General features: G+C 58.4%; 1 protein-coding gene across 2 annotated transcripts; it reads right to left on the bottom strand.

Moving 5' to 3' along the window:
- Window positions 1-34,502: 34,502 nt before the first annotated feature.
- On the bottom strand, window positions 34,503-38,756 carry IRX4 (iroquois homeobox 4). Of its 2 annotated transcripts, none has more exons than XM_088023728.1 (5): window positions 38,712-38,756; window positions 37,916-38,167; window positions 37,050-37,180; window positions 35,796-36,124; window positions 34,503-35,326 (listed from the first exon to the last, which is right to left on the bottom strand). In XM_088023728.1, the coding sequence occupies exons 1-5, from the start codon at window positions 38,754-38,756 to the stop codon at window positions 34,503-34,505; spliced, it is 1,581 nt and encodes a 526-aa protein (XP_087879854.1). The 2 variants fall into 2 exon arrangements, with proteins under 2 accessions (XP_087879854.1, XP_027945826.2); XM_028090025.2 differs by having other exon boundaries at window positions 37,050-37,162.
- Window positions 38,757-69,363: the final 30,607 nt, after the last annotated feature.

Here is a 69,363-nt window from a genome sequence, read left to right as displayed (position 1 = left end):
GGCTAGTGTCGGGTGGTCTCTGACGCTGACCAGGCACCTGGCCCCATGCCCGGCATCTCCTTCTCCCAGGCTAGTCTGCCTGCATCAATCTCTGCTCCTTCCATGATTAAAATTCTCCTCCTGTAATCAGCAGGAGGCCATGACTTAAACACTGTTCTAGGTGGCATCCCAATCATGGCCTGAAGAAAAAGCCAGGCCACACTGATTTTCCAGAGGAAGAAATGCCCAGCGAGGGCCTGATTACCCAGCTGGTGGGGGGCCTCAGTGGGGACGGGGTGTGCCTAGCCCAGGCCTGTCCACCGCCATGCACTCTGGGAGAAGCTGGAGCCGGGAGGAGGTGGTGCCCAGGCAGAGAAGTGGGGACCATGCCCTTCTCAGCAGGAAAGCCCCACCCTGGGCTCTGAGGGGCCGACCGGCAGGGGAGCCGACGGGGAGCCCGGCCCCCGGGGCCCTGAGCAAAGGGCACCGCCCGAACAGAGCCAACAGAGTGAGGGACTGACGCCCCAGAGTGCGGGGCTCAGAGCATGGTCCCCTCTCTCTGCACAGACAGCCTGCTTCTTCCCCACCCCCGACCGCTTTCCAGTGTGGCCGGGGTTCAGGGGCCGATGGAGGGGCCGCGTGGACATGCACGGAGCAGCCGCGGGACCAGGGCATTCACTCAACGTAAGCGTAGCCTTTCCCTGCCGCCTCGGCCAGCTCCGGATCCGCGTGCCCCCCTGACAGCAGCTCACCACTGACGACCACCGCCCCCCAACCTCCTGGGCCACCTGCTCTTCCTCAGCCGTCGGCGTTTACTTGGAAGCAGTGAACCTTCTGGCTCGGGGTCGGTCCTGGACATCTGGCACCCACTTTGTGAGAGGCTCCTCCTTCCCGGTGCGCGGGCGGGGGTGCTTTATTACCGCAGGGATATTGTGGATGCTTCTGCTAACTGAGTTTCATCCTCAGCATCCGGCTGCCCCTTTCCTTTGCATACACATCTGCATCCGAGTGAGTTATGGCGGCTTTGCTAATAAATGGAGCTTGTTTTGGGGCTGGTATGGCCATCGTGTGCCCTGGAGGCGGCCCAGCCGCGAGGGGGGTGATCCAGACGTTTGCTGGCATCAGGAGTTTGCTCTCTGTGCGGACACTCTCATAGGGAAAGTTCCCGAGCAGGGCAAAATGCAGCCGAGGCATTAGCCATGCTGTTCAGTGACTTCACATGACACCCACACGAAAAACTCACTCCCGGTCCGGCTGAAAATTGCAGAAAAGCGTCTCCCCCGGTGCCACCATGGCCGTGGCCTCGAGCCCTGAGCCGCCCTGCACAGAACAGATTTGTCTCTCCGCTCCCCCAAATGTGGGAGGAAAAGCTGGGGCTGGACAGTTGTCAGAGACCCTTGTGTGTTTATGTTTCAGATTCACTGGGGGTCTCTCGAGAGTCAGGAGGGCCCATGGCCCCGCCCAGCTCAGCCTGCTCCCTGATGGTGGGCCCCCGTCTCCTTGGTGCAGCCCATGCGGGAGGGGGGAGGGGGAAGATGGCCTTCTGAGGGTCACAAGCATGCAGCCTGGCCGTGGGCACTGTGGCCCCAAGCCTCTGTGCTGGCTCGCCTGTGGGGCTTCTGTACCCTGCCCGGGGCTGGTGCCCAGCCTGCCTGGTCCTCCCTGGCCCGCGTGGGGTGATGCTCCGGCAGCCAGAGCTTGTGGAGTGGGGGCTCACCCACTGAGCCCTGCAGCCCCCCTGGTTTCTGGGCTCTGCTCCCCCTCCCCAAGGAGCCCTCCCCGCACGCCTTCCCCACACAGGGAGGAGGGGGGTGTGCGGAGCCTGAGCAAGGGGACAGGGCACTCGGAGGCAGGTGGTGGGGCCCGCCTCTGCTCTCGGCCCCAGCCCACCGCCTCCACCCTGTCCACACGTCCACCTGCCCACACTGGTCGCCATGGTTCCCACCCCGCACGCAGAGCACGGCTTTCCTTCCCCCGGCAGATGGCAGGTGCTTGTCCTCAACTATGTCGTGAGTGTTTGGGATTGTCACCGGAAGGGCCGTCTGCCTGTGGGTCCCTGTCCTGATGGCATAGGGTCCCCAACACCGACTTGTCCTCTAGCCATCAGAGGGGTGGGGACGAACAGCATCCTGGCTGAGGGGCGACGGGCCTCCGAGCCGGACGGATACCCACTCACAGCGGGAGACTCGCAATCACACGCTCACAAAAGGTCACATTTGCAATAAGTAAAAAGGAAATGTAGGTAATTGGTTCTGGAGCCCGTTAATACCTCTGCTGGCCTGAGAGGCAATCTGACGGACTTGAAACCTTTTTGTTCAGGTAATTAAAAATGAGATTTCATTGTATCATTAAAAATGAGGGCCAGCAAGCTCTTTCCTCGGATACTATAACGTTATCAGAAGAGGCACCGCACACACTCACGGGTCCCCCGAGCCCCGGCTGGGGTGGAGGCGGACCCGCAGGTGCTGGGGAGTCGCACCCCACCATGAGGTCTGGGGAGAGCCGCAGAGATGATTCGCAGGACTGATTATAAGATAATGGGAGGGAGACGAGAAAGGCCTCCCGCGGCCCCACCCGCCGTCCTCAGACAAAGGCGCTCGGCCGGCTCCCGGAGCCGTGACGCACGGTGGTCTGTCGGCCGGGGGCGCGCGGGCTGTGGACGGGGCTTCGCGACGATGTCACAGACCCCCCATCCTCATGGCAGGTCCCCAGAAAGTCCAGGCAAAAACTGCGTCCTGTGACATCTCACCGCGTATGCACTCCAAGGTGAAATGTCGCATCTGAAATAAAATGCAGACGTTTACACCAGCCGTGGTTATGTGTGTAATTTCTTTCTCAATCCCAACTGTGAACTCTTTGCAGGCACTTTCTTCAAACCCTCACGTGGCCGTTTTGTGGAAGACAGGCAGAATCTCACTGCTGGGAATTAGAGTTTAGAGTTCAGATGGCTTTGCTGTTTCCACAATTGCAATAAAATGATCCCGAGGCGGGGTGGCTGCTGCGGGAGTCCATGGGCGCTGGCCACGCATCACGGCCGGTGCTCCGATCGTCCACGTCACGTGCGAGCCGTGGCTGTGGACCGGGGGCCTGCAAACCCAGCCCTCAGCTCTCCTACGAAGAAGGATCATGAGATTCCAGGTCTTTCTTTTTTTAAGGCGCATTTTCTGGGTAAACAGAATTCTTCAGGAGACCCATTAATTTGTAAACAGAACAATTAGTTTCCACCCAGATTTTAGGATTAAAAAAAAGAAATACTGAAGTAGATGTTTTGTGGCCATAACAAAAATACTTAACTAAATCCCAATCTTATGTAAAAATAAAATTATGTGATGGGGAAATTGTGGTTTATTTCCTGGCTTATTTAGTGCCCTTCATAATTTGTATTTCCAGCATTCAGTCTTATTTTTAGCTACAAGAAATTCATGATTTAAAGTTTCCTCCTTTTATTTGCAGATTTTCTTCAAGCTGTGAATGAAATTAGCTGCCAGGACTGCAGATTTTTGATTTTTTTTTGTCGTTAAAAACCCGGCCCTGGGGCCTGCAGTTCCCCAGGGACTGCCCTAGGCTGCGAGGTGCGTCAGTTGCCCCGGGCCCGGACTGGGCACCGTCGTTCTAACCTGTCCTGCGGTTGGCGCTGCTCTGTGGGCGTCTGAGGTCCTGTTGAGCAGCAACACTCGGATGGACAGAGAGAGGGACAGAGGACCCACCCCTCCCTCTTCGGAGCACTCGCTGCTTCTCCCCCATCCCACCCCTGCACTCCTGGGCTAGTTTTGCCTACTTTCCTCGGGGCAGCAGGGGACAGCGACGTCCTGGGCTCCGTGTGTGGTAAAAGCCGTCCCTCTGACAGGCGGCTCCATACCGGCCAGGCTTCACGCAGCTGCCACCCTCTCTGCCCCTCTGGGACCCTCGGTGCATTCCGGGGGAGGGGGTGCTCTGTCCCTCCGCCCTCCCCTGGCTGTCCTCCACCAGACCCAGACCCCTGTCCACACATTCTGCTGTCTCCCCACCCTTCCAGCTACAGGGGCCACGGCAGGACCCCAGGAGCCACGGCAGGACCCCAGGGGCCACGGCAGGACCCCAGGAGCCACGGCAGGACCCCAGGAGCCACAGCAGGACCCCAGGAGCCACGGCAGGACCCCAGGGGCCACGGCAGGACCCCAGGGGCTGTCCGGCAGACCCAGCTCAGCCCTCAAAGCTTGAAGGAGCAGTGGGTGCACGAGATCACACCTGGATCAGCTGAGCCACACTCCATCTGTCCCACAGAACGATCACGTGCAGGAGAGGGGGAGCCAGGACTATACTTACAGGTGTCTCAGGTCTTAGGGGACTTTCAGGGAAGGCAGACCTTCCCTGCGCCAGGCTTCAGTGACACACGGGAGTTGTCTGTGCTTCTTCTTGGACCCGGGGTCCCAGCCGGCAAGCAGCCCGCCTGAGGCGACACCTCTGGTAGCCAGACCCCCTTCGAACAGAGCTTGGTGACCTCTGCCCTCTGGTCTGGGGGACCTCCGCCCCTCACCCAGGATCCCACACGGTCACGGTGTGGGCCCGTGACTCCCACTCGCTGCCCGGCCTGAGGGAGAGCCCCGCACGCGGTGTGGCCCGCAGGGGTGGCCATCCACACTCCTGCTAGGGTGCTCGGGCCCCTAGGAAAGGGCTACTCTTTCCAATCCCCCCAGGACCAGAGAAGCAGGCGGCCACCCCCAGCTGGCCTCCCTCTGCACTTGGCCTGCCTTCCCTGGGGCCTTCAGGTTGCCTGGGGCCAGGAGGTGGAGGGAGGGCAGGCTGGTGCTGGGCCTCCGCATTCTCACCCCTGCGCAATGTACTCCTCCAGCCCCTGGGCTCCTTCCTTCCCCAGGCTGGGATCTGGCCGGGACCGAACCAGCGCCGACACCCGCTTCCGACTCCCTGTCCCTGTTGTAGACGGGGCCGGAGGTTTGCCCGGCACCCCACGTGAACTGGTGATCAGGCTCACAATCGCTCACACGTCTGCACAGGGCCATCTAACTTGCCCAGGGCTCAGACACAGGCTTAGAGTCTCCACAACAAATGCATTTAAGCCATTTTAACGAGGAAAATGCCCCTTTTAACCCAATCTTGAATTCTGCAATGCAAAAAAAAAAAAAGTAGTATCCGTGAATGGCCACAGTTACTTGGCTGATGATGCTCACATGTACACTTAAAAATGTGATTTAAGGGGAACCTGGGTGGCTCAGTTGGTGAAGTGTCTGCCTTCGGCTCAGGTCATGATCCCAGGGTCCTGGGATCGAGTCCCACGTCAGGCTCCCTGCTCGGTGCGGAGCCTGCTTCTCCCTCTGCCCTTCCCCCTTGTTGTACTCTCTCTCTCTCAAGTGAAAAAGTAAAATCTTAAAAAAATAATTATTTAACAAAATAAAAATAAAAATACGGTTGAAGATCAAGCACCACTGGAACTCTCAGTTTAAAGGAGAACCAAACAAGTAGAACATAATATAAAAAAATTTAACCTTCTTTCCTTAAAAATATTATATGGATCATTTGAAAATGGGAAATGGCCTTTGAGCTAGTAGGACTGAGATTTCAATGTCTGAGAAGCGAGTGCATTTGCTACTTTTATGAGACTAACGCCAGGGACCAACGTAGGTTGGTAATAATCACAGTGGGGCCTCGCTCCTGCCTGGTTTGCCGGAGTCCGACTTGCCGTCGGGGAGATGCTGGCCCACACTCGCTGCGCCCCTTCTCTGAAACACGGCCAGAGTTTCTCTATTAGGTCAGTTGTCCTCACTCACAAGGTTTAAGGAAAATACATATCTTTTTTTTTTAAACCAGGGATATTATTTTTATTTTACTGGGAATCCAAAAAAACCAGTCTTTGGGTTTCATGTCCAGGAACGCTCCAGGGACAGTGAGCCGGGCCGCAGAGAGGCTTTCGTGCAGGGTGTGGACCTGGGCCTGTGTCCTAAGGGGCCCACAACATACTGCTCCACGTGTTTCAAACCAAATCTGTCTGGATGTAAACCAGGTGGCCGTTTACCCACGTGCGCCGTGCTTGGAATCGGGGGACAGGGGTGAGCGGCGCTGTTCCCAGCAGAGCAAGTGGAAGGGAACACGCAGGCCCTGGGCGGACACGCAAAACCCCAGTGCCCGAGAAAGCGCGGCTGGGCCGTCCGGCGGCTACTGGGGGTTTCGGGTCTCCCCTTGGCCTTTCCTCTCCCGTGGGCCCTTCCTCTACTGTTCGTAGGAAGGGTTTGGGGCGGTGACCTAAATAATTTCTCAGACAGGAAAGGCGTGATCTGATCGTTTGTGGCGAATGAAGCGTGGAGTCCTGCCCACTGGCGGAGGCCAGGTCCCAGGTGGGGTTCCCGTGTCTGGGGGAGCTGCTGCCTTCCGAGGGCACCCCGTCAGTGAGCCGGGAGGCTGACAGGCGGTCCCGTGTGCCACGGGCGCTGTGACAAGCCATTTTTCAGACGATGACTTATTTTTAAAGGCTTGGGTGTTCTCCAGTGCCTAATTAGTCCAGACGCTCATTCTTCCTATTTTCAAACGAAATGGATTTTGAGGACGATTTTCGCTCACCTGGGGGTCTGGGTCTGAAGAACTCTGGCCCGTGAAGTCCTTTGTTATTTTATTGTGACTGTGCACCCCGGAAGGGTGAGGGAAAGGTCAGCAATAACTCTGCTGTTGCGTTTTAGCTGGGAAAAATGTAATATTGATCGATAAGAAAATGGGCGAGCACAACTATTAGCGCCTTACTTGATCTTCTCCGACCTTTACCCGCCATGTTGATTTTGTTCTTTAAATGTTATATCTCCCGTTCAAAAGGTTTGTCCTGTTTAGTCTCCTATTTAATTAATACATGATCTTCTTCACTCTCTCTAATGTTGCAACAAGACATTTCCTTGATTTCCTTGTTGAACCATTGTCCTCGCTCCATATTCTCTCTGCCACTCTCACCGGTTCACACAGCGATTGGTTTGCCTGGAGCCGCCGCAGAATCCCATCAGCCAGCGTTTAATACCTCTGTCTCCCCGTAGGTCCTTGGAACAAATCGCTCTTTCAGATGAGAGAGACCTGCATGGGCGAGCGCTCCACCGGGAGCCCAACCCATGTGTGTGTGTGCGCCTGCGTGTGTGTGCACATATGTCTCTGGGTGTGCGTTTGTGTGCATGTGCATGTGTCTGCATGTGCGTGTGTCTGTGTGCACGTGTGCACATGTGTCCACATGTGTGCATGTGAATGCATGTCTGCACGTGCGTGTGCATGTGTGTGCATGTGTGCATGCCAGGAGGTGAGCCTCACGGGAGAGCCCAGTGGCCTCCTCTGCAGGCAAGTGGGATGGGAGCGTTCACCTGCTGAGAGGCCAGAGTGCAGGACCGGTCCAGGAAGACGGAGGTGTGCCAGCAGTGGGCCGTGCAGAGAGGGGCCCGGGCCTGGAAGATGGGCTCAGCTCAGGGCTCAGGGACTGCTCCACACTGCCGACAAGTTGGTCGCACCTGTATTGGGTTGAATAGTGTCTCCCCCCGCCAAATTCCTGCCCACCTGGCACCGGCGGGTGCGACCTTATTTGGGAATGGTGTCTTTGCAGATAATGACGGAGTTGAGGTGAGGTCACCTGGCTTAAATCCATATGACTGGTGTTCTCATGAGAGAGAGGCACAGACAGGGAGGCGGGGGTTGGAGGGAGGCGTCCACAGCCACGTCAGCGGGCAGAGGCCTGGGTCGGGTCGGCCCCCAAGGCTGCAGCAGGAACCTCCCCTGCGGACACCTCGATCTTGGGTGTCGGACCTCTGCCCCTGTGAGAAAACACGCTTCTGCCCGTGGGAAGGGAAGCAGGACCCAAGGAGCAGAGGGCTTCCCCGGCTTGCCGCCCACACACGGGAGCTCGCGTGGGGTCACAGGTCTCTCGCAGGACCTGGGGGTCGGGCCTGTCCCCGGGGTGCTCCAGGCCCCGCTGGGAGGCTGGGGTAGGCCGTTCCACGCTGGCACTGCCACGTGCCAGGCAGGGCCAGGGACAGGCCTGGAGTTCCAGCAGGAGCCACGTGGGCTGCGGAGAGTGCTCCCTGCCCCCGCTGTGGGACAGTCCCTCCGCGCGCAGAGGCTGGGGGCGCAGCCACTGGGTCCTTGGCCATTCCCCGGGAGGCCACCACCTTGTGCTGGTGCTTCTGCAAGATTTAAGACCGGTGCCGAGTGTGGGTTCATGATGCAGGGGGCTCTCTGGGCAGGAGGAGGGCAGGCGAGGCCCAAGGACCCCAGGGCCCTTCCCCTCCCACCGTCTCTGCTCTCCTTCAGGGGCCCCTCCACGGTCTGTCCCTTCTCAGGAGACAGCGGGGGAGGAAGGACGAAGATAAGGCCTCTCGGGGACGGGGTTATCTGGCTGACCTTTGGAGAGGCTGAAAGGGGAGTGTTGTCACCCAGAGGGCACAGAGGGGTGGATGGGCGGGGAGCAGCCACCAGCTGCCAGAACGGTCCGAGGCAGGCCCGCGGAAACCGCCCGGCGGCCTGACCCGCTGTCAACGCCGTCAGCACCACGGTGGCTCCCAGACGCCCAGACACGCCTGCCGGCATGCATGAGTGCGCGAGTCCCCTGCAGGGGCCCGTGTGGGGGCGGCCGGCGGGAGGGGCCCAGAGGGGGCCTGGCGGGCCTCGTGGGGAGGCGGTAATAAGCTGTTTACTGGGACGTGGCCTTCAGGATAATGACCAAGATGGGGATCGTCCCATCGGCTTCTCCTTAGGTTTGGTCAGATCCCTGGTCCTGCGTTTTCCAGGAGACCAGGCATATCAGAGGGCACGGCCGCTGCTTTGTTTGGAAATGCAAGCCTTTCACTTTGTGGGTTCTGCATTCATTTGTAAATAAACAGCCTCCTGCCTATTTAAAGGTGCAGAATAATCTCCATTTATTCATACCAAACACAGCCTCAGCAGTCCTGGAAGGGTCATGTGACTGTTCATTGCCCAGGGAGAGGAGAATCAGAAAACAGGTTTTTTTCCCCAAATAATCACTGCTTTCCAATTCCCTGGGATTGATTTCAGAGTAGAGAGGACCGTCCACAGATCATGTTCTCACTTAAAAGAGCGTTGGGGGGCTGCAGGGTGGAGGGAAGGCCGCTCCTGCCCAGAATCAGGACAGCTCCGAAGCTCTCCCCGATGCCTGGTATGTATTATGCACCTGCTTGGGTGGCAGGAGGGATTCTCGAATCATTGAATACCACTTCACAATAAAACGACTTGATGTTGCTCTTCGGAAGTATGGCAGTTTTTATATCATTATAAAGATAACTTGACTGTGTTTTTCATAAGGTACATTTTATTAATCATACATAACACGTGTGTTGCCAAAGTGAAAATAATTTTTCAGGGCAAAAGAGGTGTGAGTTATAATCTTTTAAAGAGAAGTTTTCTATATCATGAATTCCATTCTGCCATAAAAACTGATCAAAACATTAAAAAAAAAAAACCCTGATACCCTAATATGCAACTGAGAAGGGAAAAGGTATTTTTAACCAATATAAATCTTTTTTAAAAGATTTAAAAGGAGAGAGTGAGAAAGCACAAGCAGGGGGAAGGGCAGAGGGAGAAGCAGACTCCCCACTGAGCCAGGAGCCCAATGCAGGGCTCGATCCCTGGACCCCGGGATCATGACCTGAGCCGAAGGCAGATGATGAACCCACTGAGCCACACAGGTGCCTCTAACCAATATAATCCTTTATATTTTTTATTACTTAAGTTCAATTAGCCAACATACAGTACATGGTTAGTTTCAGATGCAGTGTCAATAATTAATCAGTGCCAATATAAATCTTTAAATTACATTCTGTAAACTCTGCTCAACAAAGCGACTGAATTTCAGTGAACCAAGGAAAGTGTTTGCTGTGTGTCCCTCTGAGCGGCACACCAGCCCCGCTGTGGAGAACGTGGAGCACTGCGTGAACGCTTTGTTCCGGAACGTGAGAAGTCTTGAACACGCCAGCCGAAGGTCTGTTGGGGCGTGAGGGAGCGGGGCCGGGAATGAGTGAGAAGGGCTAGCGCCCTGGGTGCTGAGACCATGCAGCCGCGTGGGGCTGCCCCACCTAGGACACCTTGTGACTGTTCTTGGAACGCCACATGTGACGATTCAATGCTGTGTGCTCTTAACATGGTGCTTTGTGGTTGCCCCTTTTTTCTGAGGATCCTTACTTTTAAAATTTATTCTCAGCACACAAAGAGGATATTCGGGAAGCTGGCTGGAAATGTTGGGTCTTGGGGAGCGGTCTCTGGCTCTCGGGGGGACCTGCCCTTCGTGCGCCTGCCTTCTGTGGCAGAGGGGCTCCGGGCTTCATGTGCAGACACCCCAAGAGTGCCACACATCCCAAAGCACACGGAACAGTGTGGGGAGACGTGGCAAACTCAGCCTCCCGGCTGTTGGCGCACATGCCCAGATCTTGGGGGTCCCGTGCTGGGTTGCACGCTGGTCCCCGATGAGGACCCCGAGAGCTTCTGGAATTGGCAACCTACACTCCTCTGTCCTCCGCGGCTGCCGTGGCCCGAGCACGCTGTGGAAATACGGGCAGTGCGTGGTCAGCACAGTGGCTGCTCCCGCGGGGCGTATTTGTTCAACGCCAGCGCCCTGGGAGAGCGGAGAGCGGTGGGGGATTCTCTCAGCTCAGGTAAGACCAATGGCACAGACTCCGTTCCTCAGCAGAACACTGGACCGCCTCTGCTTCTTCATAGTCACCCCGGTTCTGAACCGATCGGGCGCTTCCCAGACACAGAAAACCCTGCTTTCCGACCAAGCCTTCCGCAGGGCGCCTGCCACAGCACGGCCAGAAGGTGATTTGGGACACGTTTCCTGTGCTCTGAAGTGACGGCCCAGAGGGGTCCTGTCCGTGACAATGGGGTTTCCCCTTAGAGGTGGGGGGCAGGGGATCCTCCCAGCTATCGCCAGGAGCCCAGTGATGGATGCGCGTGTGGTGTTCAGGCTGTCCCCCAAACGTAGCGTCGGGAATTGCTTCGTCTTCTGCCACCAGTTGTGAAATAGAGTGAGTCTTCAGGAAGAGGGACAGTCAGACCCCTAGTGTTTCTGGGGTTTCCGTGCTCCCCCTCGGGCCCCAGGTGAGCGCCCGTCTGGCCTCGGTGACCCACACTTGCTCTTCAGCTCGCCAGCGTCCTCGCGAAGGCCCTGTTCTGTTTAATTCGGACAGAGGTGGGACGTGGTGTGTGACTCAGGGTCCCAGCTGCGGGACACCCTGTGTGGGCACGCTTGGGGGCGGTTCCTGGGCAGTGCTGGGCACACAGGCCCAGTTTCCAGTCTGTGGATCGATTGGATGACGTGATTATTCAGATGACCTTTGTTTTCCCCATGACTCAACTTAAGAAATGTGTCAGCCGGATAACCCATGCCACGAGGCTGGGCCGGCGGGGTTCGTGTGGAAGGAGCCTCCGCCCCCAAGGCCAGGTGCTTCTTCGTTGTCCCTGTTGCTCGTGCAATAAACTTTCTGATGGGCTGAAGCTGAATCCATTCAAGTCGGTGCAACGAAACAGGGTGCTGTTCACCTTGCGGTGGGCAGTTTCGCGGTTCATCACAGAGAGGGCTGGTCAGTTTCACAGCCCGGAGCGGAGGTTCCAGGTGCTGGGGACGGAGGAGCGGCGATTTGGGTCGACCACGTGCGGGAGAGCAGCGGTGGGCTCTGGGCGGTGGCGGCGGGCTCTGCGGGGTCTACCGCCTGCCGGGCTGGGGGCTGTCAGACCGTCTTGGGGGCACGCTGTGTGCAGCTGTCGGGCTCAGTGAACCTTCGAAGGGACGCGGCGTGGCCCCGTGAGGGTGGGGGAGTTCTTTTATTGTGGCCCTTGTTGTTGACCAACTCCCCCAAAGCCGTGTGTCCCTCCCACGTAGTGTGGCGGGACGACCCAGGGCATGTGGCCCAGAGACTCTGAGGGGGTCCTGAGGACCCTCCCCACATTCACAGCTCTGTGTCGTTCTGTCCCCTCCAGGTGGGTGGGAGCTGGGACAGCCTGTGACCACAGGATACGGCCAAGTCAGCATGTGTGGAATTTCGTGCACGCAATGACACGCCGACGAGTTCATTGTGATCACACGTGTGAGCCAGAGGCCGGGAGTTCTGCCCCCACGGCAGAGGCTGCGTGTCCGTGCACACACGCTCCACGTGCACATGCATGCTCTGTCACACGCATCCAGCACAGCCTCGACTCCCAGCATGACGTCGTGGACCCTTGCTGGCGGGAGTCTGGCTGTCCCTGTGTCTCCCAGGGTGGGATCCGAGGGCAGGCGTCTAGCCAGTTCCGGAAGATGGTGCTCAAGAGCCAAAGGGACTGGCTGTGAAAAGCAGACTGAGCTCTTGTTTACTTACAAAGGAACACGTGCAAATACAGCTATTTTCCACAAAGGGTCTTCTCAGTGTGGGCACAGGGTGGACTGCGGTGCTTTATCCAACAGGTGCCTACTAGCACCAGCATCCCCGTGTCTGGACACAGCAAACCTTCACTGCTGGTGTCTCCAGCCTTGTTGTGGTGCCGCTGAGCCGTGGGGTGCGTGTTTGCGCACTGAGTGTGTGTGAACCCGTGTGTGTATACTCTGCATGTCACCAGCTGAGCAGGTGTTTCATTCTTGGGCCCATTTAAAAGCTGACACTTTGTGGCCTTGGACAGAGAGGGTTTGAAGCGTGGGCACTGTGGACGTGCGAGAACATTCTGTCTCTGGCGTCATCCTCACCGGCAAGCATGCCCACATCTGTGCCTGGGGGTCTGGGTCTGGAGCCGGCAGCCTGGGGCCCTCTGAGGCCCCAGCCCCTGTAGACGTGGTGGGGGCAGCAAGGGGCCTTCCCAGAGCAGGGCTCCAGACAGCAAGCTGCGGGCCCTGGTTTTGTTCATTGTTCTGGTTGTTTCTGAATCAGCTCCGTGCTCTGCTTGCCCACAGGGAGGAGAGTCAGCTCTTAGCCTTGGTCTGTCAGTCGATGAGGCAGCAGGGGTCCCACGGAGCGCATGGGCCGCTGGTGATGCCCGTTCCTTCCACCACGGTCCACGGCTCCTTCCTGACACTGCAGCTGCCACATCCCGCTTCCCCAAGCTGTTTCCCAGAGCGGCCCGGCCTCCAGCCTCCTCCTGTGCCGTCCCAGCGCTGAGGGGCTCGAGGGAAGGAAGACGGTCATCAGCCCCAGGAGTGCAGCCCCCCACCCCGCCCGGGCCGGAGCTGCCACGGCGGGAGGGGGGCCCGGGGCTCAGGTGCAAAGCCCTTTCCCTCCTTGTCCCTTCCCTTCTCACCTCTGCTGGCCAGGCCCCCCACGCCCGTCGCCTCCCCTCCCCCTCTGCAACAGCCACGCGTCTGCACAGTGAGTAGACAAAGCCCCACTCGGCCCTGCAGCCACGCTGGGCCACGTGGCACACACACCGAGCCATGTAAGCAGAACACAGCTCTCCTGTACCCCCAGATGTGTCTGGGGCAGTCCCTTCTGTATGCGTGGCTGGGGAGAGACAAGCATTCGTGGGGGACAGAGATGAGCCCAAGGCCATGAGCCCTGGTCCTGACCCCAGCACTAACATGACCCCAGGCATGGGCTCCCCAGGAGCCCTCCACCTCTGCGTGGAGCTGCGAGGTGCTCATGTGACACGTGGAGCACGCGCACTTGTTTATTTACGTGTGCCTGGCCTTTCTCTACATCTGGACAGCCAGACAAAACGCCTGGGACATCACACACTGTGTTTATAAAATCAGTGGATTGGGTAGGATCATCCACATCACAAGATAACTGTGTATTTACAGAAGGACTCACCGCATGGCTCCTTGGAGAGCTGCCCCTACGATGCAGTCACACACACAGACGTGCGTGCACACAAGCACACCCATGAGCATGCACACACGTGAGCACATGAGTGCATGCGCATGAACACACGCACATGCGCACAACACCCACAGTTTCAGTGGCTGGGGTTTTCAACGCCTCGGGTCTCCTGGAACTTTCTGGAGCTACATGGAAAATATGACATGAGCTGCTCAGGGAAGCTCTGTCCTTCTGGACCTGCGTTTCTCTCCTTGCTCACTCTCGGCCTCCGATGTGCGGGCAGTGACAGCTGGAGAGCCGGGACGTGTCGGCGAGGTGCCCTTTCCTCACCTCTGCCTGTCACGTCGGACCCTCTGCCACTGTGGTATTTGGAAGCGCTCCCTGCTGCCGTGGGCCCTGCTGCAAGATGTGAGCCAGCAGCTGCCAGATGACACCCGTCAGCCGGCCGGAGCGGGCGCTTGACCTCGCAGGCATGTGCTGGGGAGAATCCACAAGTGGGGGGTGGCACTCAGCGGCCATCTGGCACATTCCAGAGGCTCTGGTGACCTGGGGGATGACGGGCACCCCCTTGCCCTTTCTGAAGGCCGTCCCTCCGGCCAAGAGCAGGAGAACCGGGCCGAGTTGGCCTGGAATATTCATTCATCAGCCAGACTGGCTGGATCTTGGAAAAGCCTAGCACTTTCCCTGCCCGCTTCTCCACTTGGGGGCAGGAATGTGAGGCAGGAGGCCGGCCTGCCTGGGCCTGCCAGCCTCCCTTCCTCTGCACCTGGCTTAGGTCGTCTGGAGACTTCTTGGGGCCCCAGCGGCCCGAGAACTTAACTCCTCACAGCCTGTCTGTGGCCCTGAGGTCGGTCCCCGCTGGGACTTGCCGGGAAGATGCAGCGGGAAGGTATGGCCGACTGCCAGCTGGCCTCGCCGCGGAGAGGGGCGTCTGGGACACTCACTGCCTCCGTCCTGTGTTTCTTCACTTTCTCTGCAACAGACATACGTCTTACTTATATTAACAAAACAGTAAACATCCTGAAAAAGAATGAAAAATAAGTTTAAGGTAGCTTCATCACAAGAAGAATGAGACAATGGGTGTCATCAGACGACTTTACTACCATATTCCTGCTTTCTTGTTGTTGTTGTTTTTTTTTTTAATTAACAGACTCTAAGTTTTTAAGAGCAGTTTTAGGTTCATGGGAAGCTTGAATGGGAAGCCCAGAGCTCCCTGTCTCCTCTCGCTGACTTGGCGCCCTAGTGGGGTGCACCTGTCACCATTGGTGGTTCAGTCTACACGGCTCACTCTTGGTGTTGCTCCTTTCATGCGTGTGGACATGTGTCATTCAGAAGCGACCACTGCCCCACGCGTCCTCCGTGCTCCACCTGCCCACCCCTGCCCACGGCAGCCCCCGGAAGCCGCCGGTCCTTTTACTGCCTGCGTGATTTTGTCTTGGATGCACACAACGCGTGTCCCTCCCCGGCCTCTTTCACTTAGTGGCATGCCCCGAGGTGTCCTCCATGTCCCGTACTTTCACTCCTGCCCCACGGGCTTCTTGTGGGTGACACGGGTTCTGCCCTTGGGCCTCTGTGTTTCCTCACGTGGCGTGTGCCCGGGGCAGGCTCCATATTTCCTCGTTCGCCTGGTGGGGCAGGGCGGCCTCTCCCACTGGTTTAGCTGCTGGTTTTCTCTGGCCGTGGAGTCTGTTACCGTTCTGCACACACTCGCACACACCCACACACGTGTGCACATATTGATGCTGTCACGTGACATCCAGACACCTTCAGAGATAAGGAGTGGCTGAGCCGCACGGGAGCCTGCTCAGGGGTGAGCCTGGAAGAAGGGCTCCGGCCCGACAGCAGAGGGGGGCGGCGTTCAATTGTGCTATCTCCCTGCCTCGCCCTCACATGGTGCGCATGAGGCCAAGGGAGCCCTTCCTCCTCGTGGGGTCCCCGCACCCAGGTCCCTGTGGGGCTGGGAGAACGCGCTGTGCCATTAGGAACCAGCACAGCTGAGCCTGGGGGCCGGCCTATTTCCTCGTCCCCGTTCCCTCCCTTCCTCCCCCAGCTGAGTGGGAGGTTTGGGAACAGACCTTCTGGCTCCTTCCAGAATCGTCCACCTCACTCATCTCTCAGGTCAGTGGGAATCGTGAGCACCCCAGTCTTGGTGCACGATGTGGATGGAGACACTGACCATGGGCGTGAGTCTTCTTTCTTGTTCTTGGTGGCAGCAGCCAGGCGGCCAGCCCGCACGGCTGAGCTTGGGCACCCACATGGCTGTTTGTCCTTCTACCCACAGCCACTTCAAGTCTGAATTCATGCCTGGCCAGTGAGTGAGATGTAACTCCAGACAGCTTCATCTCACTGATTCCAACATCCTCAAAGCCCTCTGGGCAAAACCCCGTGGACCTGGGCTCAGTGAAAAGCAGCTCCTGTCCTCAAGAAGCCCGAGTGCTGCAGAAGCGGGGAGCCAGCCCGGAGTGGCCGCCTGGGGGTCACTGTGGGCACGTGTCCAAGAGTCACAGAGAAAGCCGCCTCATGGCTGGAGGGCTGTGGGGTCCGGCCACCAATCGGGATGGTGTTGGAAGGGTCTGTCCTGGGCCGTCTTCCAGCCCTGCCTGCAAGCGATCCCGTCTCCCAGCTTTGTCGCGGCCAGTGGGGGGATGCTCACACGCTCAGCCCTGACCCTCGCCCACCTGCAGGCCGGCACCTGCTGGACAGAGGCAGGAGAAGAAAGGCGAGTCGGTTTGTGGGGACCACAGGGGCCCGTGGTGGAGGCCCGTGAGGGGGTGTGGGATGAGGCTGCAGCCGGAGTGTGTGAGCGCCCAGGGGACAGCTGCGGGGAAGCTCTTCACGCTGGGACACCGTAAACGGGCCGACACTGCAGGCCAGGGTATGGTGGGAACACACAGGAGTGAGCAGCTGCCCCAGGCCCTGTCAACCAGGGGGCACCAGCCCCGGCCTGGAGCCTGACTCGGGGGCGTGGTCAGCTCCGCTGCGGAACAAACACCCCCAGTCTCAAGGAGCTATGTCTCCCCACCTTTCCACCTCGGTGTGGGCTGGCCGCCGCTCTGCTCTGCGTCTCTCTTCATCCTGGCCACGAGGAGGGAGTGGCCCCGGTGGGACAAGCCTTCCTCGTAGGGGACAGCAGGGGGTGAGGGGGGCCTCACCCCTTCTGTCTCAAGTGGCTCACGGGGCGCCTGCCCACGTCCCATTGCTGTGGTGGGTCACGTGGCAGAGCCCCGAGTCTGGGATGACACAGCAAGTCACGGGAAATGGGCTTCTTCCCTAAAAAGCAATGTCACAGTGGGCTGGGGTCTCCTAAAATACGCTCCTGGTGCTCCCGCAGCATTGGTGTGAGGGCTCAGGGGGCACTTCGAGGAATGGGCTCGCCATGTGCACGTCCTACCTGGCAGAGTTTGGCTGCGTGGACAGGTGGCCACATGAAGGCAGCTTCGTGGGGCGTCTTCATGGGCATCACACATTCTCTTCCCTAAAGAATGTGATTTAGATGTGGAATAGACACCATGCTTTTTCGCTAGACTAATATAAAATCTTTTATTTTATAGGTACTTGGATGTGAATAACTTGCATTAAGTCTAAATGCGCTGATTAAACAAACAATTGGTGTGCACTTAGTGTTAATCAGAAACTTTAAGTTGAATTATTAGCTGTAATTGGATTCCAGAACTCAGCTAGCAGGAGCTCCAGGGGTGGAGGTGGTCCCCACGCTGGGCCCTCGGGGGTGCTGAGGGTGGGGCCTGCGGCTGCTGGTTCTCCTACAGAGCATGCTCCCGCGGGAACCCTCCTCCTCTGGGCACGCTCCCGCGGGGCACACTCCCCCTCCGGGCACGCTCCCGCGGGGCACACTCCTCGGGCAGCTGCACCAGGTCCCCGGTGTGGGTAGTCCCGTGCACGGCGTGCCCAGACCCCGGCAGGAGGCTGTGTTCTGTTGGCACCTTTGTCAGGGAGCCCATAAATCACGGCCCCGCGAGCCCTGCCACCCCAGGACTCCCAGCCACCGTGTCACTAAACGGCACTGACTATTACTGCAGAGCAAATAAATGGCTATTTCACTTCGCAGATTACCTGTAATTGTGCTTGCAGTGTGTCAACTTCAGGTTTAATTGGTGTGTAGGCTGCGAGGCATGAATTACGGCATGTGTAATTTATTTATGCAATAAAATTTACCGTTAACTGAGAGAGGAAAAGTAGAGAGAAAAATAATATGTTTTGCACGATAATTACATAATAAAGTTTGAATTAGGAATATCGCGGGGACCGCGAACTTGCTCTGGACCAGGGAAGACTGGCAAGCAGAGCCGGTGCGTTACTCCCTGCCCGGGCACGTGGGAGGGGGCACGGTTGGGACACCAGGTGCTGGCGGACGTGGGGGTCGGTTCTGGGAGGCCGAGCAGGTGGAGAGTAAGGACTCCTTATGACGAACGCCACTTCCTTATGTGAAATTGAATCTTTGTGAAAGCAGCTTGTTGGCAGCAAGGTTTTTCACTCAGAGACCGGGAAGAACAGACGAGGCAGCACTGCTGGGCCTGCCGTGTTTCTTCTCATGGTCTGTGGCCACTAGGAGTCTGACAGTGCTCCTCACAGCAAAACCGTAAACTGCAGTCCTCCGGCCTCCGTGTGACATTTCCAGCAAAGACAGGCTCTCCGTGCTCACACATAGTCCATAGGATTCCTGAAAGGACCAGCACCCAGGGCGCTGCTCCTGAGACCCAGAAGCAGGAATGACAGGAGGTCCAGGACTGTCCGGGGTGCCAGGGCCTCCTCCTGCGGACTCCTGTCCTGCAGCTTGGCCGGGCCCCTTCTTACTGGAGAAGGAGCGCGTTGCCAGGCAGGACACGCAGGCTGCAGAACTTGAAAGGGACATTTTGAGGTGTGCTGCCCAGGGCTTGATGGCCAGGGAAGTGGTCATGGGCCATGACGGGGACAGGGTGCGAAAGGCCTCTGGGGACAAGGGCCCCAAGGGCAGGGGCATGGGGGCCCGGGACTCCAACCATGGCCAGATGACAAGGAGGTCACCAACTCGGTGGGCTCGGTGGCTCCGGTCAGGTTCTCCCCACTGGCCGGACACCTTCATCCTCAGGCTTGTGGCTGCCACTGCGGGGGGATTTGGGACAGCAGCGCGCCCAGGACCCTGAGAAGGGGAAGGGTCTAGATCCCCCAGGAGGACGGCCTGTGGGGAGAGGTCCTAAGGCCCCGGGAGGTCTCTGAGAGTTTGCCTTGGAGCTGCCCAGCCCTGACCGGCGTGCTGTTCTGGGGGCCTGGGAGGATGGCTTGGTTTTATTCTTCCTGTGAAGCTGACTGGACCTGGAGAGACCTGTCCCTCTCTCCTCCACGTGGCCCTGATCTTTCTGGGCTGAACCTAACGTAACCTTCCCTGAGCAGACCTAACCACCATCTTGGCCTTTACGAAGATGCATCTGTCCCAGGGAAACAACAGAAAAATAAACTACACCAAAATAGAAGGTTTTTGCACAGCAAAGAAAACCATCAACAAAGCGACAAGGCAACCTACTGAATGGGAATAGATATTTACAAATCATAGAGGTGATAGAGGGGCAATATCAAAAATGTATAAAGAACGTATACACCAAAAAAACAAATAATCCAATAAAATATCAGCAGAGGACCTATTCCAAAGAAGACACACAGATGACCCACAGACACATGAAAAGATGCTCAGTATCACTGATCATCAGGAAAACGCAGGTCAGAACCACAGTGAGACGCCACCTCACACTTGTCGGAGTGGCTAGTATCAAAATGACAGTGACAGGTGTTGGCGGGGTCGCGGAGAAAGGGGAGCATCCCTGTTGGTGGGGACACAAGCTGGCGCAGCCACTCTGGGAAACAGTGTGCAGGTTCCTCCGAAAGTTAAAAATAGAGCTGCCCTAGGATCCAGGAGTCATACTACTGGGTAGTTACCCTCCAAAATATAAAAACACTAACTTGAAAAGATACACGCGCCCCGATGTTTATAGAGGCATTTTCAACAACAGTGAAGTTACGGAAGCAGCCCAAGTGTCCACAGACAGATGATGGATGAGGGAGATGCGGTATGTACACAATGGAGTAGTACTCACCATCGGGCAGAATGAAATCTCGCCATTTGCAACGACGTGGATGGGACTAGAGGGTGTTATGCTGAGCGAGGTTAAGTCAGAGAGGGACAGACACCACCGTGATCTCACTCATGCGGAATCTAGAAAACATGAATAAACACACAAAAAGCAGACACAGACCCACAGACCCCGAGAACAGCCTGGCGGCCCCTAGAGGCGAGGACAGTGGGGGCGGGGGCAGGCTTCGGGCGTGGATGAGTCAGTCACGTGGTGACAGAGGAAAGAGGAAAATAACGTTCCACACGTGCGGGGAGCTTGGCGTGTCACACAGAGAGGTCGAATCCCTATGTTGTACGCCCGAAACTAATGTAGGCTGGTACATATATAGTGTCAACTATATTTCAGTTAAAAAAAATCGCAGTTACAAAATCTTAGAGATTTTAAATAATACAGGTTTGTTTATGCCTACATCAACGTACCTCTATTAGATTACTTAGAAAAACCCCAAACGAAGCAAGGATGCTTCTGTCCTGCGCACGCGTCTGTCCCGTCAGGGCCCCCTGGCCCCCAGCTCCTGGGCTGTCCGGCCGAGCACTCCAACAGGCAGGATTCACGGTACCCTCGGTCTCCCAGCCTGGAATCGTAGCAAAGCTCACACATCCCCCACCAGTGCTTGCGTGACGCTGAGCGGGGCCAGCAGCGCCTGCTCTTTGGCTGGGCGGCAGGGAGAGCAGAGTCCGGCGCTTGGGATAGAGGAATTTCTGCGGATTGCGTTGAGGGGGAACCCGCGTCCACCTCTGCTTCCCCCTACACACTGTCCCCATGTCACAGTTAGGGCAGGTGGACAGAAAGCCAGCGCTTCCTGACTGGACCTGTCAGGCGCCCCACACCGACCGGGGCCCCCGTGCTCACTAGGTCTCCCGCGGGTGCAGGAGGTCACGCTGAATTTGCCCTGGACTGCTGCCCCATCCCATACGGTCACCTTGTCCTGGGATCAGGAGGATGCCAGATCAGCACTGGCCTCTGCTTGCGGCGGGCTGGGCACCGTCAGCCGCACCAGACAGAGCAGCACCCATCGTCTGCTTCCACAGCATCCCGTGCGTCTAGCAGCGGCCACCCTCCTCCTGGGTCAGGACAGTCAGTCCTCCCCGCCAGCTTGTCGATGCCAATTCCTTCTGCGGGGAGCTCGTCAGCAGGAGCATTCGATGACTTCCCTACAAGCCGGCACCAGGGTCCCCGCCCAGGGACGGCCAGCAGGGCTCCGATGTCAGAATCCCATCCTCCTGCCTGTCCTTGAGCGCCGGTCTCCGACAGTCACAGGCTGGCTTCCAGGCTCCACGCCCACGGGGAAGGGAGAGGGACGGCAGGGGCACAGGCAGGGCTGTGCTGTCCCCACAGAGGCACCCCTGCCACCCGGGAGCTCGGAGGTCGGGTGGCCCTTTGGCACGGAGGTTCCTCCACACACAGCAGACTGGGGATGTGGGCTACGTCCAGGAAGAGAGCATCCCGTGGGGAGGCAGCTCTGCCCAGCCAAGAACCATTCCCAAGCAGGATGGACGCCTGAGGGTGGCCAGCCAGCAGGCTGAAAAATGAGGGGCCCGGAGGGCGGCCAGCCCCGTGGCTGCTTCCACGGTTGGTGACACCTGGGCAAGCCCCTCAGGAATGGACTCTTCCCTGCTTCCTCCCAGCAGCTCTCCCTGAGATGCATCTCATAGGGCTTCTCGGTCCCGGGACTTCAAAAACCCAGTTTGCACCTGGGCGTGGCCACGTGGCTGACCGGTTTCCACACTGGCTCTCCCTCCCTTCTTGTCCCTGGGATCACTTCTCGAGGAAACCGGCACCTCTGGGTCAGGCTTGGCTCTCCCCTGCCCAGGACGCGCAGATGTGAGTGGCAGACCCCAGACCAGCCCTCTCTGGGGCCTGTCCCGCGGACTCTCGTTTACGTATGGGGTTAGGCCAACAGGCAGCCGGCCGGTGAGCTCTCTGGGCCCTCAACCCGCGCTGGTGAGGAGTCGGCTGCCCTTTGCAAACCCCGGGTTCCCCGAAGGTGCCGACTCCCTGGGGCCCCCAGCTCTGAGGTCTTATCTATTTGACACGTGATTTCCTCTGGAAAGGGGCCGGGGATGCTGGGGCTTGGCCCCAGGCTTCTGCCAGGAAGTGGTAGGCTCAGGGTGGCAGGCTGGTCCTTCTGCATAGAGACAGGACCCTCCCTCCAGCTGACTGTCAAGGGGGTCTCCCTGGGCTGCCTGGGCGCGAGGGGTGGGGGGTGCCTCCTGGGCTGTGGGTGACCTCCTCTCCTGGCCTCCAGGGCTCCTGCCCAGGCCCTGCCCAGCGCCCTCAGCCGCAACACGTTCCCACCATGCGTGCACTGATCAGCCTGGCTCTCCTCCCTCCATCCCTCCGCCGCCTCTCAGTCCCTTCTCTCTCCCTCCTTGTGTGCGCCTCCATTGTGCACGTGGGGGAGCCTGCCCGGTGGGAGGAGGCAGCCCAGATGCGGTTCCAGGTCAGCTCCCAGCCCAGACACAGGCCCCTTGCTTCCTGCGGTCTGCCTTGTTCCCGAACACCTGAGCGGCCAGGCGCGTGCGCTCCGTGCGGATGGGGCGGGACAGTGGGCACCTGCCCTGGAGGCGCCTCCTGTCTGGCGGAGGCACCCAGAGGAGAACTCAGAAGGGCAGCAGGCAGAGGGGTGCCCCCCAGGACACGGGCGGGGGGGGGCGCTGCAGGTGTTAGGCCAGGGCTCCTGCCCCCACAGGCTGGAGAGTCCCTGAGGGAGACTGGAGGGACGGGCAGGAGAAGGCTGCCGTGCGCCGACAGACAGACCAGGCGAGACGGTGCTGCTGCTGGTTGGGCCCTGGACGCGGTTGCTGGCAGCTCTGTGGGCTCCGTGGTAGGTCCTCGGAAGCCCCCTCGGGGCTCTGCCTCAGCGGCGTGGTACCTGCTTGAAGGTGCTCTCTGGAGGCCAAATATTGGCAGACGAGCCGGTTCCCTTTGCAGCTGGCTCGGGCAGCCTGCTCACCACAGCGCCTCCGTGCCCCGTAGCCCCCGCCGGCCGGGCCGGGTCCCAGCCCCGAAGAGCACGCTGCACGGCCCGCAGAGTGAGACCCCGTGGTGCTCGGCCTGCCCCCAGCTGGGAGCGGCGGGGTGAGGCCAGCACTGACTGCCACCTCCGTGAAATGCTTCACCAGCTGTACCCAGACCCCAGAAAGCTCTCCTCCGCCTGGTGTCTTGAGGGCTGTGCCCTGGAAAAGCATCCATAGCCAGATGCTTTCCTGGAGTCGGTGTTCTTGAGAAGCCTTGTCAGCGTCCCGAGAGCGGTCATTGCAAAGACGCACCTACAGAAAACAACTGGGAAAAGTTCATCGGGATTATGTATGCTCCGAGCGAGGGCATCACGCGTGACTTTTATTCTTTCCTAAACTCCTTGGTGGTTGTTTCTGAACGTCCTGTCCAAGTGTCTAGAGTAACAGAAGAACAATCCACATGGAGGGAAGGACTCTGCAGTTGCCCCAAGGACACGGGGCTCGGGTGCGTTTACTGTTGGACATTTGTCACAATCCAAGCTGCGCAGATGCTTCCCCCACAGCTAGAAACGGAGAGAAACACAGAGGAACAGCGGGGCGGGCGATTTACGCGCTCTTTCTCCCTGACACAAAAGAGTAATGGGGAGGTCATGTGGGCAAGGTCAAAGGACAATTTGACTTTTGCACGATGACCCGGGGCCATCTGTCCTTTGCGGAGCTGATGAGCTGTCAGTGTGGGTTGAAGGGAGGAAGGGGGGCTGCCGCTCTGATGAGAGCCCAACGCCCCCTGGACGGGGCCCCGCGCGCCATCCCTGCGCTCAGCCTGGAGGTCCAGGGGAGCATGGCCCAGGAGGGGCCCTGGTCGGCCCTGGAAGGGGTCTTACCCCGGGGACTGGCCTCCAAGGAAGGAAGGCCCTTCTCCCTGCGGAAACCCATGCAGAGCCGGCGCTTCCCCCTGGTCCTTTAACTGGGAGCCGTTTCTGCCGGGGCTTCCTTCCAAAGTCACTTCTTCCTCGTGGAACCCTTTGTTTCTCTCCCTCTGAGATTTCTCGGGTCTGGGAGATGCCACGCTGCGTTCTCTGACAGCCGACCCTGGCTTCGCTCTGGGCGACACTGTGAGGTGCCCCAGAAAAGAGCTGTGGGGGCCGCTGACCCTGACCGAGGGGCTGCCCAGCCAGCTCGCCTCCTGGCCATGGTTCAGGGTCACCTCCTGCCGCCATGACTAGACACCCCAGGCCCAGTGCTCATGGGCATGGCCTCACCATCCCACATCTTCCCAGCATCTTGGCACCAGATGCAGGAGCTTGCCAGCCCCTCTGGGCTTGGTTTTAATAACTGAGAAGCCAGGAGTCATGGGTGTGTGCCCGGCCCCTGCAGCAGGACCCTCGTTTTGTGTGTTTGCCGAGAAGCTGTCCCTGGAGAGGCAGAGCCACTTAGCAGGACCATCCCCAGCAAGACGAGCCGAGGGACGCACAAGCACCCGCTTCCTCTCTCAGTGAGATGCTCCGACTGTAAACACGGGCTTGGGGTCTGTGTGCAATCTTGCAGGTATCCAGATGGCAAGTGTCCAGGAATCGTCTGGATTACTCTGTGCCTGGGCTCTGCCAGTGCAGCCCCATCCCTTAGAGTCTCCTGGAAGGACGCTGACCCAGGTGTTCAGAACCCCTAGAGAGGGAGCGGAGGGATGTGGCCTGAGTGTGGCACCTGGGAAACGGACAGTCATCACCAGTTCCGTGCCGCCAACAAAGGCAGCTCGCAGCGGGACACACGCTCCTCCCCGACTCCCGCACTGTTGTCTCCCTATTGTTTCATTTACAAGGATGTCAGCCCAGATGGGAATCAGGAGAGCACGGTGGACTTCGGGGGTGCCGCCCCCAGCCCTGCACCTGCAGATGGGTCCGAGCGGACGGGAGAATCAAGCCACCAGGAAGCAGGGCTTGACGATGCCCGAGTCTTGGCAACAAGAAGAGTCCTGGACGGCGACACGTGCAGGGGCTTCTGGCACGGTCCCCTTCCCAAAGAAAGCGGTTGCCGTGGGTCTCTCTGTGCTGGAGCGGCCCCAGGGACCCCGTCATGGTGCCACGGATGAGGCCAGAGCACCGGCTTCACCAAGCGTGCAGAACACGGTCTCACGGCCGTTGTCAAGGCCTGAACGGAGAGTTCAACCATCAGAGCTCAAACAAAAAGCCTGTCGATGTCTCGTAAAACGCGCTGTCCTCGCCCACCTTATTCAGGGTGTGTTGCTTTAGCCAGAAGCATCAGCAGACGCGCGTGCGAACAGAAGTTCCCAGTGGGAGCATTTGCAAAGTTCCAGGGACTGTGCTAGTGGAAGGCTCGCACAATCCTGCTGTGAAAGGAAATGTCTATCCTCAAAACGCCTCACCACTTCCTAAGAGGAAATGTCAGTGCGTTCCACATTTCAGCCGGGTGGTTTGAACCAGGCTGTCGGCCTGGGCACAGCTGGTGCATGGTGTGGGGTGCTCGGCTTCTCCCCAGCAGAGTCCTCAGGCTGCCGGAGCGAAGTGCCGCAGACCCGGTGACTTCCAGCAGTGGAAATTCACTTTCTCACATCCCGAAGGTGGGAAGTCCAAAATCCCGGTGTGGGCAGGCGGGTTTCTCCTTGGCCTGTGGACGGCCACCTCCCCCTCTGCGTGTCTGCATCCTGACGCCAGTCAGATGGGTCTGGGGCCCAGGCTAGTGACCACATTTTAAGGGGATTAACTCTTGAAAGACCCTGTCTCCAAATAAAACGCCCTCTCCCCTATGTGGATGACTACAGCTTTTCTTTAGCCGCAAGAGGGAGGGTCTGAAGAGCCAGAGAACCTTCTGGAATCCCAGACATTCTCCCTCCCTGCCCCATCGTGTGGAGTGCTGACCACTGCCCTTTCTATGATCAAGACCAGCCGGTCAGCACACTGAAGTGGCCGGCACGCAGGTGCGATTATGACCGGGGGCCTTCAGAGTGGTGTTGAGTGCACGATGACTCCCTGATGTCCCACACGGTCTGGCTGTCCCCTGCACAGGTCCCCGGGAGGTTGGTGGGGGTTTGATTGTGGTCACCAGCCCCGAATCTCTCAAGGCTTTGAGCCCAGACTGCATGCACCTGTTTCCACGGCGTCCTATCCTGACTGTGGGCCACTGTGGCCCCCCGCCCCTGCGGCCTGGGACTGGGATTTCCGGGGACTCCAGCTTGGAGCACGCCACGTCTGTGTTCCCTCAAAGGACAGCACTTTCAAATGCACTTACTGCCCCGTGAGGAGCAGGCAGAAGATGCCCGGCCCGGCCCCCCCACTCCACGGATGCTCATGTCCAGGTGGGCGCGTTCCTGCCAGATACTCGATGGGGGGCGTGACGTTAGTGAGGGAAGAAGTTGAGTGTGCGAGATAATCATTTATGTTGTACTTAAGCTGGAGGAATAGAAAGAACGGGCTCTGATTTCCAGAAGCATGGGAACAAGATACAATAACTACGTGGTTCGTGTCCTTACGGGACAGGACCCACCGTCCCCACGCCAGCCGAGGCCACTGTGGAGATAGGTGAGGACTCACGGAGGCGCGGATAATCGCCCCCCCCCCCGTCGGCCGCTCCCCAGCAGCGGTGGGGGAAGCAGCCTTTTAGGGATGAAATCAAGATAAGTGTGCAACCAACCAGGCTCAGGGAAGCTGCGGTCCCGGGGCTGGGGCAGCAGGCCTGCCTGAGCGCGGGCGCCGCTGCCACTTCACCCGAGGAGGGCTGTGGGTCCCCTTCCAGCCGAGACCGGACGTGCCCTGCTTCGGAGGTGTGGCTCACACCTACAGCCCTGCCTGGACGGGGGCCCACCAGCTCAGGGCAGCCGCCTTGGCCTCCCTGCTGTGTCCTCCTGCAGCAGGGCATTCTAGGCTGGTGTCTTTGTGAAGACACGGAGGGGGAGCCGCCTCTCCTCCTTGTGTGCCTCACCCCTGCAGCACCCGAGGTAGAAGCGAGATCTGTCTGGGGTTTCCCGATCCTGCAGGCTCCTCAGCAGTGTCCCTGCACGAGGGACCCAGAGCGCATACCCCTGCAACTCCTCTCCTCCTAAACTGCTGCAAACGCGGACCCCCTCTGTCCAGCCCGCTGAGCTGGTGCACTCGGCCCTTGCCCAGGCCCCTGAATCTGCACCTGGAGCAGTCCCCCGGGGGCTGCCCCACCCCGTAGCAGCCCACAGCGGTCCCACATCTAACCACTCACATGGACCGATTTTCACTGCACAAGGACGGTGGGAAGGGCCAGGTGTGGCCCCCAAATTTTGATGTTCTCCCCCAGGCCTGGGTGTCCCACACCCCCTTCCGGGTTGCACGGTCACAAAGATGGCGCCACCACAGAAAGGCCTCATCCCATCCTCCTGGACGGATGGGAGTGTCCGCTAGACACCCACAGCCCAGCAGAAGCAAAGGTGAGCCCACGCACTCCGATGACCCTGGGAGGTGCCGATGACAACATGTGTGTGTGCACCCTCCACCGAAGGGTCTGACCCCGGTGCCGGGACGGTGCTATGGCCGGGGGTGCCGTGAGCCAGCACCCCAGACGCGGCAGGCCCACCTACTTGCCTGACAGAAATTATGCTCTTGCCCCAGGCAGGTCTGCTGCAGAGCTGGAGTTTGTGTTCAGGCTGATTATCTTGAACTTGGGCTAATGTTCCATGAAAACAGAGTCTCTATCATCCAATTCATTAATTAAGGTCCCATTTGCTGACTGATTGTGAATCCGAGTCACTTGTGTAAAGGGACAGGCCCTGCTCCCCGCCGGTGAGGCCGCCGTGAGCATGGAGGTCGGTCTGCGAGGCGCAGGGTGGGGCAGAGCAGGGCCTCTGGCAGCAGACAGACTCTCCGATTTGAGGTCAGGGTCTGAGGGGTTGCACTTCGAGCTTGGCCTGGAGCGTTGGGGTGGAGGTCCCGTGACCACGGGGGGCTGCCCGCCCCACGCATTGCTGTCTGCTGCACAGGGAGACTCGTCTGGGCAGGTCCATCCCTGCCTGTGCAGGAGGACAGCGCCAAGCCCCGGGGCCGCAGCTCCTCAGGGACAGGCCAGGCGTCTTCACCCTCTGTCCTGGGACACGGGGCTCCGCTGCCTCCTCTTCCCTCCTTGCCTGGCTGCTCGGAGGCTGAGACCCTCCTGGGGCAATGCTTGGGCTCCTGGCCCGGACCCCACGTCCACGAGGTCTCTCCTTCGGCACCCCTCTCTTTAGCGGTTGGTGAGCTTGCTGGGTCCAGCACCAGCTCCTCAGCCAAAGCCACCGGGACCTTCCCTCTCCCCCGCACCCCCACCAGCTTTACTTCTCCCCACCCTGCCCCCATTGGGGGTGGCCACAGCTGAAACTGGCTAGGCGTAAGGCACCTGACCCCCACGCAAAGTCCGTCTGCCATAGGCAATCCCCAGAGAAGCCCTGAGCCTGCGGGTCCCTCAAGGCAGGTGCCCTCGGCGAGGTCAGGATGCCCGTGAGATGCGGGAGGCCATGCCCGGCATGGCAGCGGTCACCGTGCTGTGCTGTGTGCAGAAAGGCTGGGGCTGTTCTCTGCTGCTGAATCAGTGCAGAGTGAGGTCTAGCCTGTGGCACCCACCGGTTCCCTGTATTTCTATTCTCAGAAATGCCCCTCATTTTGTTAGCTTCTCTCTGAGTCTTCCTGACACAAGAGTCCTCCCTGCTGCATCCAAACAGGTCACTAACAGATGTGAAAGCACCCCGGGCAAATAACCTTCCTCTTGGGCTGGGGTTGTCCCTCCCTTCTGCCTGTATTCTGGTGGATTATTGGATATTTTCTTCAATCCCTGGCCTCCCCATGCCTGGGAACCCAACAAATGTGCGTGAGCAGCCCCCACCTGCCTATCCAGCCACTGTGTCCCAGCCCTGTCCTGGGGACTTTGGGACTTCCTGCCCCCCCCCGGGGGGGGGCAGCAAGTGGCCTGAAGCTAGCCCTGCCTGTTGCCCCACCCAGGCTTCCCCAATCCGGCTCCACAACCAACCGCACTGCAGTGACTGTCCCTGCATCTCCCTCCCCCCTCCCTCCCCCAGGTTAAAAGGAGCACTGTCCCTTCTGGTGCCCTGGCCCCTGGACTGGCCCCCCCCCCCACTGTGAATGTCTGCCCTCCTCTTGCTCTGTCAACATCTTGGGTGCTCACGAAGCCTGGAGCCCAGGACAGCTGGGGGTTCCCTGCTCACCATGGCCAGGGGCATCATTTCAGCAGGGCAGGGGCAAAGGTGGACATCATACACCTCATCTGCTGGAGCAGCTTCTAGGGCCTGGCATGGGCCCCCCCTCTGCTCCTGGCCTCTCCCGGCCCCGCCTGCTGTGCGTCTGTAAGCCCTGGGCCAGTGGAAAAGGGGTTCACACAAATACTGTGCACGTGAGTCCATCAGGTCCTGTCACTGGCTTCATACGAAGAACATATGGATTATGCATTTAAAATAATGCAGCGCTTGGACTACTGGGCTGGCACACCCCCACCTTCATGCACCCTCCCTTAGTATGACCATTATCAGTATTATCTCCCTGTGACCACAGGGCAGCTCTGCTCAGTCCAGGCTCCTGCCTAGTCCAGTAGTGGAAACAGATGACCCTGCAGGAACTCAGCTCCTCTTCTGGGAGCCCCATCCATGGAATGACCACATCACTGTAACAAAACAGGACCATGGGACGCAGGGAACAGTGGCATTGGCCACCCCACTTGGGCCAGGGGTCATGCAAAGCTTGAAAAACCCCTCCCGGTCTAATTCCTGCTTTGGGTTTTTCAGCACCTTCTTGCATTTTGGGTTTGGTTCAAGACATCGAGGCTTTTACTGGGTGGAGCTTCTGGCTTCTGAATTCCACCCTTGGTGTTGAGACCTCTTTAGAAGTAGCAGCCGGGGTCTTCCCTGCTCCCTGGCTGGTGAGGGAGCCCTGCCTCTTAAAGTCCAGAGTGGGCTTGGCTGATGCCGAAGGAACTTCGAGGTGCCCACCCATCCTTCCCGAACAGCAAGGTGGGGGCACCGCCGGCTCAGGGCTCACCCAGGTGCACGTGCAGGGGCCTGTCTGGTCCGGGGACTTCAGATAAAGTCTTCATCCCAGAGCCAGAGTCCTCTAGGGAAAAGGCAATTTTATATATATATATATATTTTTTTTAAAGATATATTTATTTATTTATTTGACAGCGAGACACAGTGAGAGAGGGAGCACAACAGGGGGAGTGGGGGAGGGAGAAGCAGGCTTCCCGCGGAGCAGGGAGCCCGATGCGGGGCTCGATCCCAGGACCCCGGGACCGTGACCCGGGCAGAAGGCAGCCGCTCAGTGACTGAGCCACCCAGGCGCCCCGGGAAAATGCATTTTTTTTCACAATTATTTCTGCATGAAGCTGATGCCACACAGGCTGGAAGACAGCCCTCCCCCCTTTCTGCTCCCCTCCTCCCTCCCACCTTCTCGTCCTTCAGGGCCTGAGACGGGGCCAGATGGAAAGGCCCTGTGTTTCCTTCCCTGGGCTTCACTGCCTTCCCATGACCTCATCTGTCTACGGGGCTTCCCAGTTTCCCCCACTTAGTGGCACCAATGGAACAGATGCTCAGGCCAGTGTCAGCATCACCGTGAGGGAGGGGACAGCAGCTGACCCCAGACGCCGGGCTTTCAGGGAGACACACTAAGACGGCATCGTCCCGACAGCCTGGCACAGAGGACAGCAGAGCTGGGCAAGAGCATGGAGGGGTGGGGACTCTGCCCTGAGTGTGCCAGCTCCAAGGAGGCAGTTCACAGCGGCTCTTCTGATACCAACTGCCACCCCTCACTCCCCGCCCCAGCCTGGGCTGTCCCTTCACAGGAGGCCGGCCTACTGGGAGCCAGGCGGACCTCACAGGCCTGCAGCCTGGGCACCCACACCCCACTAGAGGGGCCACATCTGGGCACCCAGACGCCAGGAACACCATGGGGCCAGCTACCTGTCTGTGGCGGGGGAGGGGGGGAACCAGGCTCAGTTTCCCTTAATTCCCTATTGTTTGTCTTAGGAGAGGGGAGACCTCAAGCATCCTTCCACCAGAAAGGACTGGAGCATTGAAAGATCTTGCTTCTCCTTCCTCTCTTGTTCTATGTCGGGGGGGGGGGGGCGGGGGGGGGAGAGGCGGAGCGGGAGACGGGTTGTAGACAGCCCGGCAGGCAGGCCTGCCCAGGGAAAGGCGGGTGGCATAAACCGCATGCATAATCTCAGGAGACCACCACTTTAAATCTTAATTGGTTGCCTTTTAAATATCATTTAAGGGCTGGCTTCCCTGCCTCTCTTTCTAGTTAAGAAGGTGTCGTGTCAAACTCTATTACCTTGCTGGATGTCTCTCCCTTAAGTTTAAAAAAAAAGGGGGGAAGGAAAGGAAGAAAAAAACAAAGAAATGGAGGCATCAGCGGTGAATGGAGGGTCGATAAAGCTTTTAGATTTGGAGACGTTTTCCGGGAGCCCATTTCCCGCGGCTAAGAGTTGTTAATGGAGCTTAAGGAATTATCTTAGACTGGGCCGGGCCTGGAGCACCGTATATTTCCCGTGCCTGTTCCCCTGTCGGGTCTGGATATGCTGCTGTCAGACTCGCTTAATGAAAAGTAACGCGCCGCTGATTACAGTTTTATTTGGGCTCTATGTAAAGAGCGCCGTTAATTTAGCATCCCTTCCTTGGCGTGTTTGAATTGGCCACGCCTGAATGGCTGAGAGCCGGGTCCCCAGCGCTGCTCTGAGCCTCCAGCTCCCTCCCTGACAGCCTCCCAGGGAGGGAGGGGGCCCCTGCCCCCGACCACAAGACCTTTCCCCCCAAGTGCCGGCTCTTAAATCCAGGTCCCGGCCCAGCCCACTCCATGCAGGCGCCCCCCTGACCCCCACCCCAGGGCACACAAGCCAGAGGGTGGGTAAGGGTGCCCACAGGGAGCCTTCCAGGGTTCACCCCCCCCCAAGGTAAGGAGGAGGAGGAGGTGGCAGCCCCTGGTATGTTGCTGAAGTCCCCCCAGCCCACCTGATGTCTGTATTTCACACCATTTTGCAGATTATTCCAATAAATCTCTTCTGGTCAGTGCCACTGAGGTCGGAGGGCTCCCACAATGTGGGGTTCTGACCCGGGTCTGCGGTCACAGGCCCTGCCCAGAGTGTGAGGTCCCGAGGGCAAAAGGCCTGGGCAGCTGCGGGGGTCCAGACTCAGCGGGATCCCGGCTCGCTCCTGCCACCGGCAGCCAGGGGCCCGGGCCCGGGTTCCCACAGCACCGGTCCCGCCCCGCAGCGCTGCCTGCGTCCGAGAAGCCTGATTTCTGCTGGAAATGTCTGGCTTTGTCTGGGGTTGGGGTGGGGGCACCCGGGCGGCCGCCCTCCGCCGCATTAAAATTCCTGGCGCCCCAGCCGCGGCCGCAACGCGTCTCCCGCGAGACTCCACTTTCGCTATTACTGTCAAGTACCCTTGACTCTTTATTTTTGCCCTTTTATCTATTACAACTAATTCGAGTTCTTTTGCCCTTTTCAGTCTAAGACGTGGGCTTTCTGCAAAGCCTCCCCCTGCCAGCGAGCTCTCGGAGCGCGGAGCCTTTAGAAATTGAGGGGTTTACTGTCAAAATGAAAATTTCACTTCAAATTATCTTGGCTGATGCTTCGCTCGCCAGGCCGGGGGCTCCCGCCGCAGTCCCTCTGACAGGCGCATCAGCGGCGAGCCTCCGAATCTCGATAATATCATCCAAGAGAGCGAAAGTCAATACGGTGACAGCGCGAGGGCGGATACAATCCAATTACCGCGCGGCCCCGACAGGCCTCGGGCTGGGCGCCGGCTCCGCCACTCGGGGTCCGGGACTGCCCCCTTCACTCCAGGGCTGGGGGTCGGGGTCCCGGCTCTCTGACTCGGGGGCCCACCACTCAGGGGTGCCCGGCACAGACCCGAGACCGGCTTCTGGCTGCGCGCGCTTTCCCTCTCTTGGTACCAGCTCGCCCCAACGCCCGCCCCCCCCCACCCCGGGCCGCCGCGCTCCCCGCCTTCCCGGAGTCTCTCCCCGGGGCCCAGAACCCCACAGGGCCCCAGGCCAGTCCCAACCCGCGCAGGAAAAGGCCCCGCCTCGCGTGTCCCTCCAAGGCTGCCCGCCGGCCCGCGAGAAAACCCGCGTTTCCAGCCGCGCTCTCCTCGACGCTGCCCCTTTGCAGGTCCGCTGACTTGGCCGTCTGTCCTTCCTCGGGACACCTGGGGCTTTAAGGAGGCCCAGCGGGGCCTTAAGCCAAGCGCCGGCAGGCGAGGGCGCGCCTGGAGTCCGGGGCGCACAGCGCTCGCCCGAAGCCCTCGAGCGGCCCTCACAGGGGGCCAGGCGCCTGCGGGGGTGGGGGTGGGCGGGGCGCAGAGTCGACGGAAGCCGGGGAACGGCGGCTTTCCTTCAGTTCAGGGGTGTGGGCCGCCCGTGGGCTTGGCTCCGAGCTGGTGGGGTTGGGGGACCCGTGTTTCAGAGCGAATCCAGGGGTCTACAAAGTGCAGGAACCCAGGCGAGGCGAGGCAACCCGTGGCCACCCGTCCCCGCACCGTGGCCTTGACTCGCAGCCCTGCCTTCTCCCTGCAGCCCACTAAATGCTTCCCCCCCCGCCCCTTCCCCCTCCCCCTCCCCCCTCCCCCCTCCCCACCGAGGCGTGGCCCAGGGTTTTCTGAGCGCCGACGTTGGAGGTGAGGCGGCAGGTCCCCCGAGGGAGGGGAGGCGGGGTTAGGAACTGGGAAGGGCTGAGGAAGGCCGCCTCAGCAGCGCAAAGGACGGTCTGAAAGCAGTCCACAGCAGGAGGGCCTCAGGGCAGGGATGGCCTCCCTCCCCCGCTCTCCCCAGGACACAGTTCTGGGGAATTTAGAAAGTTTAAAGTTATTCTAATTTAGCGAGAGGAGCTCCTATTTTCTCAAAATTCTGGAGTCTAGTATACGGGGGAGAGTTTAAAAGTCTTGGGCCTCTCATCCAGTTTCATTACAGAGTCCAGCAATCCTGGAAGGATACTGTAACTCTTCCTTCAAAGAACTGGCTTTCCATAAACGTCTGGCGCTCTGCCAACTTCCCTGAGGACTCTGGGCTGAGGACCCCTCTTCCACTCAATCCTCTGGCAAGAGCTCTAACCCCCGGGTTTGAAACGTGTTCATTTTGCAATGCAAACACCATCACTCGGTTTATTGGTTTTGTTATATTAGCCTCTGAAGCAGGCAATTATTGGTGTGAACATACATTTAAAAAAAACATAATTTTATCGAGTTAAGAGTGTGCAATAGTGTGAACGAGGTGGAGTGCTGTTGGCCAATGTGCGGAGGATGCGATCAGGTCCACGGGCTGAGGAGTCTTCAGGAGGAACACCGGCGCGCCTCGAACCCGAAAGGAGACAGCCAAGCAAACAAAGCCTCAGAACGGAAATGTCTTCTCCATGTAAACTTTCGGACGTAAACTTTATGCTTCAGGGTGGCTCCCTTCTGCTCGGAGAGCAGCCCTACCCGATGGGTCCCGGAGTTTGGGAGTGGCCCGAACTAGTGCATGTCCAGGTGGGGTCGGTGGACCTGGCAAGGCGGCTCCTGGGTGCTGGTCTGTGGCCTGGAGAGGCCGAGTTCAGCTCCTCCTTCCACGGTGGGTTGGCTGCCTGAACTTCGCCAAGCTCTTGTCCTGCTTTGGAAACTTGGTAGAAAAAGAGTCTGCGACCTACAGGCCTGCAGCCTGAGCCTCGGCCCCTCCTCTGCTCAGGGGCGGGGCCGCTTAGGCGCAGAAGGGCTTGCCGCCGGTCTTGGGGATGGCCAGCAGCTCCTTGGCTGCTCCCGAGGCTGGGGCGTCATGGGGTGCAGCGGCGGGGAAAGCGCGCGCCAGGGGCGTAGTCAGCACGTTGGCGCCTGCCCCCAGCGAGCGTCCCAGCGGCCCTGGGTCCAGGAGGGCGCCCTTGGCGGTGGCCCAGGCCTGGTTCAAAGTGCTGTGCCTGAGGATGGGGTCGTGAAAGACCCCATCCACCCAGTTTCTGAGACTGGTTACCGGGGAGTCCTGGTGCCTGTCCAGGGCACCAGTGGGGGCCGGGGCCGCAGGTGAGGACGAGGCAGGAGCCAAGGAAGTGGCTGCAGGGGCAGCGGGACCTTGACGCTTGAGCATGCATGACGGAAACTCAGTCTGGCTCAGGGCGGTGGCAGCGGCGGTTGCCGTGTGAGCCAGGGACCAGATGCGTGGCTTGGCCTCGAGGCCCGCCGGTGCCCCAGCCGGCGCAAAGCCCAGCTTGGCCTCGCAAGCCTGCGAGCTGCCCCCCGCACCAGGCTGCTGCTCAGGCCCGGCCGCTGTGCTCCGGAGGCGGCTCCTGGCCCTCTCCAGGTCCTGGTCCAGGGCCGCCCTGCCACCGGCGGCCAGGGGCATCCGGAGGGTGCCCGAGGCCTCCTTTCCCAGGGCGCTTAGACCATCCGGCGCGGCAGGGATGCGCTCCAGACCGCCATCCAGGGGCGGGAAGGGCGGTTTCAGCTCGCACTCAGGGGGCTCCGCCTCCAGTGGGTCGAAGTCCTCCAAGTCAGTGAGCTCTAGATCCTTTCCCTCTTTGCCCGCCGACTCTGCGCAGGACAGAAAGAGGGGCCAGTGCAGGAAGAGAGGCGGGAGCGAATCACAACCCCGCTCTTCCTTCCTAGCTCTGCGCCCACGGCCCGACCCTGGAGCTAGGAAAAGCACCCACAGCCTTTCTTTGTCCCTGGCACCTGCTCGGGATATTCCCTACCCCCCAGGGGGCAACAAAGAGGGCTAGTGATTTCCTCCTCAGACCGACAGGGGCAATGGTAGGGTGGGTGTGTCTCATGTTTTAAACGTTGTTTTGGGTTTCCTCAAGCCTGTTCCCAGTTAGTACTGCAGGCCCCCTGGGTTCAGGGTCTCTCTTGGGCCAGCTCATTCATTTGCTGCCCACGCCCTTGAAGTTTGCTTTTACTACCCCAGGTTCAATGTCTTTAGAGGTCCTAAAACCCCAGAAAAAGGCACAGGGAGTCCCTGACCTCAGTACCCCAGCGCCAGCATGGCCGACCTCCCACGCACCTTCATTCTTGGTGCTCTTGAGGGGCTCCTCCCTGGCTTCCTCTTCCCCCCCTTCTTCCTCCTCGCCCTCCGGGAAGGGTCGCTTCTCGTCTGCGCATTTGTTCCTTGGCGGCCACGTCATCTTGTTCTCCTTCTTGAGCCGCCGGCGTGCGTTGGCGAACCAGGTGGAGACCTGCGTGAGGGTCATCTTGGTGATGATGGCCAGCATGATCTTCTCGCCCTTGGTGGGGTAGGGGTTCTTGCGGTGCTCCTGCAGCCAGGCCTTGAGCGTGCTGGTGGTCTCGCGCGTGGCGTTCTTCCGCCGCGTGCCGCTGTCCATGGTCCCGTACCTGGAGACAGGCTGGGCAATGGGGTGCCGGCCGAGACCCTTGCGGCGCCGGCGGCCGGAACGAGGCCCATGCAGGCTTTCAGTCCCCATCGTGGGGGTGTGTTTATGGTGGTAAGACTCCGGTGGGACCCAGGCCCCTACCCCTTGCCACTGCCTATGGGCACTGCCTTTTGTGGCCTGAGAGTGAAGATGTTCTATCTGATTAAACTTACAGGGAGCCCGGGCTCCTTCCCAGCCAGAGTGGTTGGGGTGGAGTGCTCAAGGCCTGGCCAGGTCTCGGCCACTCTACTTAGACATCTATTCTTTGAGTTCCTTTACGGGTCCTCTCTCCTACCCTTTGATCCCCAAGCCAGAAAGCACATCACAGAAGTGTGAACCGAACTGTATAACACCCATGGGCAGAAATGGCCATTAGTTCCCATAGGGAGAAAGTGCCCAGACTGCCTACTGTGGACTTCCTGCAGTTAAGTTTATAATTGTTACCCTCCTCTTGCCAAGATGGGGCATGCCGTCTTTGAATGGGTTCCACTGGACTCCCCCTTCCAGTTCCCACCATAGGGGAAGGTGGACGGGTCCCACACCACATGGGCTGCACCTCTTGGGTGGGGCAGGTGTCTGAAGCCTGGGCAACAAGACTTGGCTGCCCGGAAAACCACGTCGCAGCAAGGGCTTTGGGAGTCCAGACAGCGTGGGGAGCAGGGGAGGGGAGGCCGGGACGCATTTTACCCCTATGGGGCATGTCTTGCCTAGGAGGTGGGGCTCGGACTAACCCAAGGTCAGCGGGAGCCAGACCCAAAGAATGCCCCTCCTCCTGTCTCCCAACCTTTCACAGGGGGTCGAGGAGTTGGTGGTGGTGGGGAGTTTGATGGCTGAATAGAGCGCAGGGGCCCTTGCGGGGGCAGTGGAGGTGGGGTTCTGTCCCTCACCTGTCGTAGGGGTACTGGCCCAGCGCCGGCTCGTAGGGATAGTAGGCAGCAGCCGCTGCAGGCGCGAGACCCGCATGCGCAGATCCAGGCCCGTCCTTGGAGTCGAAGCCATTCTGTAGGATCCCAGGAGCCTGGGGTCGCAGCTTCCGGGCAGTCCGCGACCCAGCTCCACCCCACCCCCCAGGCACCTAGGCTCCTGCATGCTTTGCACAGACCCCTGGGCAGCCTCACCAGCCATCATGCCCCCAGACTCTCTCGGGCCCAGGGAGCAAAGGAACCTCCAGAAGGGGCGGGAGAATGAGCAGAATTGGGGGGGGTTGGGGAGTAGGAGAGAGGAGAATGAGATTGGAGGAAGAAAGGGGCAGAGAAGAGGGGTGGGGGGCTGGGAGGCATCAGAGGAGAGGAGGGTGAGCCGGACACAAGGCAAGGGAGGAAGGAAGGAGAAAAATGGGGGTGGAGCAAGAGGGTGGGCATGGAGGGGGCAAGGAAGGGAGAGGCCAGGAGAGGGCGAGCTGAGTGGTGGCGGGTTGGGAGGAGAGGAAGAGGGCGACCGGGAGGAGTGAGGGGAGGGGAGCTCAGTGGGGGAAAGCGTGGGGGATGGGGAGAAGGGGCGGGCACTGGGCCGGTGATGTGGTCAGAACGGCCAGGTTCGCCCACCCCTCGGGGCTGGAGGTGTGCTGCGGAACTGGGCTAGGAGGCGCAAAGTTGAAGAAGCAGCGAAGGTGTGCTTCTCCCACCCCGACCAATCTGGGGCTAAGGGCACTGGCGCCCCTGACTCCAGAGTTCAGGGAGGAGGCTTGGCAATTGGGGGGGGGGTAGGGGCGTGGCGTGGCGGGGTAAGGTTTCAGATAATTCCCTCCCCTTACCAGCGAGTAGAAGGCAGACGCCTCAGAGCCATAGGTCATGTAGTTGCCATAGCCCTGCGAGCCGCCATAGGGGCCCCCGTAGACGCCAAGCGCAGCGGCCGAGTTGAGTTCGTGGCGCGCGGTGGCCAGCAGCCGGCTCTCATAGACCGGGCAGTAGACAGGCGCCTGGGCCGAGGCGGCGGGCCCGGAGTCTGCCAGCGTGCGGCCACCTGACTCACAGCATGTGCTCAGCGAGTTGGTGGTCATCAGGAACTGGAGGAGAGAGGGGCCGCGAGGAAGGGCCGGCAACCCAGGCGCCAGGCTGGGGCTGTAGGCCTCCACCTGCCCGACCTGCGCCCAGGAGTGCGTGCCTGTGGCCTCAGGCGTATGGCCGTCCACACAGGGCCACGCATTCCTCCCTGCTGCGACTCTGATCAGCCAGGCCTCCTCCAGCCACTTGGGGTCCAGCCCATCAGGTCCTGGAGTTTTCACACCCTCCCCTGGGGTCTCTCTGTGTGTGTGGGGGGTGGTTTCCAAGACCAAGCACGCCCTTCTGTGCCAGATCTCTCCCGGGTCCCCGGGCTCCTCTGGGGCGAAGCCTCAGAGCCTGGGGTGTGGTGGGGGTCAAACAAAGTGGGAGAAATGGAGGCCCCCCCGCCGCACGGCAGATTCTCTCAGCGCCCCTGCTCACTGCAGGGCTGGATGCAAGGAGCGGGCGGCACAGGCCGTGCTCTCTGGGAAGCGACACCGGGTCGCTAGACAGCCCGCCCGCGGTGTGTCCGGCCGCGTTCCCTGCACCCTCGTGAGGCCCCCTTACCTGGGGTGCGGAGGAATAGGGGTATCCAAACTGCGGGTAGGACATGGCGGGCACCGCCTGGGGCCGGTGGGCGGGGCCGGTGGGGTCCTGCGCGCGGGGGCCGGCGTGGCGCGGCCACTGCTCCGGGGCCGCCGGCTCCTAGGCGCTGGTAGGGCGAAGCAGAAGAGCGGGTTAATTCATCCACACGCCCCGCAAACTTTTCTAACCCGGTAGGAAAGTGAGACGCAGCGGCCTCGGCGAGCCTTTTAGCTTCACATTCCCGAGACTCGAGGGGGTTCTGGGACCAACCGGCCTCGCAGCGGCGACACAAATACATATTTTGAAAAAAAGAAAAAAAAAAAAAAACGAGTTGCGCGAACCCGTCAAGTTAGATGTGCTTGGCTTTAAGCGGCGGAGGTGCTGACGTCAGCCCACGCCGCGCAGCTTTGCCCGGCCGCAGACGTGCGGGTCACTCGTGGCGGCCGGGCGGCGGGGCGGGGACGGGCCGGGGGCGCCACGCGGGGCGAAGGGGCCAACAGGCTTTAATAAATGAATTTCATCCGTGGAGTCAATATCGCCCCGACGAATGCTGTTTCTCCTTAGTCACCGAGGACGGGAAGCACTTTTAATTAGAAATTAATTAATGAGCACCTGCTCCTTCCCGCCCCACTGTAATCATTAGTCTCAATTACAAATGAGACATGTGAAGGGACACACGACTGAGTCTTCACTGAAGATGTAATCAACAGTTAAAATTAGCCCGGCGCTGGAGCAGGCGGCCCGCCGCCCGGGCCTCCGCGCTCCGCTCCAGGTGGAGGAAGGCAGCTTCGCAGGCCGGCGCGCGGCTCCCGCCATTGTTTAGCTGGTTAGCCGCACCTCCTCCCGCCAGTTCAAACCCAACTCCGGAGCGGAGTTCCAGAACCAAATGCGGCTGCAAGTGTCGGCGTCTGGAGGTCAAGATGCCCTCAGGTGTGTGGTTCCTGAGGCCCTTCCCAGAGCCATCCACTCCAGGGCTCCGTGGCCCAAGCGCTGCGGGGCTTGGCGACTCTCCGCCACCTTGTCCCCAGGGAACGCCCCCCTCCTCCGTCCCACCCCGGGTCCTGCGGGTTCCTGCGCGCCGAACCGCCCTCCCTTTCTTCTTCCACCCCCTTCCGCGGGCCGCCCTCCCTCAGCCTCCCCTAACCCCTCGCGGCTCTACCCGGGACTGCCAGGCATCCCCGGGCGGTCGGAAGAGCAGGTTTTCCAACTCGGCACCGGGGCCCCTCCCGCTACGCTTGCTCCACCTGGCGACCCTCAGGGTTAGGTACCGGGGAGAGGGGGCGCCGGGAAGCCCATCCCCGCCCGTTTTGCATAGCTCCGTGCCCGGGGCGCACGGAGCAGTCTGGGGAGATGGCCCAGTGCCCACCCCAGACTTCCCCCATCCAGTCCTGGTCCTGGGACCTTGCCGGAATCCAAAACGGAGGCGAGCGCGCAGGCGGAAAAGGGGCGCCCGGGCACCCCGAACTCGCTCCCCGCCTTTTATGCCGCCGCTCTCCGGGGGCCCGGGCTCGCCCCTGCTGCTTTCGCCCCGCTCGGCCGACCGCTGGAGGGGAGCTGTGCACAGCGGTGCTGTGCAGACTTGCTCGGAAAGATTCCTGGGTTCAGACCTGTGAATCGCCCCAGGGTCACCCTCTAATTAATGATGACGTTCTCGCCCTCTCCCCAGCTGCAAACCTGCCTCCCAGAAACGAAATCTGCCCGCTCTGACAGCTCGGTTGAAGGTGATTGATGACTATCTGGAGACCACAGTACGCATCATATGATATCTGCTGCGTAATTGCTTTAATTTACAGATGAAAATAAGAGCTCTCCGATCGCGTTGAACCACAGCCGGCCACGTCCGAGCTGCTTGTGAAGGAAAATCATCGGAAATAATGAATAGCCGGTCCATGCAAATTATTCAGACAGTTTAAACGTCTGTAGCCGGAAGAGATATATAAAGAACACGAGTCAAATGACATTAATAATTGTTTCTGAATTCTGTATTGATCTCGTGGCCGCCGTGTTTCTTTCTTTCTCACCTGAATTGCTAATATCACCTCCTGTAAATAATAAGAAACTAGCCACCGGGGCTTCTCGGGCAGAAATGAATCTCTCAATCTCTCTCCCTCTTCCTCCTCGGCTCCTCCCCTCCCCCATCCTCCCTCCTCCCAACTCCTTCCAGTTCTCCGGCTTCTGTTGCCCCTTTTCTGAACATCCTCCTACTTTCCATTATTTATTGTTTACAAACAGCTCGCTCTCTCCCGGTAATGAGGCCAGGGCGAGGGAGGGGCAGGAACCCAGGGTGGCCAAGGGCTCAGGGAGCGGTAATCACCGACGAAGGATGCATTAAGCATCTTTTCCTCACCCCACTCCCCAAGGCCCAACCCCGGCGATTGCAAGCGCCCAGGCGGCGGGGACGACAGCCAGCGCCCAGGTCCCAGCAGCCCCGCGGCTCCCGGCTCGGGTTTGCAGAGCAGCGCACCCAGGCCCGTTCCTTGCGCGGCCATAGCCTGCAGGGAACGGCGCCCCCTGAACACGCCACTGTTTATCTTCGGAGCAGAAGTGCCCACCTTTGCGCACTGCCCCTTGGTGGGGGTCTCTGGGGGAGGGGTGTCAGGGACTACCTTTGACCACCACTGCAATGTTTTCCTTTCCTGCCTGGGAGCCTAAATAGAAGCTCCCAGTCCCCACCCACCTATAGCCCGGTTTTCCCGGGCAGCCCTTTCTTCTAATCCAGAAATCAAGCTCACCAGCTACTTTCCAAGGCTGTTGCACACTGATCCTCCGCTTTGTGCTGCCCCAGGCCCGCGACACGGGGGCCTGGACGGCCACCCTGTTTGGGGAAGCTCTGTGCTGCCCGAGGAGTCTAGCGGCCTTGCCAGCGCTCACCCAGGCCCTGCTGTCCAGTCCTGGATTAGGCAGGCCTGTCTTCATCTGGAGCACAACAGGACATCCCACTGGCACCTGCACCCTGGCTGAGGCCGGCCTCCTGGAACCGGGATACTTTCTGGGTTATCTCTGTCCCGTAGAGGATACCGACCAGAATAATATCCGAGTGCCCTTTCCTGAAAGGCCCAGCCTTGAGCTGAGGCACCGGAGGTTTCCCTCCAAGAAAGGATAGGGCAAGAGTGTCAGCATCTCAGGTATCAGCAGCTAAATGCGACGCGCAGGCAGAACCCGCGTCCCTCGAGGGACCCTCGGTTCCAAATACACCCAGGAGAGATTCCCCACGGACAGGGCAGCAACTCAGCTTCCGTGAGTGCCCCCACTGGCCTGTTGAGTGCTAAGAAGCCCATGGCGAGGGGGCCTGAGGATAGTCAGCGCCAAATGTTAGAGGCCTGCGGGTTGCCCTTCTTGCCGGAAGGTGCTGTAGGCCACGGAGGGCCTCTAGGAGATAGGCCGCGCCCTGATATTCTCCCCCCATCCCCGAGACCGACTGAGGCCAGGCGCTCCCGGTCGGTTCCCTAAGTCGTCCCCCGGGGCCACCTGGTTCTCCGCACCCAGAGCCGCCAGGGGCTCTCTCCAGCCCAACCAAGTTGACCCCAGGCAGAGGGCGGAGGCTAGAGCGCGCAGAGCCAGGCAAGGGCCTTTGCCGAGGCGTAGGGCCAGCCCTTGGGGCCCCTGTGCCCGCCCACTGCTCGCGGACACCCGGGCGGGGTGTGGGCCTGAAAGGCGCTCTGGATATCGGTGGCGCGGCACTCGCGAGCCCCGAGGTCGGCAGGTCACTCCTTCGCGGCCGGTCCTCCGGGTCTCATGCGAAGTCAGGAGGTCGAGCTGCAGGCAAGCGCCTTGAATCCTGCTCCCGAAACGCCTCCATTCCAGGTCGGCTCGCTCTGGCTCTCCCGCTGCGCCCCCGCAGCTCGCCCGCAGGCCGCCGCCCGGGCGGGAAAGGCGCGCAGTCGGGGCGTCCGGGAGCAGGCCCGGCTGCCCGGCGTTGGCCTCCGCACCCCGCGCCGCCCCCGCACCCCATTTCCACAACTTGCAGCGGACGCGGCGGCCTCTGGAGACCCCAGCGGCTGGCAGCAAACTTTGTGCCCTCCGGCGCAGGAGCGATCCTGGCAAAGTTTGCGCGGTCGAGCCCACTCCCTACCTGCGCTGGGGACGCGCCCGCCCGCGCTGCTCCGGCGCCGGGGCCGCGGGGAGCAGCGCGCAGCCCGGGACGCACCGGGGAGTCGCCGCAGTCGCCGCCGCCCGCGCCCCTCGGCGGCCGCGCCGAGCCTCCGCCTCCCCGGAAGGGGGGAGGGGTCTCGGAGCCCCGGGGCGGGGGCGGGCGCGGGGACCTCGCCTACCTGCGCTGGCGCCCGGCGACTACCGGCTGCCCGCGAGGGCTCTGCGCGGCCGCTCGGCGCGCGCGCTCCGGCGGGGAGCAGGCGACAACTAATGGAGACATTTCCAGGCGGAGCACCTGGCGAGCGGAGCGCGCCCGCGTCCCCAGGCGCCGCGGTCGTCAGCCGAGCCCGCACCGGCGTGACGTGGGCGAGCGAGCGCGCTGCTCCCACCCGGCCGCCCATTAACGCTTTCCCCCGCGGGCGCCGCGCGCTTGCCAACTTTCCCCTCCGCCTGGCCTGTGCGCGGGGTGCGTGGGGCGTCTGAGCTGGGACGAGGGCGCCCTGGGGTGGGGGCAGGGATGCCGGGCTCCAAGAAGACAGCCCAGCCACAGCAGGGCAGCGGGAAGGCGTGCCGCCTTGATTTGGCCAAAACCTTGGCGACTCTGGGCTCTTCAGGGGCTGTCGGCTGCCCCCTTCGCTCCTTCCCCGCCCCCCAGACTCCGCTGTCTTGGGCCAGAGGAACCGCACCGGAGACAGCTTCACCGGTTCTTGGCCCCAGTTTTCCTGAGTCTCCCCTTGGTCATGGTATCCTCCTGCTCTGGAGAGCTGGGCGAGGGTGCAGCTGCGCGCAGGCCTCCTCGGAGTGGACTAGGCAACCAGACTCTCAGGCCCTTGGTTTTCTTCCCTGCACTCCCCGCCCCCAACATTGCCCCTTCACACTAAGGGAGGCCAGCCTCACCGGCTACTGTCCACACTGGCCCCTGACCACTCGGGCTGTCTAGGCGGCAGTGATTGCCTTGGTGTGGCCGCTGGGGCTTGGGCAGGTGGAGGTGCGTATACAAAGATGACAGAAGCTGCTTGGGGGCCAGCCAGCCCGTGACCTGCCCGGGACTGGGGGGCCCGATATGGGAGCTTTCTAAGGGCTGTCCAGAGCAGGGGACACACCTCTGCCTGGACAGTGGCTTCTGCAGCCGGAGTCCAGGAGGGCAGTCAGCCGGGATGGGTCCCAGGTCACTCAGCCGGGGTGTCTCTCGCCCTGCCCGCCACCCCCATCATTTCAGAGAACCATGAAGTTGTTCTCCTCATGATCTGTGGCCTTATAATGACAACGGAGATTTGTTGATCGGATAATGTCTGAAAAAGTGACGTGCTGTCCTCCCCACGCCCCACTTTTTCTTCAGAGTTCTGCAGCAGCTGGGGGCCGGGCACATCTCCCTGCTTCAGCAGTAGCACCCTGGGCTGGTGTTGGTGTCCGGGCCTCCGGTGCACCTCCTTCTCCTTCATGGGGCCGAAAGAGGGGAGTCGGCCGTCCCTGGCTTCCTGGCCCCGGGGCTGAGTCCAGAGCTTCTGCTGGCTTCTCTGGGAAGGACACGGCTGTGGTCTCTGGGTCTGCTCTGAAGACATGAAGATGGGCTTCCTGCGGGCTCCAGGCCTCCAGGCATCTGTCCAGATGGGCATGTCAGCGTAGCCTTCGGGGAACCCTGGGCTGACTGAGGGGGCTTGTGGGAGAGGTGCCCTCTTCGTGTTGAGGTCTGGAAACAGTCTCCAGGGCAAGGCAGGAATTTGAGTGCGGCCAGAAGTGGAGGAAGGACCCATCAGCACCTCAGGGCAGGGGTCTGGATGTGTCCCCGCCCTGCTGTCTGCTTCCCCCTCCTTCTCCAGGCGGCAGGGCCCTGGGGCCAACAGGGACATGCACGTCAGTCCCTCCCTGCTGAGCTCACCTGGGACTTAGATTCTTTTCATAGCTACAGATAAGCAAGGCATGTTTGTGTTCGGAGATAGACTCATTTTGCATTCGCTGGGGCCTTCTAACGGCCCAGCAGCGGCAGACCTGTGAGGAGCCCCCGGCCCCAGAGGAGCTGGGCTGCGGCCTCTGTCCTGCTGTGTTTCCATGGCTGGAAGCAGCACCACCCAGAAGGCAGTGCATCCATTGCGCTTCCCTGGGAGGCAGGGCCTCCGTTCGCTTGACTCCCTGAAAACCCGTCTTCGGTGTCTGGTCGTCCGGCCGCTGCCAGGCCTGACCTTGCCCAGATCCCTGGCCAAGTGGCCGGAAGCCTCACTGGCCGTCCTCTGTCCTGCCGCGCAGGGAGGGCCTCGTGGGTTGGTGCTCTGGGGAAATGAGGGAAATGCCCCAGGGCTTGCCAGGGGGCCTGGCAGGGAACGGCCCTCTTGGGTCCGGGCGTGAGTGATCAGTCCAGAAAGCCGGTGTGCGGCTGTGGCCACCGCTGAAGGACCGCAGTGCTGCCAGGGCTGGCCGAGGGCAGGCCCTGGTGCATACCCTGCACCGTGACAAGGCCGCCGGCTGTGCCCGCCGCTGTGCCCCCACCTCTGGTCAGGACTTGCTCCCCGATGGACCCCTTGTCTCTCAATCCGGCTTTTGTTTTTGTTGCTGGCAGAGCTGCCCAGTGCAATGTGAAACAGAAGTCTCTGTGCCCGCAGGGCTTGGCCCTGCTGCTGCACCCCCCCCTCCCTCCGCCCGGTCATTGCTGCAACATGCAGAGGTATCTGGTGCCGGAGAACGCTGTGAGGGCCCCGTCGCGGCCTGCTGCCTGCCATCAGCGAGGGATCCACAGCCTCAGCCCCCCTTCCTGGGGATCCAGGAAGGGCACACGGCTCCTATTGAAGTCCCCGGGGAGGCCGTGGGAGGACCGCTTCCGAATGATCAGCCGGCACCCCTGGGCATGGTGTACCAAAGACGCCGTTGTCCCTGGAAGGACCTGGCCTTCTAGCGGCTCCTTGGCCTGACTTAGCAGCACAACAGTGTTTGCGGCCCAGATCCTTAGGGGTGTGGAGGGGAGAGCCATGTCTCTCATCTTTGAATAAGACCTGTTCCTCATTGGCCCTGGGGCTGCAGTGGGGGTTTCTCTCCTCCTTTTCCCGATTCACAGTGCAGGGCCAGACGTAAGTATTTAAAGCAGAAAGTCTGAGTAGTTTCTTTTCAGAGCAGAGTGGTGCCTGCGTTTGGGGCGTCGACACGCTCCTGGCCATGGGTCAGATGTGCCCTTGGTTGCAGCGCAAAATGCCCCCGAGTGGACTCAGGGCTGTACCTCCCCTGTCACATTTTCCTCTCCTGCCCCACCCCCACCCCTCGTGAGCGTGGAAGGAGGCCCTGGGAGCAGAAGTTGGAAAGTTTTCCTTCCCCCTCATTTCAGAAATACGATGTCATGTCTGTAATGCTGAAACGCATCAGCAGATTTTAGGGAGGTTTCTATTATTAACAGTGAGAGGCTATTAATTCGAACAGTGTCTGTAGCCCGTATGGTTAAACTTGAAATGTTTGCCTACTACGGAATGGAATCACCAACGCTCGGGCTAGGGAATACACCCCAAACCAGAGGAAGTTAGTTTACGTTGTAGAAAAAGTAAGGGTCTACATACGTCATCGCCTGGAGTGTGAGTGCTGTTGTGACTTTCTTGACAGAGGGGTCAGAAACGAACGCCGCTAGAGAAAGGAAATGTCCACAGGGGCCCTAAATGCAGGAGCTCCTACTGGTGTCTGGACCTCAAAAATATTTAACAGCAGGTGGGGGGGTGCTCCAACGAGGGGCCTCGCTGGGCGTCCTGCCCAGACTTCGCAGCAGGAAAGAAGGGACGCTGCACGCTTCCGGGCCGCCTCGTTCACGCGCACTGCTCCCTGGCACACAAACAACACTTTCACGAATGGAAGGTGACGAGACACCAAACGGCATTTGCCCGAGCCAATAAGCAGATAAGAGAGACAGAGATGTGGGAGCGGGTGCATGTGGGGTCAGCTGTCCTTTCGGTCTCTCGAGAGCGGAGCCCGTCGTGACCTCCCTCTGCTCCCCCAGGCACTGCTCTCAGCCTGAGCTGCCCTCTGAGATTTGGCATTCTGACCAGCCAGGGTCGGGAGGGGTGTGTGGACTCCATCCCGCAGTGCTCTCAGACAGAACCCGTGAAGTTAGGGACCCTTTACCCACGTTGGCTGGTCTGCAAGTGAGGTGCCGAGCTGCCTTGCATTTCCTTGTCTGTGAACACTGGTGTGTCCCCTTCAAGGGGGATTCGGGAGAGTGTGCCGGCCACCCAGGCAGTCCCAACGCGAGAGTATTCTCCCTGCCCCTGGGAGCACTACAGATCCCGCGGTAAACCTCAGCGAGGCTGGCGGCGCTCCGGCAGTGACCGGTATTACGCGCCGTCTTTTAATTACTGTGGTGGTAAATCATACGGGAATGTCCTCCAGGAGTTAGCTGATTTTTATATAAAAAAAAACCATTTCAGAGTATTTTTGAAATTCAATTAATTGAAGGCCCCAGATAAAAGGAACACATTCTTAATGGCTATAAAATAACCCTGAGGGAGGACAGGGAACCGCACGGCCCGACTTCAAAGTGTGACAGAAATACTTACTGTTTTACTTTAAAAGTACCCAGATCAATGACTCAGTCAAAATTACTTACACATTTAGCAACCTTTTCATTTTCTGTTTAAAAGTGGCAGAAAGAGATGCTCTTGCTGCCCGTGACACAAAAGCTCCAGAAACGAGCAGTGGTCCTGACGCTTGGTCGGAGGTGGCACCCGCTCCTACATGGGGCCCGGCCCCCAGCTCAGGGGGCCCCGGGGGGGGGGTGCTGAGCATTTCCGGCCTCCCGCGGGGGAGGTGTGTCGGTGTCCCGGGCTGCGTAATAAAGTGCCACATACTGGGTGTCCCTCTCTGGTCTGGAGGGGAGAAGCCCGAGACCAAGCTGTCCGCGGGGCTGGGCCCCCAGAGGCATGAGGCCAGAGCCGCTCCGGGCCTCTGTCCGGCGTCTGGTGGTGCTGGCCGTCTTGGGGCTCCTGACCCCTCACTCAGATCTCTGTCTTCATGCTTTCCCTGTGTGGGTATTGGTCCCTGTGCCCAAATTCCCCCTTTTTAATCAGGACACAGTCATGTTGGATTAGGACTCACTCACTCCAGCACTGCCCCCTCTTAGCTAATTATATCTGCGATGACCTTGTTCCCAAATGAGGGCATGTTCTGGGGGACTGGGGCTTAGAGCTGCAACACATGCATTCTGAGGGCACACCGTCCGACCCGGATCAGAGGAGGCTGGGGATGCCACATCTTGGCCTGGGTTTATTTCTTTAGTTTGACCCCCGGTCCGCCACTAACCCATCACCACTGTCAGGTCCACAGAAGGTGGACCCCCGCCCCTGGCCTGAGAGCACTTCCCGTGTGTCCATTGGGAAGGAGTGCATTGCGTTCTTCATCCCCAACTTCCCGAGGCCTCTCGGTCACCCCCAGCCCCTGTGCAGCTGGTGGAAGGGGGGGAAGTGAGACCCAATCCTTTCTTCTTTCTCTCCTTTATTTTATCTCCAGTGGACACGTTGTATCATTGTTTTATTCCTTTGTCCTCACTCCCTGCCCTCCTGCGCTAGAATGAATGCCTCAGGAGGGTTGGGAATTGTGTGTACGTAGGAGGTGCACATTAAACACAGAGTAGGGGCCTAGTGAGTGTTGAGTGAATGAGGACGTGTGCGTGGCATTCTTCATAAAGTAGAGCAGAGCAAGGAGGAGACATCGGGGGATGCTTGCCCTGGGGAGGCTGAAACGGTTCCTGTAGGATGCATGTGTTCTGGCCCTCTACTGTGGTTTTTGGGGTGCACCAGGGCATGGGGAAAGAGGGGCAACAGCCCTGGTGGAGCAGAGCTATCCTCAGAGGGTGGCAGACAGACCATCAGCAGAATGAATGAACACATCCCTGAAGGAGCATACTCAATGTGCAGTGAATACCGCCTTGCTTATCTGTTGCCGCAGGACCCCGCTTTGCGGACTTCGCGCGCTGTGCCGTTTCCTGCCCTAGCTTTCGGGGGCCATCGGCCTTCTCTCCCTGTGTTTTTGCAGGTCTCAAGAATGGGGGGGCCTTCTGCGGAGTTCCCTGGGGTCCGCTCCTGTTGAGCTGGCTGAGGAGCAGCAGTTCCTCTGTGACCGTGGTCTCCGACTTTTGACTTTCCCGAGGTTTTAGCAAAAGGTTGTACAGCCATGGGAGGCGCGGTGGACTCTTCCAAGCATGACTGCTCTGATTTTTCTGGTTCTCAGCCTGCTCCATTTGCCAAGGGTTGCAGCGAAGTGGTGATGAGTGGTGGAGTCGGTGCGGGTGGCCAGGGCTGGACGCACGAGTGCCCCTGCCTGCCGCCGGGGGGGCACGGGACCTCGTGACCGGCTTTGGCTTGCACTTCACCCTGTCCCCCTCCTCCTGCCGTGGCAGACGGCAGCACCTCCGATGGCGGAGCCCCCGCCGGGCTCCTGAGTGGGAGCGTGCCGCCCTGGGTGGAACGCTGCGGGAACGGGAATCCGCCACTGGGGGTTGGACCGTTGGTTCTAGCAGCATGGTCTGTCCTATCTGACCGCTACGGTTATTCTTGCAAGTCAGATTCATGGTATTATAATATAATTGTATATTATTATGTGATTATGCTATAAGTTATATAATTATAAATTCTGAGTGTATGTTATTATGTAATTATACATTACTATCTAATTTCTGATACAGAGAGAGAACTATTTTAAGGAGAATACAATGTGAGGGCAACATATACAATGTCACAAAGGCTGAAGCTGAAGGTGATGTGTCCTGTCATTGCGGCCACAGTCAGGAAAAAGTAATGTTTTTAAGAAAGTTTCTTAGCTTCGACATGAATACTTTCTATTTATGAACATTTCTAGCACCTGCTGGCCCCACTTCCCTGCCCCGGCGGCTCTCCGTAGGACTGCCTGGGCATCCACGCGGCTGGCTGCTCGGACAAGTGTATCTGGGGACTCACTGGCCACTTCACCGACCGCTGGTCACGAAGATCACGAAGACGGCGGGGGGACAGAGCACTGTTTCTACAAGTCTGCAGAACTTACAGAAAAATAATGATGCAATAGCATTTTAATTAAAGTTTTAAATGAGCAGTCCAAAAAACAAAGAAGCAGGGAAGTTTCAGTGTGGCCCTAAAAAATCAAAACCTTATTTCTTGTAGTTTAGGGAGATAACAATATTTAATATTATAATATTAATAGTAGATAATAATATTAAATAATATGTTTTATTATTTTATCCAATTTTAATAATTCAATATTCAATAATAGCATTTAACATTATCGATAGTACTTTTGACCTAATGGAGATATGTTGTTTTGACACAGCCATTTACTTCTCTGTCTATGATTTGTGACTGTGTTCCCATCACTCCTCTATCTTTCTAGTTTCAATCATCACATCCAGGCCTTTGGCCCTTCTGAAGTTTGTTTAGTATATGGTGTGAGGCAGGGATCAGCATTTTTTTTTTCCTCTGTAGGAGTGACCACTTTCTCCATTATTATTCATTAAATAATATGCATCACTCATCAAATAATAGGTATTGTGTATTTTATCAATTTTAATAACTGATTAAAATATTTAAATAATAATTATGATTTGATTATATTTATTTAACTAAAAACTAAATTGTTAACTTTACTACATAGATTTGAAACCCAGTCTTACGTTCTTTGACTGTAGCTCCTTACTAATGACAGCGTGTCGTTAGCAAATGACGGGCACTGCCTGGTGAGCGTGTTGGTGCCTTCAGTCTTGGTGGCACCGCGGTCGCTCACCTCACCCACCAGTGCAGCAGTAGATGGGGTGGCACAGATGGGCAGATGGGCGGGTCTGCAGATGGGTCGCAAGCAGCCGTCCTCACCTCTGTCCTTTGGCGACAGACCGCCGGTCCCACACTGCCAACCTCCCTTGCAGAGATGCATGGGCCACAGACAGGTCTTCTGCCACTGGACGTGGGAGGCTGGTGCATGTGGCTTCCATGTGACTGACTGGCGAGGACACTGCTTACCCTCTGCTTCCTATATCCATCCCCCAACCCTGGTTGGGAAGGGGTAAAAATTCGTCCCTCTGAGCTCAGAACTAGACGCCGTGTCCTGAGGTTGTCAGAACTGCCCCGGCTGGACCACCAGCTGTCTTTGATCTTTTTGAACGTGTGTGTTCAAGCCGCCATCCGTTTGCTTGTTGTGTGATGGCAGCTCAGCCTGCACGCAGGGAAGGACAGGTGCTTGACCTGGGGCGATGCAGGCGGGATGAGCGGAGCCTTGGTGGGCTCCACAGCTGGTTACACGTGTGGGGCCCGGACAGGGAGGCGTCCGAGAGGGTGTGGAGGTTCTGGCTGGGGAACACGGTGGTGCTGCTTCAACCTGAGCCTGGGGAGGGGGGTTTGCTGGGAGCCCGCAGGCGTGGTTCCACTGCCCGTCTCCCCGTGGCACCCACGTTGCCTGTAGTTTTCTGTATGTTAGACTTTGTGCAGAAGAGGTGGTGGGACTCCAGGAACAGAAAAAGACATTTGTAAAAGTGGCTGAATATGGTACCGCATTAGGTTCTCCAAGCAGATTTCTTTGTATTTTCTTTAACAACTGACAAAATGTGGTTAAATGGTTATAACATCAGACCTTCTGGAAGTGAGGTCTCCTTCCCCCTGTATTTCCTTTCCAGCATTTCTCTTAACCCAGGTGCTCTTCGCGCCCCGCAGACTTCCCTGGTGGCCGTCACCTAGCCCACCCTGTGTGCACACTGACGCAGGTGCGTGCACGAGCATGGGTTTCCCAGGCACACAGTGCGTACACTCAGAAGCACACCTGGTGGGCTGGGCCTTGTTTGGGGTTTGGGGTTCTTGCCTCGGAAAACGCACACCTGCTCCTTCGACCTGTGGCTTCACCACCTGGCATCCTGAGAACCTGCCGTCTTCCCTCGGAGGGAAGGTCTCCTCAGGCCTGTGGGGGCCAGCCGCATCCTCAGAGATGTCAGAGGCTCCCGACTGCCTGAACCCAAACGCTATGCCAGGGTTTGCATGCTCTTTCCACTCCAGCTCCCCAAAAGGCGTCGCCACTGTATTTAAGAACCCTACGTCCCAGGACTTGTTCTGTTTCGTCGTACAAGTGACGTTATTCCTGGAGCCTGGGTGGACCTGGATGGGTTGCTCTGCTCCACAGTCCAAGGAAAGCTCAGCTCAGACCCACCTTTCTTCTCGGGGTGACTGTCAGAGCAGATGCCGCGTCCGGGGCCCTGGGTCCCCCATCGGAGCCAACATGCACGGCTCAGACCTGCCCCTCCGGGCAGGACCCTCCTGCTGCCCAGCAGAAGCCGTGTGGTGTCTTGTCTGTGGGACGTTCTGTTACCAGGAGAACGCGAGAAATGAAGTCATCAGAGGCCATGCTTTCCTGGCTACCTAGCACGCTGTGACATGTTGCAGGCTCTCTGGGGTCCTGGGCCCTGGGGCAGCAGGCTCGAAGCTCACCCTGTGGTGTGGGAGCACTCTTATTGGTGCCCATGGGGTGTCTCCCCCACCCCCCATGACAACATTGACTCTTGGTGCCCATCTTATGCCTTGTTGTGATGGGGAGGGATGGGGAAGGCATCATCTGCCCAGAATAGAAGCCCTTCAAACACCAGGAGCTTCTGACCCTCCACACTGCCACCAGTTGGAAGAGCTGGGATCTCAGTTTGGGTCACAATTTAGGTGAGCGTCTCTCACAACATTGAGAAAATGTTGCTGGTTTTCTCTTGAATTCTTAGACCTTTTTTGGGCCCAGGGGATAGGCTGAGTGCCCTGAAAGATTGTGAGCCCAGAGAAATTTTCTATGGACTAAAAGTTTCAAAGCACATTGAGCTGGTAGTTTGCAAATGTGCTTTTTGCCCAGACTTCTCTTTGCAGCCACCATAAGACAGAGAAGCAGGGTTATGGGGACCCGAAATAGTCCACCTCCGTCTGTAGGCAAATGCTCCCTGGAAAACAGCAGGCAAATCTCAGGGGAGGCAGTGTTTTCCTAGGAAACCCAGAAACAGCAAGCTTGTGTTCAATCTGATAACGGTGTTCAGTGTTTTCCCGTGAATCCCGGTAGCATGCTCGGTGCTGAGAGCCCTGGATGGTGGGCAGGGCGCAGTGTTGTCAGGTGGGAGGGACGAGATCTCTCCATCGGCCGCGGGTCCTCCAGGCACGTGCTTAAAAGACAATCAATGTGCATCTTCCTGGCCCCACTGACTCCGAAGCGCCTTCCTTTTCCAGGTTCATGTGTTTGCCTCTGATCTGCTTTTTTAGGTCTGATATTGCCGTGGTGTGGCCTCTTCCAACCCTGGATCATGGTCTTCTGGGGTCCTGGTGCACGGATGACATGCTGGGGGGCGAGTGCTTGGCTGCTGGGTGCAGCAGCCTGCAGAGTCACCTCCACTCTCCCGGGCTATGGGCAACGAAGCCTCGGTGCTGTCAGAGGCAGGGAGGCCTGGCGGGCAGGCTCACGAAGCCCCGGCTGGCGGAAGTGCGGGACCACGGTTCCCAGAAGGGTGATGACAGAGGGGCCAGACCTCCTTCCATGGGCTTCAGGGGCCCTGACACTGAGGGGCACGGGCTCTCCAACAGCTCGCCGGGAAAGAGGACCAGGCTGCCGGGGCAGATGCGATGGGCATAGCTGCCCCAGGCAGGGCCCCGCGTCAGCTGAAGGCATGTGGGACTCTCATCTTGGTCCATCACTTTCACTCAGTCTAGAAAAGAGGTGTGTAGGGCATGAAGACACTACCTTCTCCTGCTCCAAACTCCACATTTAAAACCTATTCCTCATGGAAAATTCCAAACATTCAAGAAAAACAGAGAGCGAGCAGGCGCCCAACAACCAGTTTCAACGGTTAGGTAACTCACAGCCGGTCCTGCCCGTTTCCCCATCCTGTTCGCTGTGAAGCAAACTCAGAGCATCATACCCGTAAATATTTCAGAGCGTGTCTGTAAATGATAGAGACATATAAAACATCTCCGGACAAATATCAGACCTAAAATAACCAATAATTTTCTGAATGCCCCAAAGACACGGTCCATGTCCCCCCTTCCTTGTTTCCACCCAGTTTGTTTTAGGCTCAGAATTCGGTGCAGGTCACGCATCGTGCTCAGGTGACACACGTCTCACGTCTCATGAAGTCATTCAGGTACGCCTCTACCCTTTATCTTCCTTCCATCTGGCTTTTTGTTGTTGAAGAGGAAACTGGGCTTTTGTCCTAAGAGTGTCCCCTGTTCCTGCTTCTGCTGACGCCCGGCTCGCGGAGCGAGCTAACACGCTCCCTGGTCCCCAGCATGTCCCATACATGGGCAGCTGCACCCAGAAGCTGCTCAGATGTGGGGCGCAGGGCAGGACGGCAAGGATGGTGTGCGTCTCCGCGAGGCGGTGCTTCCTCTCTGCGGAGCTGGTGGCGTGGAGGGTCGGGAAACGTCTTTCCTCATCTGGGAGCTGGGACGCTTTTCTGAGGGCGACGCGCCTGGTGCACCGTGGGGTGTGCGGCAGGAGAGATGGCGTGCGCGTGAGCAGATTCTCAGAACCCTCCAAAGGGAGAAATAAGAGCTTGTGGTTGAGAGTCCGTATCACCCCTTGGATGTGAACACGGTTCCTCTGTGTTGGTCCATTGCGATTATTGTCCTTATTGGGGCTTAAATTGCCCCCGCTTGGCCTCCGGCAGCCTCCCCAGTCCCTCTGACGTGGCCCTGCAGGCTGGGGTGGCTTTTCTGGTGTGACACCATGTTCTGGGCTCATCCTGTGCCTGTCCCTGTTCTCCTGCAAATCGTGGCTGCTTCTACGGGCCAATGGTAGTTAGAGGCCATGGCCTGCATGCTGCATCACCCCATGTTTAAGATGCGACAGATGGGAGGTGTGAGCTGTGGTCATGGGGCCCGGCCCATCCCCCGTGCTGTCCTGTCTGCTCTGGCTGGGACGTGGGGCCCCCGCGGGCTGCCGGGCTTCTCCTCCAGGGCTGCAGCCCAGCTGGAGGGTCTAATCACGACCACGACCAAGGGCATGCTTTTGCTTGCCTCACACATTTCGTATTTCCCCCATTATATTTATTCCTGACATACTGCTTTGCCCTACTTTATATCCAGGGGTACCATTCTGTCCTCAGAAGTCCCTCCCGAGGAAGGAGCCATTTTCATTAAAGTGACACCATGCAACACGGCGGAGGCCACCTCAGGAGCTCGCGGCAGGAGCGTTGCGGTTTGTGTCCCCAGCTCTAGCGGCGGCTTGGCTGTGGCCGGAAGGGAGAACTGGCCGCAGGGACGGTCTGCGGGCTCTTGTGGCCCTGGAGTGACACGAAGGGGGATGGTTTTGAGAAACATGGATGTTCGCCCTTCTGGCGTTCGAGCACACGGTCCGCTACCTGGGAGGCTGTCAGGAGGGGCTGCCTCCTGCGGCCTCCCGGTCCTCCTGCCTTGGTCAGCGTGGCCCAGCCTCCCCAGACGTCTGTGACGAGGAGCATGTTCCCAGCAAGCACACCCGCGTGGCCGGCCATCTGCGACCTGGCTGTTGGCCCAGAGGCTGTTGGACAGGCAGGCGGGGAGCGAGCTCCCCTTCTCTCAGCATTTCCGGAGATCCCGCTCACTTCACACGACATTGCCATGGGACGTGCCACCAGGAACAGCCGCTGCAGTGACAGGGAACGGGGTTGGCGTGGGCTGCTCATGCCGTGAGGCACACATGCGCGCGAAGCTCATCCCCGTGCGGCCTGGGCTGGCCCAAACCCACCTCAGAGTCGGGGCTGAAAGAGTCCTTTGTTGGCCGGGCTTTTCCTCCTTTCTCTTATTTCTTGGATCTCTGTTCTAATTTTCTAGTGACGTTTCCTGGAACAATAGCTTTCTCTTATAAACTCAATTGATTTTATGGTACTCAGAAATGTTTTTCATAAGCACCTCACTGGAAAAATATTCTTCAGTAGTGTCTGCCAGCAAGTTGACATAAAAAAAAAGTTGAACTCCCTTGACCACTTTCCCATGGTTTAATCCATTGCCCCATTTCTGAGAATTCAAGAAGGTCCGGCCGATAAGCAGAATCCGATCGTGGCCCGTTGACACCAGCCCTGTGTCCAGTCGCAGCTCCGCTTGGGGCCAGGCATGAGACAGACACCAGTCCTGCTGTCCAAGGAGCCACTCCCACCATGTGCTCCCCGGGCCCAGGCGCAAAGAGTCCCAGGGGCGCCCTGTGAGACTCACAGTGGACCCCACTCAGGCCCAGAAGGGAAGCAGGCTCTTGGCCAGTGCTTCTGAGAGAAGAAATGAAGAAATCCACCCCACATCTCCCTCTCACGCCAGTTCCCTCTGGTGACCATATCCGCGGCTCCAGGGACCAGCCCCGGTGGGCCCGAGCCAGTCGCCACCTCTCCCTCCCTGTCCTGTGATGGCCCAAGCCCTGCATTAGTTCACAATTGCCCTAACAAAGTGCCCTCAGACTTAGTGGCTTAAAACAACCGGGTGTCATTATCTCAGACTTTCGGTGCCTGTGGATCTGGGCGAAGCCTGTGTGGGCCTGAGCTTCGGGGTCTCCTGCGTGGCTGCAGGCTGGCAGCCAGCTCTGTGGCGTCATCTGAAGGAGCCAGGGCGGAGAGATCTGCTCCCAGGGTCACTTCCACAGCTGTGGTCAGAATTTAGTTCCTCGAGGAATTCTGGAGGACAGGCCTCGGTTCCTGTTGTGAAGATAGAGTGTGCGCCAACAGTGGTGTGCAGCCTCATCTCAGGGGCGACAGACCACCACATTAGCTGCGTTCTGTTCCGTACAGTGAGCCACCAGGTCCAGCCCCCACTCAGGGACAGGGCATGCAACCATGGGGAAGGATGGCAGGCAGCCATGGGCATGTGCGTGTGAGCAGCGCTGGCCACCCAGACAAGTGGGAATTCAGCCCAGGGGTCTGCAAAGATTTCTTTGTGATAAAAGGAGATGGAAAGAAATGGCGGATCTGAAGTGACCTCTGGAAAGAGGGGGTGTTACTGCTGACCTGCGGGTGGAGCCGAGCGCAGGTCGGGAGACAGGACGCATTCTACCATGCCTCCTGCTTCCACGCTGCCCGCCCGTGGACTTCCTGTCGTGGGTGGTGATGAGTCCACTTTGAGTGAAGCCAGTTCCAGTCAAGGCTTTCTGTTTCTGGGCACCATGAGTCCTAACTCCCATCTCCCACCACCACGCTCCCAAGCTTTTCTCCTCCACGTACGATTTTGGTGGCTCAATGTATCCCCTTAACAGGCTAAGCCCCCCAGCCTCACACGGAGGAGAGCCCCTGGCTGCCCTTTGGTCATCGCCACTCAACCGGGTTAGTCAAGAATGGGTTAAAATCAGTATTACAATTAAATCATTAGATTTAGTTCCTAGACTCAATTTTGTTTCTAGATGTAGTTGATTGCCTTCTGAGAACTGACTACGTGGGCTGGTAGAAAGCCCACGGCAGATGAGGTAGACAGCGCATGGTTTTGCACAAGGGGGCGGGGAGGCCGGTCACCAGAGTCCCCCAGCGGAACCGTGGGCATTAGATCTTATGACGTGGGTGAGCTGTGCCTCGAGCACAGCTGAGAGCACTCGGGGGTGAGCTCGGCACAGACAGACCACGCGCACGCTTCCGTTAGCGGAGAGACGCGAGTGCTGCGGGCTCAGTGTGAATCACCCTCCGGGAAGCTGCGGGGCTGCAGTCGGGGCTTGGGGCGGAAGGCCGTTTCCCCACCAGCAGGGTCTGCGGATGGGCTGTGACCAGCAGGAGTCAAGTCCAGCAGAACCCAGAGCCTCTGCTTGCTTTCAGGTTATAGTTCTCGGAGCCCTGCCTTAGCCTATCCACGTTTCTTTTCTCCAAAATAATAAATGAGCCTCAGAGCGAAAGCGAGAAATCAGCTCGTGGAGTCAGTCACTTAGTTTAACAGAAATACTTTTCACAAGTGTGTTCCTGACTATAACGCTAATGACAGCCGTCCCTGAAGGCTTCCGAGTTCCCGCCACACTCGGTGCTTGTTGGGACACCTCTGTGCCCGGCCCGGGGGCTCCTGGCCCTCTTGGAGGCTGGACATGGCTGGACAAGCAGCCTCATGCTGGTGCAGCCCACCAGTGCCCACCCTGGGCAGTTGGTCCCACTCTGCCCAAGGCCATCTCCAACAGCGGACGGTGGCATTCAGCTCGGGAGAGCCAGCTGTCATCTGTGTGTTGTTGCACTTGGGACTGTGCCATCCTCCTGCGCCCCACCCAGGCCGGCCGTGGACGGATGGGGCAGGAGTCGGTGCACACACGCTCTGTTCCTCTAGCCCTGGCTAGTAGACGGTGTGAGCTTGTGCACGAGATCCCCTACTGGTGGAAGGCTCGGGGATGGCCTCGGACTGCCTTCTGTCCTTGTCGCTGCCTCTTCCCACGCCCCACTCCTGCTCCCTGGGGCCATATGACCCAGGCAGCCAACCCTGTCCTATACTCCACCTTTTTTGTGGTGAAGACTCACTCAGGTAAGGTGCCATCCAGGTACAGAAGCGACTCTTGGAGAGTATTCATCCACTGCGCAGATGAGATGAGAGATGCAAGAAGTGAAACCACTGAAGAGAGTCCCTCGATGGTGAGAAAGGAGAATCAGGGTCCCACAGTCAAGGTCCCACAGGCATCAAGGCAAAATTCTGCTGCTTCCCTTGCTGTGCTGTCCCGTGGTGCAGATGAGACACATACCAAGTACCACGTGGAAGAGATGAGCCGTCTGGGCAGGGGCTCCGCTGATGTCAATTGCCATCTGGAAACTCCTCCCTTGTGCGTGGCCCATGTGGGTGCCATGGGAGCAGAGATTCAGTCTGTTTTGTGCACAACACTGACCAGAGCATAGTAGGGGAGGAACGCATCCTTTTTGAAATTAATGAATTAATGAAATGAAGTAGATAAACAGCTGTTATTGTCGAGGTTCTACTGTAAACAGGGGCCAAGCTTTGTGCTTCTTCCTGTGCGAAGTCTAAAATACTTTCTCTCTGACAAATAGTCTACTATGCATGTAAGTTGGAGTACCAGAGGGAAAATGGACAGCAAAGGAGAAGAAATATTCAAAGACATTGCTCAGCGTTTTCTCCAGATCTGATAAAAGGCTCAACCCTACAGTTCCAAAAGGGTCAGTAAGCCTCAAGCAAGAAAAACATGAAAAAAAAAAAAACCCAACAAATGGGAACATTACAAAGTACTAATCCCTCAAAACAGAAAGAAAATCTAAAAGCAGCCAGAGAAACATCAATATATATTTAGGGGACTAGCAGCATGAGTGACAGCTGAGTTTTCATCAGAAACAGTGGAAGTTAGGACAAAAATGAAAGGTTTTCTACGAGAATGTTCCATAGTCACTGAGAATATCGCACATCCATGGAAGTTAAATAAAGACGTTTTCTAGATGAACCAAAGCTGAGTAAATTATTGCGGCCAGGCCCTCCGACAAGGGAGGCTGAGGGATCCAGGAGTGGATGGAATGTTGGTACCTTTCCCCCAATTTCCTTAGAAATCTGTTGAATAAATAAAAATAATTTTAAAATGCATTCTGAGTTCTGGAACATAGACATACAATATGTGGTGCATACGCAGGGACCGGGAAGGGAGGGGCCACAAGGCGCATGAAGTGCCGCAACATCCACGCGGGCAGACTGCGTGCGGTGGGTCAGGGGTGCTAGCACCGCAGCTGCGGCGGCCGCTAGAGATGTGGGGCTGGGGAGCAGTGTGTATCTGAGGAAGCATCTCAGAGTCACGAGGTGCACGGAGAGCGTAGGGAGGAGCACGGCCCTGTCCCGTGTATGAGCACACATCAGAACGGCCGTCCCCAGACGGGGGGGTCTGCAGTGGTGGGCAGCCGTGGCCTTAGAGCTGAAGTGCAGTGACATCTCGTCCTCGAGAGTTTAGATGGAGGAAAGGAAAATAAGCATGAAGAAAGTAGCGGAAGAGGAAGTAATCAGGACAATACAAGCCAGATGCCCCACAGAGAACACACGGCCCAGGTCAGCCAGACACGGATCCGGAAAGCCCAGGAAGACACAGAAGGACTGCTCCTGTGTCCTGCAGACGTGGGGGGGAGGAGCAGAGAGGCGCCACGTCCAGCTTCCCTCACACCCACGGCACCGGCGGCTCTCTTCCCTTCCTGCTCGACCGCTGCCGAATTCTTCCACCCCGTCTCCTGCTTTCACATGCGAGTGCATCTGCTCGTGCACTTATGCACTCACATAGCCAGCACACGCCTAAATAGTGGCCTGAGTGCTGTGGCCTGATGTGACCTGGAGCTTTGCGGATTCTGGTTCCACACACACACCTCCTGCTCCACGGGACGGACGGGGCCACGTGCACCCAAGTGGTTGACGGCCGGCACACCCAGTGATGATGGTGCTTTCCCCCCACCCCGTGGGGAAACAGAGGTGGGCTTGGCACCAGCTCGGCTTTCCCTGATGGAGCTGTGGCCGGCATGGTGACGTCAGCAAGGCCTGGAAGCCTGCCAGCACATGGGGTCCCTCTCCTGCCAGGGGGTCCTGGCCACTGTGCGTGTGTCCCTGTTACCTAGCCGACAGCCAGCTGCACCACTCTCTGGGAGCAAAGCCGTCCTGGACAGCACTGGCCAATGTGGCCCCCGTGGTTTGTCCACCAACGAGCCACCAACTCGCACACACCTGGGATATCTCAACTGTGGATGGTTCCGAGTGTGGCTGCCTCTGAAGCTGCTTGAGTCATTCAGCGGGTGTTAATGGCACACCTCCTCTGCGTCGGGCTCCACAGAGGACGTCAGCAGTGAGAGCCTCAGTTTCCCCTTCGTCAAATGCAGGTAATCACCAGGCCACTGGCTGTCAGACCCGTGGGCCAGTGGCTGAGTGGGCGGCCAGCAGGTCGAACCCACACAGCCGTTTGCACAGCCTGCCCCGTCCCTCATCCCTGAGAGCTGTCCTCCCCCAGCTGGGAACGTCTTCTCCAGGCTTGAAGTCCAGTAGTGAGTGTGTCGTCTGGGACTCCGTAGGCCTGGTGGTGTGCTAACAGGGCACAGCGCGGGACCGCGAGCCCCTCCCTCCTCTCTGGAACTGGGTGAAGGATGGAGGGGACCCTGGAAGCCTTTTGCAATGCCTGGCCAGGTCGGGGCACAGGTTGGGGTGCAGGTAGCACGTCCCCTGACCAGTCTGACCCAAGGTTGGCCCGGGCCCTCGTGGCTTCTAGAGGCCAGCACCGAGCCCTGTCCCTGTCTTGGCTGCCTGGCTCCGCGGCACCTCCAAGGTCCCTGTCGGGGCTGGAAGCCCAGCTGTCTGGTGAGGCTAGGCCGGCAGGGGTGCTGCCCTAGGCTGAACGTGGCACCCTGGGGCCTCATGCCTGGGGCAGTGCTCTCAGGGTGACCCTGTGGGCCCCTGGCGTGGGGGTGGGGCATGGCCTGGACGTGGCGCCGCTGGGATGCCTGCCCCTCGGGTGGCCCCACCAAGCGCAGTCTCGGGGGGATCATGAAGCAGGAGTTGGGTGCTTCCCTGTGGCCCCGGCGGGGGTCCAGCCCCGACTTTGCCCCCAGGGGACTGACAATCCTTGCTACAGCCTCAGGTTCCGTGTCCTGTGCAGTGGGCCCAGGGCACCATGCAGGTGGGCCCCTCTGCAGAGGAGTGGGAAAGGCTGTGGGTCCAGCGTGGAGCAAGCGTGCATGCAAGCCGTGGGCGGTTGGTTCCGCGGTGCCCCTGACTCCAGCCCTGTTGCCGGGGGTCATGGGGGCGTGGGGGGTCATGGGGTTGTGGGGGGTCGTGGGGTCGTGAGGGGCGGGGTCGTGGGGTCGTGGGGGGCGGGGGCGGAATGCACCTGCTTCTCTACTTCTGAATCCAGAGAAGCCTCCTCCACCACCGCAGAGGACGAGCACCTTGGTGGGGGGGGCGGTTCCAGGTGACTCTCAGACCTCTGGAGCTGCGCCCCGGGAGGGGGCCCTGGGGGCACAACTCCCGGCAGAGTCCACCCCTTTGCTGGAGGGGCGGCTGATGGATGTGGGCGCACGCGCTCAGGGTCTTTTAGCTCCTGAGAGGTTGTCTTTCCTCTGTCTGCCCTCTTTTCTTATTTTTTTTAAAATCTCATATTTCAGACGACCCATTTGAGTAGAGCCTGGAGACGTGTTAAATTGTTAGGTTCCTTCAAGAAAAGGGATTTACAGTAAACAGAAGATCTATGATTTTAAAAGTGCACCTCCTTTAATCCCAAGTGTTTCAATTATCCCGCAGAATATTAAATCCTGGCTGGCGCTGCTCTGGTGCGGGCTGCGCTCCCCACGTTGTGGGCCACGGTGGGGACAGATCAATCAGCCCCGCGCCCGGTGTGCGGAAGGGTTTCCATATCGCAGACATGCTGGGCTCATTTCCCCACCATGTACGTTCCAGGGATGCTTTAAAACGGAGATTTCTCCACAGTTACCCCGAACATAAAGATGATATATGCACGGCATAAACCGTTTTCATTAAGTATGAGCTTATTTTATGAAAAGGAAATTCAGACAAATTAGCTATTCTTTTCTTCCCTCTTTTTCCCGAGGAAGATTATTTACCGTAGATTTTTTATCCCTCTCCCTTCTATTTCTCCAAAGGCAACGAAAAGCAATTCTGAGAGCAGAGCAGAAAATCAGTTTTTAATCAAGGAAAACAACGTGTGGGGAGTAGCGATGTGCTACTCACCTCTGAGAAATTCCAGCAGCTGTGGGCCGCGTGCAGCCTACCCCATGCGGGGCCTGGCGCCAGGCGCTGCCTGCTGCTGGGGCTCTGGGGGGCCTCTGGACCCGGGCAGGCCAGGGTGCGGCCAGCGGACGGCAGCCCCTCACTGCAGGGGGCCGGGGCCGGGGCCTGCCTTACACGAGCCTGCGACAGGGCCGCCGTGGCCAACACAGACAGCCTCACAGACGCTGGCGGGTGGACGTGGCCCCTCTCCATGCTTATTTCCAGACCTGGACAGAAGTTGGGCAGCGGCCCTGCTGGGACCTCCGAGACCCCCAGGGAGCTGGCCTCTCAGAAGCCAGCCCTGGTGTCAGGGGCCCGAGCAGCCACGCGGAGGGCGCACTCAGCTTGGGGTGTTTGGTTACACAGCATACGTAAGGGAACAGCGTCCGGGACAGTTAGCCCTCCCAAACCTTTGGCCAAGTTTCTGGTCCCTGGGGCCGAGTCGGTGTGTCATGATAGTGAGACCCACAGCCGAGTGGCAGTGCCTCGGCGACTCCCAGACCCTCGGCACTCAGAAGGCGCCTGCAGTGCCCGCTGCCTGCCGTGTTCAGCCCAGAGGGTGAGGAGAGACGGGGAGCTGTGCTGGGGGCACCTGGAAGCCTGCGTGGGCCCCTCAGCGGGGCCCTGCTCCACCCCGGGAATCCCGGGACTCACTTCCTCCTGGGAACATTGAAAGTGGCCTCTGTCCCCCACCGACACCTACCCTGGCATCCCAGGGTCTCTGCCCCTCACTGTGAGCTCACCCAGTGCCCTGAGTGCCCACTGGCAGCCCTCAGGGAGGTTTGCTGGGTGAGCGGCCAGCGCTGTCCCTCGGAGTGGGTCTTCTGAGGGAGGCCAGCTCATCCTGTGTGCTCTGAATGGTCCAGGGCTTCAGGCCACAGAGGGGGCTGCCCCACAGGGAAGGCCACAGCCTAGAGTGTGAGTGAGGGTCAGGCCTCGTGGGCGCTGGGGTCTGAGTGAGCAGGAAGCGGACAGTATGGCCGTGGGTCTGGGACTGCGGTGCAAGTCCTGCCCTATGCCCAGTGTGTCCTGGTGAAGAGCAGGGAGCTTCAGGTGACCAAGGGGTCCGTTGGAGGGAACTGGGAGATGGGGACATTTAGGATCCACAAGGAGAGTGGCTGGTTTGGGCATCTAAGGGAGCCCAGCCGAGGTGGGCAGCACCTCCTTCTGCAGAGAGGAAGGTCTGGTCCAGCTCCGTGTACACGGCCGTCACAGGCAGGGCTCCCAAGGGGGCCTCTCACACCCTCCCATGGAGTCCCGGTTCCTTCCAGAAGTCCGTCTATGTCCTGAGCTCGGCTGTGCACTGTGACCACACTGACCGTCTGTGGCACCCCTGTCCTGGTGCCAGGCGGCCCCCCCAGGTGTGGGCGGCCGACGACATCCCCATGTGTGGCCTGCCATGCAGGTCTGGTCACCCCAGTCCAGGAAGGAGCTGTGGCCATGGCAGCGGTGGGCAGCGGTGGATGGGAGCCCAAGGGAGTGTGGAAGCTGCACCCAGTGTGGGCCTGTCCCGTGTCCCCCTCTAGGGACCTGTGGGGGCCGCCCACTGGATGGGACTCCCCGTTCTGCACACAGCTGGGGAGGATGGGGACAACGGTCGCCCCGAGCCCAGGTGTGCAGCCGTGAGCGGCCGTCTGCACTCCTGACTCATTCCGGGGTCCATGGTGAGCTTGGCCACGCACAGTGAGGACGAGTAACACGATGCCTGGAGATGGTCCTGACAACACCGCCTGCACCCCACCACACAGGGTGCCACCTCCACGAGGGGCTGGGGCTGACCGTGGCTCTCTGGCCTCAGGGCTGTGTTGTCTGCTACGTGGGCCACCTCCATGGAGAGGAGCTCCAACGCCAACTGCACGGCACAACCAGGTGCTTGCATTGTGTGCGTGGTTGTGTCCCTGGGCGGTCACAGGAGACCTGCTGGATGGGAAGGAAGAGCAGGAGGCTCCCGATGTGGCCGGACCAGAGAGTCCCAGCAGCGTTCTGTCTCAGCCCCAGGCGGTCCCGGTGTCTGGGGCCAGAAGGGGCCACTCCACGGACTCCAGATTTTAATAACTAGCCTCACTGTACCACATTTGCTCTCCTGTATTTTCCTGAAATAAATGCAAATATTTTCATTTCATCTTTGGGGAACTTTCGCTGACTTTGGGAAAAATGTGTCCGTTTCCTCAGAAGGGGAGTCTGGCAGGAACGAGAAGCCCCCACTGGGACCGACACAGGGACACGCGACACACGCATCCCCTGCAACCCCTCCCCGGGTGCACGCGCCGGATCACCCATCTGGAACCGCGTGCGCCACTGTCCTGCGGCCAGACCGCGTGTGGACGCAGACCTGCTGCCGACGAGGGGGACTGGCCGGCCAGGGACAGAGCTTCCTCATCCTGTGTGACTCCCTGCTGCCCTCCTCCGCCCCGGTCCCCCTGTGGCGGCCGCACACCCTGCGCTCCCTGTCCCAGCGGGGTGCAAACCCTGCTGCCCTCACCCCGCTCCCCCCCCGGCCCCAGAGCAAGCCCCATGTGTGGAGAGGGGCAGGTTGCATGGCTTCATGCCCTGCAAGGGGTGGGAACTCAAGGAACACCAGCCTTCCCCGTGAGCCCTGCACCCTCACCCCTGCCCCTGCCCCCTGCCCCCCACCCCTGCTCGCTTTAGGTCCTGGACTGTCCACGCGCACCTCTATTACCCTGCATCCACCACTCGTCCCAGTACCTGCTCTCCCTGCACCCAGAGATCGGCCCTCTGAGGGAGAGATGGAGCAGCATGGGCTGGCTCGATGACAGGACAGCTTTCATAAAAAAGTGTTGTTGTTGTTGTTTTTTTTTATAACCGTTATAATGCTCATTGTAGAAAGTTTGGAAAACACAGAAAAGATTACAGAAGCAACAAAAATGACAGGTAGTCACAGCACTCAGAGGTTTAGGGCTGACAAGAGCTTTGTTATGATGTGGTAACACCAGGCTGCCCCTCTGGCCCGCGGTGCCCTGGGCTCTGTTGCAGGCTCAGCCGGCTTCTCCCGCGAAGGGTCCCTGAAAGGTCCGCAGGGAGCCTTCCCTCCTGCGAGGGCCGCGCAGCCCCTGTCACGCCCACTCAGCTCCGTCACAGTGAAGCGGCCCGCAACACTGAACGCCACACCCAGCACTTGGGCCGTGTGCTCCCACGACCTCGCCCACAAGAACAGGCGGCGAGCCAGTTACCCAGTGCGCGTCTGAGAAGTCTCTAAATAAAATCCCAGAAATCTAATGTGTTCAATTAGAAAAATACTGTTTTAAGGGACTTTATTCATCCTCCACACATTCTTGTCTGCGTGTGTGCGCTTCGTGAAAATATCAGAACGCCACTGGCTTCCCCCAGGACCTGTTCCCAGTGAGGGAGACGTGACCTTTCCAAAGATGTCGGTGCACTGCAGGCTCAGGGTCAGACAGCGTTAATGTTCCTCCAGCCAGATCTTCATCTCCAGAAGGTGAACTGTTTTAAAACTCATTACTTTTCATGAGAAAAATAATGAACCATGGAAACGTTAGCCTAGCGGGCATCTGTGTTTGGGGAAAGGGCATCAAACAGGGCTACTTAGGGGAACCGGCTCAGCTCTGGCTGCTCCTGAGAATGCCCTGGGCAGGGGAACTCCGAGGAGGGGGCGTCACACAGGGAACGGAGCACTTTGCTGGGAGTTCACCTGGTAGGGTTACCTTAACCTGCAGCCCCTGGTGGTGGATGGTCTGTCCTTGTTCCCTTGGAGGGGGCAGACCCCCAGTTGAGGCCTGCCTGCCCCACCCTTCACCTCTGGGGTGCAGACACGGGAGCAAACGTGCGAGTCCCGGGTCAGGTGCCAGGAGGGAGCCTCAGGTGGCACATGGGGGGTCGTGGGATTTGGCGGTACGGGGGTGTGTGTCCTGAACATGTCACGGGGGGGCCGATGAGAGGAGGAGTGCATCAGTGTCTTGCGGCCGTAATGAATGCCACAGACTGGTGGCTCAGGACCACAGGAATTAATGCTCTCATAGTCCTGGAGGCATGTGGGTTCTAGGGGAGGGTCCTTCCAGCCTCTTCTACTGCTGGAGGCTCCAGGGGTCCCTGGGCTTGTGGCCCCATCCTCCAGTCTCTGCTCCACCCTCACATGGCTACTCCCCTGGGCATGTCTGCGTCTCTCCTCTGTGTCTTTTATAAGTACACTTGTCATTGGATTTAGGGCCCACCCATATAGTCCTTCTAAGTTCTTGCCTCAAATCCTTAACTAACTTACATCTGCAAGGTCTCTTTCTTCAGATAATGTTGCACTCCCAGGCCTGGGGATGAAGATGTGGATGTGTCCTTTGGGAGCCACCACTCAGCCCACTGTGAGTGAGTATCACCCTTGTGTCTGAGAGCTTGGGGCAGGCCTGGGCACCAGTCATGTCTGTAAAGATGGGAATGCTTGGTTGAACAGAGTTGCAGCCAGAGGATCTTTAGTGCATTGTTGGTTCTGAGAGCCTTCCAGAAAGTGCCCTCAAATACTCCCATCTCACTGGTCCCGGTAAAAACTGCTGTAGGTACACTGTGGCTCAGTCTAGTGTGGTTCTGAGTGTGAGTTAGATTGGGCACCATTGGCTTAAGGGCAGAATTGGGATGGTGGATGGGAACTGCTGAGAAGAGGTTTGTGGATCGATATTCAGAAAAACTTCCTAATGAGGCGATCTGAAATAGGAGCAGGCTGCTGTGGGGAGTAGCGAGTTCTAGCTCTTAGCTTCTTGCCACGGACATACTCTTTCTTGAAGAAATAGATTCATTTTTGAAATTTACACAGGGACAGGTTAGGTGGCCTCTAAGCAAGAATAGTAAGAGGTGTCTGCAAAGCTATATCTTCAAAGAATTGAGCTTGGATGCTAATAAAAGATACTGGAAATCACAGTAGCTTAAATAAAACAGAACACAACTTTCCCCCCTCTCAGAGGGGGCTGGATGTGGACAACCTGTGCTGTCGTGGGAGCTCCTATCTCCTCAGGGACCAGGAACCCTTCTATCCTTCTGCTCTACCTCATTGGCCTCCATCCTAGTTTTGCTTCATGGTCTTATTGTGGCTGCTGATGCTTCAGCCATCACATCTGCGTTTCAGGTGAGAGTCAGTACAAGAGGAAGAAAGGTAAAAAGGGCCTTTCCTGAAAGCCTAACCCAACAATGACCTTTTCCATCTGATGGTCCACTTTCTTTGGTGATGGTGCTGATCCCAGATGACCACTAGACCATGAGGAAATTTTCATTCATCTGTAACAAAATGATATAGTTAAAAAAATGAGTATTTCTTTGAGCTAATTTTCAAAAAATGTATTTATCTGAGAGAGAGAGAGAGAGAGCAGGTGTGAGTAGAGGGAGGGGCGGAGGGAGAGGAACAAAGAGAATCCTCAAGCAAACTCCCTGCTGAGCAAGGAGCCCAGTGCAGGGCTCAATCCCAGGACCCTGAGATCATGACCTGAGCTGAAGTCAAGGGTAGGCTGCCTAAGTGACTGATCCACCCAGGCACCCCTTCCTTTGAATTAATTTAATTTTTGTTCTTCCAACTTTTTTTGGCACTAAAATATACTTTCAAAATGGTGGAGAGAGTAGATTGTAATGATTTATTTTGTTCAGCGCCCTTACTTTTCAGAGTGGTTCTATTATTTCAAAAGATAATATGAACATTGTTTAAAATAAAATAAGAGTGAAAGGTTTATAAGAAAATGCCGAGCAGCCCCACCATCCTTTAGTCTTGCTCCTCAGAGCATTTTTCATTTCTATGACCTCTATTCAACTACTTGTCTCTATATTTATAAATAATGTAGTTACCCTACTGGTGTGGAGTTTTGCCCCGTCCTATATGTCTTTTCCAGCATGACTCCCCCTCTCTTCCTAACACCCTTTTACCACTAGTTTTGGATAAATCATTTTTATTTACTGCTAAGTCAGGTCATGCCCTGTGATTATCTTTCCTTTGCTGTGTTACTTTACATTTTTCCTGGAGTTAATATTTGCATGATTGTTTTCATGGCATGAATTTCTGTGATACTAGTACTATATTTTCCACACATTCTCATCCTCTGTCAAATACCTAGTAATAATGTAATCCAAACCCATCAAGTAATGTAATAGCCCCCCAACCCCAACTCTAGCCCCAGTGCTAGGCAACTGCTGGTCTGCTTCTGTGGTTTTCTGCTTGTAGCTATTTTTGTCCTTTCCTAGAAATTTTACATAAATGGAATAATTCATTATATGCTCTTATAGGGCTGGCATTTTCAGAACAATGCTTTAATTTTTTTAGCATGTTTTTGAGGTTTGTCCCTGTGGAGCATGAATCAGTGGTTTGTTCCTTTTTATTGCGAGCAGGATTCTATGGGTGGCTATGCTACATTTTGTGTACAAATTCACTGGTAGATGGACATATGCTTTGTTTGCTATTTTTGTCTATTATGACTGAGGGGGCACTGGAGTCTGTGCTGATGTGTATTTTCATTGACTCGTACATCCTTCTGGGTTCAAAAATTTGTGTGTGTATCACCTTAAGAAACTTCAAAATTCATAAAGAAAAAAGGAATCCTGGGACACCTGTGTGGCTCCATTCATTAAGTGTCTGCCTTCAGCTCAGGTCATGCTCCCGGGGTCCTGGGATTGAGCCCCGCATCGGGCTCCCTGCTCAGCTGGGAGCCTGCTTCTCCCTCTGCCCACTCCCCCTGCTCGTGCTCTCTCTTTCTCTCTCTCTCTGTCAAATAAATAAATAAAATCTTTAAAAAAATAATATAGTTCTCCTTCTCTTCTGGTACAGAGAGGAGGACATGCTTCCAAAATGTAGTTTAAGAAAAAAAAAAGATAAATCCTTACAGAAGGGCCTTCAGAACCTCTTTGATTGTCTGCTAGCATTCTGGGGTATTTATTTTATGGGAGTTTGGTGGGTCGCTGTAACTGAACCAGGTTATCCCAGCTCG

This window comes from Eumetopias jubatus, unplaced genomic scaffold, assembly GCF_037043125.1.
Source record: "Eumetopias jubatus isolate StellerSeaLion01/CBP00866 unplaced genomic scaffold, mEumJub1_p1.0 scaffold_5, whole genome shotgun sequence".
NCBI lineage: Eukaryota > Metazoa > Chordata > Mammalia > Carnivora > Otariidae > Eumetopias > Eumetopias jubatus.
Note: the sequence above shows the minus strand (reverse complement) of the source record. Positions and strands in the feature narration are given on the sequence as shown.

What these genes read in the sequence shown, in the direction of transcription:
- IRX4 (XM_088023728.1), bottom strand. Translation starts at nt 38,756, where the DNA reads ATGTCCTACCCGCAGTTTGGATACCCCTATTCCTCCGCACCCCAG. An exon ending in CGTCTGCCTTCTACTCGCTG is followed by an intron (nt 37,181 to 37,915) that starts GTAAGGGGAGGG and finishes CTGCGACCCCAG; the next exon opens with GCTCCTGGGATCCTACAGAA. An exon ending in CAAGAGCACCAAGAATGAAG is followed by an intron (nt 35,327 to 35,795) that starts GTGCGTGGGAGG and finishes TGTCCTGCGCAG; the next exon opens with AGTCGGCGGGCAAAGAGGGA.